Source organism: Protomyctophum parallelum (assembly GCF_964188405.1).
Source record: "Protomyctophum parallelum genome assembly, chromosome: 15".
Classification (NCBI taxonomy): domain Eukaryota; kingdom Metazoa; phylum Chordata; class Actinopteri; order Myctophiformes; family Myctophidae; genus Protomyctophum; species Protomyctophum parallelum.
Genome location: NC_139710.1, coordinates 39,850,722 through 39,917,570, shown reverse-complemented (window position 1 = coordinate 39,917,570; position 66,849 = coordinate 39,850,722). Strand labels below are relative to the sequence as shown.

The following is a 66,849-nucleotide window of genomic DNA, read 5'->3' as shown; positions in this document are numbered from 1 at the left end:
CCATGGACTGTCCATATGAAACCATGGACTGTCCATATGAAACCATATGAAACCATGGACTGTCCATATGAAACCATATGAAACCATGGACTGTCCATATGAAACCATGTACTGTCAATATGAAACCATGGACTGCCCATATGAAACCATGGACTGCCCATATGAAACCATGGACTGTCCATATGAAACCATATGAAACCATGGACTGTCCATATGAAACCATGTACTGTCAATATGAAACCATGGACTGCCCATATGAAACCATGGACTGCCCATATGAAACCATGGACTGTCCATGTGAAACCATGGACTGTCCATGTGAAACCATGGACTGCCCATATGAAACCATGGACTGTTCATATGAAACCATGGACTGTCAATATGAAACCATGGACTGTTCATATGAAACCATGGACTGTCCATATGAAACCATGGACTGTCCATATGAAACCATGGACTGTCCATATGAAACCATATGAAACCATGGACTGTCAATATGAAACCATGGACTGTCAATATGAAACCATGGACTGTCCATATGAAACCATGGACTGTCCATATGAAACCATATGAAACCATGGACTGTCTATATGAAACCATGGACTGTCCATATGAAACCATGTGAAACCATGGACTGCCCATATGAAACCATATGAAACCATGGACTGTTCATATGAAACCATATGAAACCATGGACTGTCCATTTGAAACCATGGACTGTCAATATGAAACCATGGACTGTCAATATGAAACCATGGACTGTCCATATGAAACCATGGACTGCCCATATGAAACCATATGAAACCATGGACTGTCCATATGAAACCATGGACTGTCATGAAACCATGGACTGTCCATATGAAACCATATGAAACCATGGACTGCCCATATGAAACCATGGACTGTCGATATGAAACCATATGAAACCATGGACTGTCCATATGAAACCATATGAAACCATGGACTGTCGATATGAAACCATATGAAACCATGGACTGCCCATATGAAACCATATGAAACCATGGACTGTCCATATGAAACTATATGAAACCATGGACTGTCGATATGAAACCATGGACTGTCCATATGAAACCATGTACTGTCCATATGAAACCATGTACTGTCAATATGAAACCATGGACTGCCCATATGAATCCATGGACTGTCCATATGAAACCATGGACTGTCCATATGAAACCATGGACTGCCCATATGAAACCATGGACTGTCCATATGAAACCATATGAAACCATGGACTGTCCATATGAAACCATGGACTGTCAATATGAAACCATGGACTGTCAATATGAAACCATGGACTGTCAATATGAAACCATGGACTGTCCATATGAAACCATGGACTGTCAATATGAAACCACATGAAACCATGAACTGTCAATATGAAACCACATGAAACCATGAACTGTCAATATGAAACCATGCACTGTCAATATGAAACCATGGACTGTCAATATCAAACCATGGACTGTCCATATGAAACCACATGAAATGCATGGACTGTCCATATGAAACCATGGACTGTCCATATGAAACCATATGAAACCATGGACTGTCCATATGAAACCATATGAAACCATGGACTGTCCATATGAAACCATGGACTGTCCATATGAAACCATGGACTGTCCATATGAAACCACATGAAACCATGCAGTCAATATGAAACCATGGACTGTCAATATGAAACCATGGACTGTCAATATGAAACCATGGACTGTCCATATGAAACCACATGAAACCATGGACTGTCCATATGAAACCATGTGAAATCATGATCGGTGCGAGGCGTGCGCCCCTAAAAAAGATAAAAGCAGACAGAATGAGCCTCAGACAACAATAGTCTCTCATATGAAGACAAAGACAGCGGCTGTAAGCGGACGGACAGCTGTGTCACAGTGCCCCCTAGCCCACAGAGGGAGTAATGCAGCCAGGTGTTTTTATAACACCAACATTAACATGCTGCATGCATGGGCCCATAATATTTTGGCAATATAGCCGATCGATACAAGCTGGTGACAACACATGGAGATACATACGGTGGGTTTTGTGAGCTTGTAGATCTCCTATTTCCGGCGAAGACGTACAGCTAAAACAGAATGAGACAGTCAACGAAGTATGAGGGTTAGGTTTTGCCTCCATTGACCTCATTCATACCGCGGCCATCTTGCCAGAAAGGTGCTAACTAGGTAAGAAAGAAAGAAAGGTACTATGTTTACCCAGGGTAACTGGACTAAGCTCAAGAACTTGTTTACAGCCAGGCCCTGCTCATAGAAAATGTCATGGTAGGGGTTCAATGCCTTGTTCAAGGGCACTTCAGCGGTGGTCATTTTAACGTGCCGGTCCGGGGATACGAACTAGCAACCTTCCGATACCACTGCCCAAGGTGCAACCATAGACTGTAAAAAAAATATGGACAAAGCGTTCTCCGGGTCTGATATGGACGTAAGATGAAGCCAGTCAGTCCTTGAATTGTAAATCGCCATCTTTCTAGATCCGTTTGGGCCCAGCTGGCCATTGGCTGGCCCAGACAACGAGGCAGGACTTCCCCCTCCTTCTTCTTCGTTGGTTTTTCTTTCGAACGGGGGGTGGCTCCCGATCACAGACTGTAACGGTAGCCACGCCCCTCAGAACATACGCGACTTTGTCATTTGTTTAATAAATGGGACCATAATTGAGATTGAGAAATGAGACTTTAAACTAGTGACTGGAAGCAGAAAGTATTCATGACCATGTTTATTAAGGTAATACAGTCTAGGTGAAGTTGGGCCCAAATACATGGACTTCTATGTATAATATAATTAATGTACTTTTAATGCGTGGCCCCCTGTGCCACACGCAAAATGACACACAGAGCTATAGCTCTGTTCTTAGAACTTTCATTTCATATTTCAATTTAAGCTCTGAAACATTTGTCAGAAATAGCCTATACTCTAGTCTAGTGTGTCTAAGAGTCTTGCTGTGCTATTAACTCATTTTGGACACGTTGATTATTATAATTTATTTTCCACTTTTTCAGCTTTAGGCCTCACTCACACCTACAGTAAGACACACTTGTGTCCTGTGTCTTCTGTGTGTCATGGCCGCCTCAATGCATTTCCAATGGGAGTCACATGGTTTCATGACACAACCTTGTCGCATGGCTGTCTTCTGCCCTCCCCACCATGCAACAAGGTTGTGTCTTCAAACCATGTGACTCCCATTGGAAATGCATTGAGGTGGCCATGACACAGGACACGTGTGTGAGTGTGTGTCTTAGGTGTGAGTGAGGCCTTACCGAACAATATGTCTCCTGCCTCACTGCCTGTGACGAATTCAGACACATTAATATTATTGAAATTAAAGAGTGTTTGCTCAGTAACAGGAGTCTGTTGGTTCCACCAAGCACCACATGCACGCACGCACGGCGCACGCACACACACACACACGCACACGCACACACACACACACACACACACACACTCACGTGCAGATAGTGTGATTGAAACTCAAGCCATTTGATGCCACTGACACGGGGCTCAAGAACTTGTTTACAGCCAGGCCCTGCTCATAGAAAATGTCATGGTAGGGGTTCACTGACACGGGGCTGTAATTACTGTGTCAATGAATCCATTCATCCATTTAATCAATTAATTCATTAATGAGAAGTGCATTAACGAGCAATCTGCAGTACTGTAACGCCAGCTTACACGGCTAGGCACAATGTGCATGCACACGCAAGCCCGCACACACACACACACACACACACACACACACACACACACACACACACACACACACACACACACACACACGCACACACTTAAACACACAGTTCATGCCTGGCTTGTCTTGGACAGACACTTTGCTGCAACCGCAGAATGTTAAATAAACCAGTGGAGGAATTCAACTGAGTCAACATAGACGCTGTGTGTGTGTGTGTGTGTGTGTGTGTGTGTGTGTGTGTGTGTGTGTGTAAAGCAGAACAGAGCCATGTCTGTCAGAGTAGTCTGGGGTCACACACACACACACACACACACAGTTTCAGAACCTACCTGCCTGTGGAATGCACAGAATTCAGCTGCCATAGCAACAGAGACCCACCGCAAATCTCTCACTTTCACAACCTGCCTGTCTGCCTGCCTACCTGTCTGCTTGTCTTCCTGATTGATTGATTGATTGACTTTATTAACAAGATTGTTAAAAGTACAAGTAGTACAGTCTAAAGTTACTATAGACTGAGAAAGGCATCCTTCTAGTTGACCTCAGGGGGCCAGTCAGACAGATATTTTGTGAAGCCACTAAGGAAATTGGGACTTCCTGAAAGTTCATATAATGGCATCTTGTGGCGCTGTCATTGGGCCCAAAAAACCCCACATCTCCATAGAGGTCCATGTATTTGGGCCCAACTTCACCTAGACTGTATTACCTTAATAAACATGGTCATGAATACTTTCTGCTTCCAGTCACTAGTTTAAAGTCTCATTTCTCATGTCATAATATTATTTTTGGAAAATTATGGTCCCATTTATTTAAAAAATGACCATAAAGTCGAGTATGTACTTTATGGTACCGTAACAGTCTATGATCGGGAGCCACCCCCCGTTCGAGTCAAAATAAAAACCAACGAAGAAGGGGGGAAGTCCCGCCTCGTTGTCTGGGCCAGCCAACGGCCAGCTGGGCCCAAACGGATCTAGAAAGATGGCGATTTACAATTCAAGGACTGACAGGCTTCATCTTACGTCCATATCAGACCCGGAGAAAGCTTTGTCCATATTTCTTTACAGTCTATGGTTGACCTACATGTCATAAGATCGCTGTCAACTAAAAGATTTAGTCGACCAATTGTTTTACATTTTCGTTCACGTGTCTCTCTCAAGACAGATTTGATGCTACTGCATTGACGTTGTTAGTAGGAATGCACACAGAAGCACCTGGATGCATACACGCATGCATGCACGCACGCATCATTGTAGCCCTAGTTGGACTAGGGCTACAATGATAAATTGATTAATCGTAGATTCGTAATCGAATGGATTATTCAATTAGTTGTCAACTGATTATGAAAATAATTGTTAGTTTGCAGACCTATTGAATCCAACTTGACACAGCCGTGTAAACAAACCCACAGTCATTTAACTGAACGTTGCTCTCAATGTTTGTGAAAACATTTGAAGAGAGATAGACGATGCAGTAACCGAAAAAGTATTCTATTTCATCAACACTCACTTCCTTGTTTTCCGACTGTGCTGCAGCTGGGCAGACAGCCAGCGCAACTACTTTCAAATCATTACCGTAAGCCAGAAAATACCTGGTTTTGTTGTTACTTTTGGGTCAATTTAATAATCCATCTATAAATGCACCAAGTCTCTGCATGTCTGTCTGTCTGTCTGTCTGTGTGTATGTTTGTAATGCACGTGAGAACCGTTCACCCCCACGACTTCAAATTCGACACACACGTTCCACAGCACCGCAGGGAGTGCAGTGCCCAGTGTCGAGTCGGTCGGACCCACAGAGACCGCCACAAAAGGCCTCTGGGCCCCTGCCCAGTGTCCATATATGGAGCTGGCCTGTTATGACATCACAACACTCCATATTTGAACCACCCACCCACCCACCTCACATCAGCAACATTATGAAAATCACAAAAAATATAACTGTCCGGGTGTGTTTAATGTTCTATCTATTCTAGGGTTAAGGTCATCTTTCCCACACACTGTACACAGACATGCACCCAGAACTACAGTGCCACAAGAGTGACACCTAGTGGTTCAGTTTGGTCTTGCATCTTCACGTCACACCTTGGCCTTGTTGGAACTCTAAATACAGGGCTACTCAACTTATAGCCCCATTGTGAAGTTCACAAAACGTTAGGGTACTCAAAATGTCTGGGTTCACAATGTGAACCCAGACATTTTGAGTACCCTAATGTTTTATGTTAGAAATGTGGAGTTTGGGTCCCCAGCATTTAGAAACTGCCGGATGCTAACTTGCATTATGTTGGGCAATTTAATAATAATAAGCTGGGGTAACATTAACATCCAATATAAGGCAACATTTTCAAAATGTCATTATGCCTGGGACAGCAGGTAGCATGAGACATGTCAAACATGATTCTGAATCCATTGCAAGCATTAGTTTTGCACGAAAAGCACTCATTCAGCTAAAAATGACCATAGCTGTCATAACAAATAGGATGAGGTCATCACATTCCGTCACTCTGCAAAAGTCCAAGAGCCGCAAGCTAAAAATATCACTATTATTTTTTTTAAGTTTACAAATGTATTGTGTAACAGACCACACGACTATAGTCTAAACATTAAGGATAATTAATTAGATTTCCATCTATAAGGCAATGAACAAAAACATTGTGATTATAATGAAGTTACAAAATGCTAATAAGCCAGACCGAATAGGCTAAGTAGTTTGGGCCTGTGCACTGGCGATGCTGCTCAGCTTTCTGAGCTTGCAGGGGGAGTCGATGGTATTTGAATAACCAAAGCATAAAATAATGGTTAAAGTGGTTAAAATCTAAAGTGACACAGCTGCTTTCCCGGTCTTAATGGGTAAAGTATTACTTGAAACTCTGGTAAAGACGTTAAGCAACTCTTGAGTTGGTATAGTGTTAAATGAACTATTTTGTGTGTAAATTTATAGAAAGTGTGGAGCTATATAAACCCTGAAAAGGCCTCCGTGAGAGTCAACTCAACACCAGACGTTTTGCCATTTACTTTTGGTTTTCATGACAAATGTTTATTAATTAAGGAGCGTAAATGTTTTACAAATGAATACCGTCATTCAAAAGTACATGATGCACATAAATTCACAGTCAAATTCACATTTGTCAAGTCAAAAGATTATAAATGTGTACTGTAAGTGCAGCAGAAAAAAAAGAAAGAAAAATAATCGGCTCTACTTTGCTACACTGTAATACAATCAGAATGTCTAGATAGATATTCTATTTCCAGTGCAAAACACAATTTGTATATTGGTACTTTAAACTCTAACATTTGATGATGATTGACAAAAAAGGAGAGAATACTCATAAATTACAGACTGTACATACGTACATTGAGGTCTCATCCACTATTATTGCCATTATTATTTCCAGTTAAAGAGAGAAAACACACACTGGAGCTCTGGGGATGAAGTCGAAATTAGACCACCATAATTCACAATCTCAAAAATCATCCCCCCCATAATCATGCACTCTTTATATGATTGTAGCTAATATTCTAGGCACATCTGGTGGCACATCCCTCTCCCTCCATCACACAGGAATCCTCAACAGATATCGTTGCAACGATTTCACTCAACTCACGAATCGATACACAACAATGGGTTAACGAGAACCCATGGCTTAAAGCAAAATAAAAATCTCACGAAGGAAGTTTGTATGGCCAGGTTTATGAAACGATGTGAAAGAAGAAGCCCCGGCACTGACACCATTTCTCAAATAATTAACACAATATATACATTTGTGATGTTTCGGTCATTTTGTTTCTGCTGTTCTACGAGGTGAATGATTGAGGCTTTAAGATTTTATGGAAGATGCTTAGAATTAACGTATTGCTAGTTTTACCACTTAAAATGCTCTAATCTTAAAATAAAAAAACAAAATGGCCCATCTACAAGCTGTCATTGTGTCTGCAACGCATTGAGAGCTAGATTAGCTATTTTTGCTGCACATTATGCTTCCATATATGCTGGCTTCTGTGGAATCCAGTGTTCATTTTGACAGCTAATTTTGATTTAGTCTTAGTCAACAAAATGAATACTGGTGGAATCCAAATGACTGAAGACAGTCGTGGCGACTGAGAACCTTAATCCAATAATCCATGTGAGAATTTATTATTCAAATTTGATTTATTCTCACAAATGATTTAAATTTCTTTAGCCCATATCAAAAACTAGAAAATCTATATCAATTGAAAGAATGGTTCCGGATATTTGTAATGTATACTAAAATCGCTCATTTCATTAGTGCATTGTTACATCTCTAGGGTTTAACTCACATTAACCACTCATGCTCTATTTTCAAATATTTTGAAAAATGATATATATATAATAAAAAAAATATATAGGGGAACATGTTTGCATGTAAAGACATGTCTATTCCAACATAGGGACAGCCACGGTTAAGAGATCACACTTTATGTGATTGTATTGGTCCCAGTAGAACTCAGATCACTATCGTTATGTGACTGTATTGGTCCCAGTAGAACTCAGATCTCTCCATCTCCACAGGCAATTAGAGTAGTGCGTACTTATACTTGTGTGCTCTCGGGTCAAGCAGGGTTAGAAAAAAAATAGCAACAAGCCACACAACTACAAGCTCACAATACTTCACGAGCTTGTACCGTAGATTAGCTATTTGTCATAAGAAAACGTCTTAAGACAATGTCCCCTAGCCTGATTTTTTGTTTTCTTACAAATCGAACCCTGGCTAAAATGTCAAGTATTTCATTCCTGGGCTGGTGATGGGCACGAGTCAATTTGTTTAGGCACAGGCGTCATCCACTGTCAACTCTGCTCACATTCGTCACTCTGTTCTGTGCCGTCGCTCGCCAAGCGCATTGAGCTCAACTGCTCCTCAAAGTTCAAAAAGCTGTGGTTGCATTCCTTCTCCAGCACCGTCTTCCAAAGTGTTACTAGAAGAGGAATAAAACATAAACCTTATGTTGTTTATGAATCAACTGAAAAATATGACATATCTTTATTTGATAAGGCAATTCAAAGCATTTCATATTTTAAAGGGTAGCACTAGCTTAAAAAAGGTCCCGCACAGTCAGACACTGACTTGCCAAAATGTTGCTCTTTATTAGGTCGATGTTTCGGTCGATTAGACCTTCATCAGGACAGACAATCGTCTGTTGACAATTGTCGGTCAGACGGTCTGACAGTGTGCGGGACCTTTTTTTGTTTTTCAAAGATACCCTTTTTAATATGCTCCATTGCCCTACGCACCTGTCACTAGCCTTCTGAGGTGTGCATTGGCCTTTTGCTAAAAAGAAAAGGGTAGCACTAGCAACAGTGAAAACTAAGCATTCTTTAAAAACAAAAACAGCATATTATAATTTTGCACCCCTTTATCTGTACATTCAGGGCATGCATGGTCTGTTGGTATGGAATGTTCATATGTCGATAGCGATATGATAATGATCATTCAGGCCGTGTGACGGGTCGAACACGTGTTAAACGTCTTTCTCCGTCTGTACCCACAGCTTCCTGTCCATCTACACCCCTATCCAAATAAAAGTCCTACAAACTAGTCCAGAATAATTAAAAGACGAAAGACTGAAGTTTTTATTTTTATTTTAATGTTCACGTCCATGTTTCGACCAACAAAGTGGCTGACGTGAGCAGTGACTTACTGTACTCTGGTTCTTCAGATGTGTCAGGATCAGTGGCCGCCTCAGTGTCATGGCGTTCCACGGGGTCCTCTCCCTCCTGGCCTCCTGCTAGCTCCACGTTCTCCACCATCACCTCGTAGGCCCTCCTGGCCTCTGACGACAGCTCAATCATCTTGTGGTAAAAGTCCTGTTGACACCATTTAGACCTGAGACCAGATTCTACAAATCTTGACGGTTTTCTGAAAAAACCCTATGTTTCGATACCAGTGGTTCTCAAACTATTTCATGTCAAGAAGGACCCCAAAAAATATATGTAATTGGCCGCCAACCCTGAAAAAAATAGAAAATAGGTTGTTCCAGAGGGACCCCCCAGAAGGACAGATACGAGTAAAGATTTTTCAATAGCTAAAGTTTAAAATAATGATTAGAAGCTATAAGCATCGTAGATCAATGCATATTAACAGTTTCAGTTCATAGGACGCACCTGTACGTCATAAGGATTCGAACCGAGAGGTACAATGGACGTACCTGTACGTCCTAGCGCACCCTCAAAGATACGGGGCAAGATAAGAATATTCAGAATTTTTCTTATTATTTTTGGCATTTCGCTTTTCTCTTGCCGTATGCTAACGTTCTGTGCAATTATTAGCTTGTCATTGACTCCCATGTTAGCGCGGCGGAAAGAATGACTCGTATCTCCTAATCCAGGGCGCTCTCCGTGGTGATGAATGGATCGATATGCTGGCGCTTCATTTCTGCTCCTCATCCGTCTCTCCCGCAAAATATGAACGCTTTTTGGATCATATATCGTATAAATTAAAATGATCAGGGATGTGAGGTCACTTTGTAAAGTCAACTTTTTTAGGAAAGTGTTCCCATTTCATGGCTTTCAGAGTAAAAGCAATCAGACAACTCCGGCACCCCAGAGCTCCTATTTTGAAGCACTTCCGGCACTAAATGTGTTAATGAATGTAATTAAGACTAGAGCAGGGCCGTATGACTTGCCGTCACACCAGCGGTCATTTGGCAGCCAAGTCTATGAACTTTTAAAGCATGCCCTCTCCGTGGCATCATGTGGCAGTCAAGTCTATGGACTTTTAATGTTTGCTTTTAAGCATGCCCTCCCTGTGGCGTCATGTCACATGGCAACCACAGTGGGCGCCCCTCACTTCACACGAGGGGCATTTTTGCCTTTATCGATATATAGACCGGTTCCCGGCTGTAGAGCACCGGGTCGGTAACCTCACCATGCTATGCAGTATGCAATACACGTTGTACTCGTGTCAGAGAACCCGTTCCACTCATCTGTCTGTGTCCCTTTTATGGAGGGAATCTTGAAAGAAAGGTGGCCACACATGCCAATGCCAAAGCTACTAGCTAGAGTGCCAATACTTTATTAGGACAAATGATGATAATTTGTCTTACACATAACTTATTTGGAGTTCTATGTCAGGCATGCCCAAATATGAAGTGTTGTGATGTCAGAACAGGTCAGCTCTATTCCCATATATGGAGTTCTTTGTCTCAGGCATGCCCAAATTTGGAGTCTATGCAGATGTCAGAACATATTTGTGATGTCAGAACAGGCCAGCTCCATATACTGTATGGACCCTGACCCTGGCCCTGTCCAGATCCCGAGCAGAGGCCTTTTGTGGCGGTTCTGGACAACCGTGGGTCCGACCGACCCACGGTTGTTACAGTGCCCGACCGACACCAGGCACTGCACTCCCTGTGGGGGTGTGGAACGCGCATGTCGAATTTCAAGTCGTATGGGCGAGCGGTTCTCGACTTACGTGAATTACAGCCGTACACACGTACGTACATACATACAGACAGACAGACAGACAGACGTACAGACGTACAGACTAGACATGCATTTGCATGGTGCATGATTTATGTAGATATAGTCACAGTGAAGATGGACAGGAAAGAGGGAGGAAGAGACGGGGAGAGACATGCAGCAAAGGGTCATCGTGAACGGGACTCGAACAGGTACAGAGCCTATAGAGCATTTCAGAACGAAAATAAAGGCAGGAGACAACACTATTTGTTTTGTTTTTCTTCTTATAAATTATTTGATCGGCCCAAAACAAAAGTATTCATTGTCATGATTTGTCACGATCCGAGTTGGCTTTGTCCGCGGCGTAACCGTCTTTATATAAATACTTTTTGAAAAGCCTATGGAGAAAATGAATGGAGAATAATTTCCTGGGCCACTCGCCGTTCTGAAAGGGGGCGGGACTGCGACGCTCTAAATGTGGCATGCGCTAGGCCAGCGGACGCCCCGGGATTGCACCTTTTACAGCACACAGTTGACAAAAGACCTGACACTGACCTGCGCGCCGTCATAATTGAAGATGCCCACCAGGCTGACGGGCACGGCCTTGTTGACGCAGCGGCCCAGGGCCTTTCTGGACAGAGCAAAGACAAAAGGCACGCCCTGCTCCCGACACGTGTTGATGATGTTGTGGAGAGCCTCGTCCAGACCGCCTGGAGAACACCACAAACAAACCAGTGGTGGAAAGAAAGCACTCAAATGTTTTACTTAACCCATTTAGATCTTATAAATCCTGACAGTTTTCTGAAAAACCCATGTTTCTATGTTAGTCGTTCTCAAACATTTACAAATATGTTGTTCCAGGGACAAAAAGAACAAAGAGGCAAAGATTTTAGTTAAAAACGTTCGCTCTACAATGGGAGCAGGAGAAATGTCGCCCATACTGTTTAGGTTCAATAATATTATCCCCCCGTGACCTTAGATAAATCCATTTACAATGGATGCCTTGTTATTCGCAGTATGATAAGAATCTGGAAACAAATCAAAACATATTTTAGGAACAACTCACTATCTTTTCTGCTCCCTATAGCTGATAACCCCTCATTTCTACCATCCCAACTGGATGACATGTTTGCACAGTGGAAGGGTTTGGGTATACGCACAATTGGTGACTTATGTGAAACTCAACTGCAGTTGAGCAAACTCATTTGCACAACTGCAGGAAAAATATAGACTCCCTAGGAGTAACCTTTTTAGGTTTCTACAGGTTAGGAACTACATCCGTAACTTTTCTCCCACTATTGAGAGAGCGACACCTTCATCCCTAGATAAGTGCAAACATGTCAACCTGGATGAGTATACAGAGACTGTCATTGGATACATCAATAAATGTATTGAGGACGTGACGGAGGTTAAGACCATTAGGAAGAGAGCCAATCAGAAACCTTGGCTGACCAGAGATGTCTACACACTGTTGAGGGCTTGAGATGTGGTGTTTCAGATATCTTTAATATATCGCTCAGCCAGGCAGTTGTGCCCACCTGCCTCAAGAGCGCCACCATCGTGCCAGTGCCAAAAAAGCCAAATCCAACTGGTCTAAATGACTTCCGACCTGTGGCCCTTACACCTGTGGTGATGAAGTGTTTTGAGCGGCTTGTACTACAACACATCAAGAGCAGCCTGCCTGCAGACCTGGATCCACTACAGTTTGCATACAGAGCCAATCGCTCCACAGATGACGCCGTCTCAACTGCACTCCACCTCACCTTGTCACATCTAGAGAAAGAGAACACCTACTCCAGGCTCCTGTTCATTGATTTTAGCTCAGCATTTAACACCATTATTCCACAACAGTTGGTGGAAAAGCTGCGGCTGCTGAATGTGGACCATGGCACCTGCACCTGGATCCTCAACTTCCTGTCTCAGACGCAACAGCGAGTCAAAGTCAACGGCCAAACATCTGGGACCATCACAGTGAGCACAGGATCGCCTCAGGGCTGCGTCCTGAGCACCCTGCTGTTCAGCCTGCTGACCCACGACTGCTCTGCCAAATTTGGCAGTAATCACATCCTCAAATTTGCTGATGACACTACTGTGGTGGGGCTCATTAGTAAAAATGATGAGTCTGACTATAGGAAGGAGGTGGATCTGCTTACAGAGTGGTGCAGTTCACATAACCTCTTTCTAAATGTGGACAAAACAAAGGAGATGGTGGTTGATTTTAGGAGGAGAGCCAGCAGCTGCCATCATACACCACTGACCATCGGTGGTGCCCCTGTGGAAAGGGTTAATAGCATAAAATTCCTGGGGGTGCATTTGGCAGACGATCTGACCTCCACGATCAACACCACAGCCATCATTAAGAAGGCTCAGCAGAGACTTTACCCCCTCCGGAGGCTCAAGAAGGCGGGCCTTCCCACTCCCCTCCTCACCACCTTCTACAGGGGCACCATAGAGTCGATCCTGACTTACAGCTTCACCTCTTGGTTCGGCAGCCTCAAGAGTCAAGGCACAGGAACAACACCAGCTGAATCGGGTGGTGAAGACAGCTGGAAGGATCATTGGAGCCTCTGTTCCCCCCTTGTTGGAGCTCTATAAAGAGCGCTGTGCCAGAAGAGCCACCAGCATCATTGGGGACCCCCATCATCCCTCCCATGGCCTGTTTATGCTCCTACCCTCAGGGAAAAGGTACAGCAGTATTTGGGCAAGGACAACCAGGATGAAAAACAGTTTTTTCCCCAAGTGCAGTGAGGCTCATAAACGAACTGCGCCCCCTTCCCCCCCTCCCCCGGCAAAACTGAATGAAGCGTTGGACTTAACTGGACAGAAAATGCACTTTTGGATGCACAACAGCACTTTAAAAAAACAGTGCCGGTAACGTTTTGTTTTTAAGGATAGCACCATGCCACTTTATTTATTTATAGTTGTGCGTGGTGTTGGTAACTTTTAACTTGTCCATAGGAATTGCACGTCATCATACATACTGGGGCTCTTTTTAAATGTTTGTCCATGTTTGGTTTTAGTTTTTAGCTTGTGTTTTTAAATAGGCTCTGTGTTTTATGTTGCACTGCCAATAACTGAGGGGAAACGATATTTCATGTTCTTTTGTATGCAAGTACATAGGAAAATGACAAATAAAATGATTCTGAAGTTCCTTCTTAATAATATAGAACCAGACGTGAGGGTGTCACATCTTTATGAATCATTTCAAGTGGCAAACCTTCCTACTACATCAGCTATTAAGCTGGCATGGGAAAATGAGCTGGGGACTTCAATTTCAGACGAGCTCTGGGAAGACAGCCTTGAAGAAATTAATGCGTGCTCTATCAAACTCCAGACATTGCCTTATCCAGTTTTTAGTTATACATAGAATCCATTATTCCAAATTAAAATGACATAACATATTCCCAGATATTTCTTCGCACTGTGACAAATGTAATGCAATAGATGCAAATCTTCTTCACAGCTTCGCTCTTTGCCCTCGGATACAAATATTGGATTAAGATATTTGAGACACCCTCTGATATTTTGAGTATTCATATTGACCCCGATCCTGTACTAATTATTCTGGGTTTGTCAGACTCCATGCCTATGTTGACGAGAGCACAGAAACAACTCTTCTCATATGGTCTGATTACAGCAAAAAAACTAATTTTGGTTGGTACCTTGCATGGCTTCTGCCGCAATCGGTGTATGAATGGGTGAATGTAATGCACAATCTATGTAAAGCGCCTTGGATAAAGGCGCTATATAAATGCACCATTTACCATTTATTTATCAAAGCATTTGACGTTTTATTCATTTTTACCATTTCGGAACAAAAAAAAAGGGGAGAATTGATAAAAATTGGAATCAATAAAATCCTAATAGTTATCCCAACTTGGCAAAGAACCTACTGAGACGTACCGTAGTACTACTGAGAACAGCTTGTTGAGGGGCCGGCGTACCTTTGGACTGACTGCGCTCGCAGTTTGGCGAGATGACGACGCACTTGACCTTCCGGAGCTTGAGGTGTTTGAGGACCTCGCGGAGGCCCATCACCAGCCGTCTCTTCATGCGGGCCTTCATGGGGTCCTTCTGGTACAGACGGTCCTGGAAGCGGACCAGCTCCTTCAGCAGGGTCGTCACGCACTCGTCCACGTCTCTGCTCAGCACCTGGCTACAGTAGCTGAAGATTCAAAAAGATAAAGAAGAGAGAGGAAAAAAGGACAGGGTCTAATAAAGCTGTGGCTTCGTTTGGATCCAGGGTTGATTTTAACAGCAAATTTTTAGTACTGGTAGTAGTCTTTTGTATAAAATGTCATTTGGTTTTGGGCATATTTTACTCAACGAAATGTGTTAGTCTAATTGTACTAAATCTACAGCTGATTTTTTGCGACTAAAATTAATTGATGACCTTGTGATGCCTGATTGTACACTTGGTTGCATACTGAAAATAGTCTACAAGCTCACAATGCGTTGCAGAGCTCAACACCTGAGTGCAACCAAACATAAAACAATCTCTTCTCCGCTAGTCCCTCCCTAAACATTTTGTCTGGTTTTTATTCGTTGACGAAATTGTCAGTATATTTAGTCATAGTTTTAGTCATCATGGCTTAGTTTTTATTTAGTTTGTCAGTGAAAAAAGGTAGTCGACAAACATTTTTTTGTCGACGAAATCAACACTATTTGGATCTCGGGCCAGTCTATGACACCAACTCTATTACGCCAGCACCATCACGTCAGGTGTCTCCTAATTTGTGCAGTTTCATGAAAATGCTAATACACAATGATGAAACGAGAATATTTGTATGTAGTACTTCTGCTGGCCACCAAATGGGGCGGTAACATTGCGGGTAGTTCAATACCATGTTGATTGGCATGTCTGATTAGTTCAACACGATAGTTCAAACATTCAATGTTCAAACAACAGTCTAGCATGTGATTTCAGACACACAGCCTTACTCTCTGAACTTCCTGCTGTGGATTTTGGGCGCATTTTGGAGGACAGGCGGTGGTGCCCGAGTGTCTGTTTGCTCTCCTCCAACCTCCTCCTCCTCCTCCTCCTCCTCCTCTGCCTCTCTCGGTTGCTCCGTTTGATCGCTCTCAAGATGACCCTCTGGCTCATCGTCTGGAGCCGTAGGACTGCTGATCTCATCTGAATGTGAGTAAGCAAACGCAAACAGACACTTATCAAAGGTGTGTCGTTATCTGAACATGGCGAAACAATAGCTGCTTACTGTGTATGCATGAAGAGTAGATTGCTGCTTCAACATTAGGCAGTTCGTCCCTATTTTATACTTTGGTAAATACTTTGGTCTCTTTCTCCAGCAGTTGGAGGTTCAGTGTCTTGCTCAAGATCACTATTACACTGCAGTCAAATCCAGCCAAATCTGAGACGATCTTTTGGACCGACGTACCATTGACACAGCAGTCTTGCACAGTTGCACGCTCAGCTGTAATCAGCTGATAGTCGGCTGATTGTATCAATCAGCCTAGTTTCCCATGCCTCATTCACATCTCAGCTGATCATTATGTCACACTTCGATTCTCCAATCACACCTCCAATCACGCCTCAACAAGGCGATTTGTTTAAATATGTCTCTCTGCGACACAATAGCTCAGCTTCCATTTGCTTCACAGACACTACCCCAGCCTCCACCTTTTGACCAGAGTCTGGCATAGGCTCAAGACAGGGGTTGACACTAAGCCCAAACCACACCAAAGGGTCGAGACGAGACGGTTTTTAAAGTCAACCACACCAATGCAACTCATTGAGTTACAATGAGTTGCAAACAAAGAGTTCAGCCCAATAAGTAAATAGTCCATTATAAAATGACAGGTAAAATTTTAATTACCTTTAAAAAATATATATATGCCCAGCCTAATAGCTATGAAGAATGTGACTATGGGTTCACAGTTATTTTACATTTTTAAGTGTAGCAACAGTAAAAACAGCACATTATAGGTAAATAGTGCTCTTATTTGACATTCCAAAGACCAGAAGACTGTATTGCTCAAACGTGTAATGAATGTTGACCTGAAATCATCGTGTGCATGGCTCTGAAGTAAACTAGAATTCAATGTTGCATAGCTCTAATCTGATTCAATGATCTATGGCTTTAATGTTAAAATGCATTAAAGTTGTATGTTTAGGCTTATTTAAACAAATCGGATTCCATTCTGTTATACAGTATGTGGCACAGATCGGATTCGGATCCAGTAGGAACCGGGGGATCGATCTGGGAACCTTTTCGATTCCCAGACTATTTAAAATCTTTAGGAAATGTTGGCCTGTAATGACATGGTGACCTGTAATGACATGATGACCTGTAATGACATGATGACCTGTAATGCCCAAACCAGGGAGGTCATATTGACTGACCAGTATCACTGGGGTCAAACAGCTCCTCTGTCCCAGCGTGCTCGGCATGTCTGGGTTCCTCTTGACCAGGAAGGAGTCCTCGTTCCTCCAGCAAGCGGTTCTGTTTCCTCTCCTCTCTCTCTTTCAGAATGACCTGACAAAACATGAAGCCACCAACAGCTTTATAGGCCTGTCACAATCATTACATAATTGCCTAAATCGCAATTATTTGACATAATCGTTTTACACATTGAAAAATGTTCATACATTTTCCAAACAGCAGAAATAGCAGATCTACTTAAAGCATAAAATTATTAAATGTCAATAATATATTTGTATATTTAAGATATTTGTCATCTCTACCCTGTACGAACTACGAAGCAGAAAAAACAAACAGAATTTTTAATTGTATTCATATATTCCAATGTACAATGCCAAAAACACAATTAAATCGTTAATTATCTGTGCGACAATTAATCGTCAATTTAATAACTTGAAATGTAACCATGACAGAAGAAAACACCAGGGTGCTGATTCAGGACTGATTGATTGGACTGATTGGTCAGGCTCCTACTTGGCCTCACCCCCCGAACCCACCTCACCCCTGCCCACTTTGACAGGCTGGGATGGCTTAGGGTCGTCGACAGAGTACAGCATCTTGCAATGGGTCTGGTCCACAAGATTCGATACACCACCAAGATACCCATGTACCTGTCTAAATACTACCTTAATGTAAACGAAGTCCACACCCACAACACCAGAGGGAGTGCAACAAACCATGTACAACCCAGATTCGGCACAAACAAGGGACTAAATACTTTTCGCTCCTATGCCACCAAAATGTGGAACGCCCTACCAACAGTCATTAAGACATGTGAATCCCTTGACTCCTTCAAAACCGCTCTCAAAGGGCACCTACGGATGGCTGCAATTCGAAACTGGCCTCTGTAAAATCTGAATCCCCCCCCCACCCCATTTTCCCTCACTGTATATTGTATCTTTTCCCTTTTTTGCTTCCCATATGATGAATTTAGCTACATAGAAATGTCTATTTGTATGTCTCTAAATGTTTGTATGTCTTTAAATGTTTTGATGAATTGAACAATGTGGACCCTGTTGTAAACAAGTGTAATGCTTAATTGGGTCGTCCACTCACAGTTGACAGTCTTTGTATTGAGTTTGTGCTTAAAATGTACTGTAAATTCTACAAACTGTAGAATAAATAAATAAATAAATAAATATTTCAATCAATCAATCAAAACACTGCTGCGTCTTCATATAGCATTTATAAAGTGACAATAGTGCCATAACCACTTAAACCCTATATATGTGTTCATCAGGGTACTGTACTTTCCCCATCCTTTTTTACCCCACCAAATATCTTTGATTTACACGGTTGCAAGCTGGCTGGTTTGGGCATTGGAGAAGCAGCGACAGTTTTTACGTACACATCTTGAACACTGGCTTCAGTTATTACTTATTTTCTTATCGTCCTTTATGATTACTGTATGGTTACTTTACACTCTCTCAATAACTTTGCCTAGTTTCGCAGAAATGTTCGCCTATTATGACATGCCAATGGCGACGCTCTTCTACACTACAATTTAGGCATTTAGCAGATTACTCTTAATCGAGAGCGACTTACAGTAAACAAGAAAACACATGGTAATACTTCGGTTAGAAATAGTCATAAAGAATCATAAGCAAGCTAAGAAACATCCGTCTAACAGTGAAATATCTATATAATGAAACTATGCGTATACACTATAGGGTGCTATGGTATGCTATCAAAATTACATAAGCTGAGCCTTTGCATACGCCTGTAAGGTCGTCGAGGCCAGGGCAAGTGCAACAGCAAGTGCTACGAGCTAAGATGGAGTCTGAAGAGGTGGGTTTTCAGACTACGGTGGAAAGTTGGGAGTACACTAAATCTCTTCGCCCCAGAATTGGGACGCTAGTGTTCCCTGTGGTGAAGTGAGTGGACTCACCCTTTTAAGGGGGGTGGGTTTCTTGGCCTTGGGCACCTCTCTCTGCTTGCCCTTCTTCACCATGGGGCTGGTGGAGTCCAGCGGGTTGTGGGCGATCTTATCCTGCTGCCAGGGAAGCTTCCTCTGCATGGCCGCTGGCTTGTGGCACGCAGTGGGCAGGGCGCCACCCACTGCAAAGACAACGGGAAGTCAAGATGTGCTCCGAGTTTCTGATTAGGGCTGATACGTAACTATCCATTATAGTTTCCCACTGTTTGGGAAGCCCTGCCCTAGAGGGAGTGGAGTCTCCTTACCTGAGAGAGTGACTGGCTTGGCCTCTTGCTTGGTTTTGTGAGACTGCTGTTTCTTCTCTAGGACCGTCAACATGTTGCCAAGATCCAGCTGGACAGGAGCCTTGCTCTTCTTCCCACTGGCCTTCTCAGCTTTCTGGAGGTCACAGGTCAAGGGATCGTGACATTAAAAAAAATGATTTTGTAATTGTTCTTTAAAAAAAAATATATATATATATATATATATATATATATATATATATATATATATATATTATATATTAGAGAACTTGTACCCAACACAGTCAAACCCAAAGCCACAACAGCTACGTCGCTATTGCAACACCCACAACACCATCTTACACACTACACCCACACACACTCACACGGCAGTGACGTCACACACTTACCTTCGCAGTGTGCGGGACCTATCTCCTCCTATCGCGCCCAACGCCAACACTCTCGACACCACCCGCCAAAAAATGATCATTGCAGTGCCACCAAAGATGCCTCCCGTCCACACTCACGGCGGCAATGCATTTGTTTACTACAAACATTATCGCCCGAAGCACCCATACCCCCGGAACACTGTTGCCCTTTCACCACGCTAAATTCGCCAGGTCTATGCAAGTGAGCACAAATTACATGTGAGAAAATTCATTCACAAGCCCACAAATGCCATTCAAATGCCATTCAACACACACTACGACTCGCTTACAATTCGCAAACCTGGCAACACTGCCCTGTCTTCTAATAGGCCCACACTAGCTCTCACAATCTCATTCTGATCTCCCGCAGGAGAAGAGAAACGAGGAAGGGGAGAGGAATTGTAGCCTCACGATTTTGCTTATTCCTTCTAAATCTCTGTATTTAAAATATCGCTCTCTCAGCGAATCTCTTAGTTACATCAACATTGTACTTTGTCAGTAGTTTGTTTGTGCCTACATATTACGATTACACGGAACGCTTTGGCTATTTTCGCCTGCCAGCCAACTGCCGAGTACACACGCCTGCACACACACGCACACGCACGCCTGGCTTGCACACACACACACACGCACGCCTGGAAGCCACGATCTCTCTCTCTCTCTCTCGCCACGCCTCTCTCTCTCGCCACGCCCCACACACACACACAGGCTATACACGCACGGCGGCAGCGAGACAGGACGTTATAATCTTGAGTTTCATTAAATAACTGTCTTTCTCCGCACGCGCACGTGCGCACACAACATTATTCAAGTGAAATGCGTAACGGCAATATTGGGCTAATATAGGCTACCAATACAGGACGTTATAATCTTCACTTTCATTAAATAACTGTATTTCTCCACACGCGCACGTGCGCACACAACATTATTCAAGTGAAATGCATAACGCCAATATTGGGCTAATATAGGCTACCAATATGTGGGTAGCCTACAGGGTTTTACCCACGGAATGAATATATATATATATATATATTCATCTTTCCAGCGGTGGCTCAGGGGTAGAGTGCCTGGATGGTAACCGTAAGGTTGCCAGTTCGAACCCGGGCTCCCCCAGAGTTACTGTCGAAGTGTCCTTGAGCAAGACACTGAACCCCTAATTGCTCCCGATGTGCTAGTTGGTGCCTTGCATGGTTTCCGCTGCCATCGGTGTATGAATGTGTGTGTGAATGGGTGAATGTAATGCACAATCTCTGTAAAGCGCCTTGGATAAAGGCGCTATATAAATGCACCATTTACCATTTTTACCATTTACAATGAATGGACGGTAGGTGGCAGTAGTACAGAGGCCAGAGAAACTATAAGACAAACACACATGGAATGGGAAATAGAGGGGGGGAAATGGAAATGGTAGTGTTGTACGCAATGATTGTACGCAATGATGATTGTACGCAACAACAACTATTGCATTGTGTGTTTGAGCTGACAGGCCCTTTTTTATGTCAATCAATCAAGTCATCTCAGGTCATCTCAAGCGGCAGATGCAAAAATAGTTTTTTATATTAAAATTAAATATATTTTTAGGGCCATCTCATGTGCTCTACCTGCAAAGTCTTTGTGATCTATAACTTTTGGGCACCGCTTAACGTCAGATCAGGGGTTTTGTCGGCCAGCGCCAAAAATGCTCCCCGACAGCATAATCGGAGCAAATACCGGGCAGTGTGTATGAGCCATAACGTGTTGACTACACTACACTACACTAATAAGGACACATAATAATAACTAATAACCCATCCGTTACTACATGTGGAGTCAACTCCCGCAATTTCCTTCTCCCCATAGTGCGCGGCAACGTAACTCTGGGATGAGAAATTCTAGTATATATATATATATATATTATTTATTTTTAGCTCAATTGCACCCAAAAAACCTGAACTTTTAACATTAAATAGATTTTCTGTGGTGTGGGGTTTTCGGGCTCAAACAAGTGCTCTGATTTGCCTGTGGACTGCGAGATAAGAGGCCACAAATCCCACATATATGGAATAAGAATAAGACGTTTTCATTGCAGCTCAAAAGGCTTCAGAACACTTGTGTGCGTGTAACTGTGTAATTGAAACCTAAAATAATAAATGAATGCCATTAAACCCCCCCCTTCCCCATCTACAACAGTGAAAGCACTTTTTCATATCAAGGCCAATTCAATATTCGGAATTTGAGCCACTGACCACCATGTGATGAAATATTTTGTGTTATCATTGGATAAGATTTTGTACCACATTTCCATGCTGTATTGATGTGGTACCAATAGGAGAGGTAACAGGCAAATGTTGATCAAAATAACAATTCTTCTACATTCTCTAATGTGTAGACTTGTAAAGAAATACAGATGCTTTAACAATAATTTAACCCTCTACATTCTCAAGAGTTAAAGATCTTTAAGGGTCCATTTGGTTACCAACTGTATAATTTAGCTGGGGACCACCTGGAACCTGGAAGGACCACTGGTGATCCCTGGACCACTGGTTGAAAACCACTGATCTGTTATGAGCTTGCATAACTGCTAATCGTTTATATATGCATCTTATTTGTTCCACACTGATGAACGATGGATATACGAAACGTTTGTCTTCCATTATGCACAAATAAAAACTACATAATGCAGTCTTGGTGTGTGTGTGACCCATTACCGTTATTGTTGAAATGATTTGAACGGTAACGCATAAACGCACCACAAGTCAGAGCGTGGTGGTCACAAGAAAAGGTTTCTCTTATTTTACAATTATGTTATTAAAATCAATTAACGGTTGCTCTCCTGAAGCCTATTACAAAGAAGACACAGAAGAACAAACCTGTGCTTTCTTTGTGGTGTCTGCGGGCAGAGACCTTCCTACAATGGCCTTGTCTTTGTGTTGGTGGTCACCCTGCTGAGGTTGAACACCTTCTCTTTGGCTTGGCTGTACAAAAACACATTTTAAAGACGATATGTCAGTGATGTAAATAGCTGTACAATGTAATCCAGGGACAATTATTTTATGAGTCCCACTTCAACGACGCTACGAGTCATGTTTAGTCATTTTTACAAATTCTCCCATTCATGTGGTTAGTAGAAAATGTAGCCCATCTGAAAGAAATAAACAATTTCACATCTGACAAGTGACAACTTATGCAAACATCAACAGTGCAAAGTATATACCGTAATATATTTTGCACCGTTATAAAATATTATTAAAAAAAAATTGCAGGTGGTCCACAGACCCCCCCCCCCCCCAAGTGGTCCACGAAGCATTCCCTGGGGGGGGGGTCTGTGTATTTCTCTGACGGCACACACAAGCTCACGCACACACACACACATACAGCCCCCTTTTCCATGTCGTACTTTCTGACCCATGGCGAGATCGCAAATTAGGCGACGCTGTGGTAGTTTGCGTCAACGAGCAAACATGCTAAACATTGTAGGCAGACGCTAGCCCCGTTTGGAACCTCACCCTCCGCTATAGTGAACACGGCTAACAAATGAAGTCAGTTTGCGACTCCTCTGTAACAAGCAGCTGTGTGAGAGAGGTAGGGGTGTGTGTGTGTGTGTGTGTGTGTGTGTGTGTGTGTGTGTGTGTGTGTACTGTGCACAGTGTGCTGTGACAAGAGGGAGGGAGGTAGGTCGGCTACTCGCCTCAGCTTCGCTCTTCTATGCCGATTATACTCAAAATAAGTGACCCTAAAGAATTTGGTCAAAATGGCGGCACCCGTGTGTTTTATCATTCCGATAGTGTTTCTCAGACGATTTCTACGTGGATTTTATCTGATTCGGACAAATACAAAATGAATGTGACCGTGGATTTATATTTTTACAGATATTATTTTTTTAACGTGGATTCTGCTACAGTACTGACTGAGTACAGTGTTGCGTCCCTGGACCTCTGGAGGGTGACATAACTGCGTCCTTTATCCATTTATTGTGTCTAAGGACGCACCAAATTTGCAACACTCTATGTCGACGGATCTGTCACGATCATGAAATAATCAAATATTACATTTATGTGGATTTCATCTACCCGTTTTTAGGAAAACAATTCTAATGATTATGGGAAAAAGTATTGTGATTAGTTGAAATGATTGCGATCAGACAATATGTACGATACGTAAATAATTATGACATACCATCAATGCATGATATGGTTTACGTGTGACGTGAATGGTTGCTCCATACCTCATTGCATAACTTTGTTGTATTGCTGCTGGCTAAGCATTTTTTGGCAACAGCCAAACCTGGAAACTCCTCTTCATCCTGGGAACAGAAGGTTCAAGTGGTTATGGTTAAAACATTTTCTTCTTTTTTTGTCGTTCTATTTTCGTCTGCTATTTTCACTATTATTTCAATAAAGAATATTCAATATTATTTCAATTTATATTTCAATTGTTTATCTTGCATCATATATATCCATTTTGATAAATAAAGTTGGTAATAATCACTAAAAAAATGTATTTTCTCTTTACAATAATGAGGAGCTAAGCTAGAGACAGGAAGACCCATGTTAATGAACAAACACTCCAAGAAAAATGTGGTTTAGAGAGAAAAAAGCGGTACAGTTGCTGCAACTCAAATCCGTTTCACTAAGAATAATAATAGCGGGTAAAACCTGAGTCCGTTTCTACAAAAGCTTTCTAAATCAGTAGTTCTCAAACGTTTTCTTGCAAAGGACCCCCAAATTTACTTTAAAAGAAATCTTGCAAAACGCTACTCTCATGTGAAACACGTCCTCAGAGTAAAAGGTGCATTGAGGTGACCTGTAACTTGGGAGGCTCCTGCGTCGCCACGGCCTCCACTGGGTCCACCTCTCCGTCTTCCCCGTCGCCCTTGCCTTTCTTCTTCTTCTTCCTCCGTTGCTTCCTCTTCTCCGAAACGCCTTCTTCCTGCGTCGCTTCCTTCTGACAAGTGAAGGGTGTGTGAAGGGTGTGAAACTATGGAATGCACTTCCCATCACAGTCAGAGCTGCAGCCTCACTCCCAATCTTCCACCGTAGTCTGAAAACCCACCTCTTCAAACTCCACCATGGCCCATAGCACTTGCCCTAGCCCCTTAGATAGCACTTCATGTAGACTTAGATAGTATTTTAGACAGACTTATAGCTTGTTACGTAGACGGCACTAGAATTGCATTTTATGTAGTCATAGCACGTTATAGTACACATGTATAGTCAGGGCTGCACATAAGTGGTGCGCCACCGCGCATGCGTCGTCAAAATTGAAAATGCGCTGTCAATCAAGCGTCGGGAAGCGCTTCTGCGTACCAACAGCCGGGGCCGCCTAGAATGATTATTATGGCCAGAATACTAGTAAATTCGGCGAGAGCATTTCCCACCGACTGCCACTCAAAGTGGCTACTGGCCAATCACAGCGCGTCCTTACTCAAAAGGGGGAGGATTCCATGCTGCTTTCTGCTGGGAGCCTGGGAGGAGGCGGAGGGCGGTTGACAGGAAAACCTGACACAAATAGTTTCGTCTTCTCCGTTTCAGATAGCAAACTACTGTAGTCCCCGGTGTAAAAGGGCATGCTTTGGATGCTTTGCACTCTTCCCATTTGCCGCTGTGCTTGTGTTTGTTTTCCGGGCGCTGGAGCAGCATGGTTGCTCGTGTGCGATGCCGTCTCAGAACCCGAATCCGAGGCAGAAACCATATTAGCGTCTCTCACAGCCTAGGCACCGGCCACCGACTTTTTACGGGTACTAAGGTTTTAGTTCCGACATAGTGGAGTGGGAAGAGTTTAAAGCATTGCGGACTGGCACTGCTGCTGCCCAACATGAACACCGTGTCTCGACATACTGTCCCTTATTATCGTAAAGTCGGGTAGTGTACACTGTTTATTTTTGCACCGAGGAGCCATGTGTGTCTGACTGTCTGACTACGTACGTCGCCTCAGCTAAAAACAAAAGGGAACTAGGGAAGCCTGATGTATGCTTCGCCGTACGATGTGTCGCATGTTAAAAAAAATAGCTGATCTGCAAGCTCACAACGTGTCGCAACACGTTGTGAGCTAGTAGATCGGTTATTTAAATACAAAATGATAAAAAATCTAAATATTGCTTTGATGCTCATATTATCCTTAGGAAGTGTTAAGTTATTTTTATTATAATATGCATTCCATAGGGCTGGACCACACATGGACCTAGATTTTAGCAAATTTAGATTTTTTAAATAATGGAATGAATCTACAACAAGAGCCATTCTAGGGCTAAATCTAGAGTTGCAATACCCTCCATTGACTCCCCACTCATCCAATAAATATTGTTTTGCTATAAGTTATTCATCCCTCTTTTATCCATCCGGCGAGACGGGTCGCCGCATTTTAGGAGCACCAAGAAACTCCTCCAGGTGCTCCTCTGAGTACTAGACCAAAAATGTTGTGTGCAGCCCTGTGTATAGTGTTTCATGATAAATGCTTTTATGTGATGTATTCCCATGCTTTTGTTCTTGCTTAAATGTAAGTCGCTCTGGATTAAGAGCGTCTGCTAAATGACTAAATTGTAAATTGTAGTGTATAATATATAATATAGTATAGTATGTATAGTTGACATAGATACTGTTACGTTCTTAGTTTATACATGATTCATGATAACTACTTTTTATATATGTGATGTATGCCATGCTTTTGTTTTTGCTTAATGTAAGCGCTCTGGATCAAGAGCGTCTGCTAAATGCCTAAATTGTAAATTGTAAGAGTCTTTTCCAAGTCCAATTTGAAATCTACAAGTGACTACAGAAAACAGTGATTCTCAAACACTTTAAGAGTGTACAGAAAGATAACCAAATGGCCCTGTAAGGGTGACATCATTGGTAGGTAGGTTTGTATTTCAAACTTTATTTATTTAATGTGCACCCCCTGCTTATATGAGACAATTTAAAATGAAACTTCTAGGACAGTCCTGACATAATGAAGTGACATTATTCCTGGTACAGTGTCAGCCCTTCGGTCTCCCGTCGCCTTAAGGCTTAAGGCATCTTACTGGTATTTATAGTAGACATTTTTGGGGGAATAAAATAATCGACATGTATTAGTTGAACAGGGATGATTTCTCACTCTTAAGAATTCAAGGTGTACCTTGGAGATGCTGCCACTGACAGTTCTCTCTTTAGACCACACCATGGTGGGTCATGTGAACAGTGACTTTAAGAACTTAAGCCAGGTGTACCTTGGAGGCGCTGCCGCTGACAGTTCTCTCTTTAGGCAGCGGTGCTTTCGGAGGCTGAGAGGCAACGTTGGCCCAGGAGGTGACTACTGGTCCCGAGCCGTCGGTGGGACTCGGAGCTCCTGCCGGCTGACCTGTTCACATAAAACGGAAAGGTTAGTTTCAGGAATTCATCTAAATCTTCCAGTCACAACATTTCTACCGCAAATCAACTCAAACAAATACAGGCAGTATATTGAAATGGAGACAATATAAAATGTATTTGATTTATTTATTATTATTGTAACAGTGCTAATAGTTGCAGTAGATGTGATTCAATGGCGTCATTGTTTACCAAGACATGCTAGATGGATACATTCTTAATGAGAGTGCGTAAATACGAGCACATCACACCCATCCTCCGCTCACTCCACTGGCTCCCCATCTCATTCCGGACTGAATATAAGATTTCCCTGCTAACCCACCAGTGCATCCACGGCAACGCCCCCCCCCCCCCCCACCTCAAGGAACTTGTCACCCTTCAATCCTCAACTCCCTCCGCTCATCAAACACCAACCTCCTCAAACCCATAAAGACCAACCTACGCACCATGGGTGCCTGGGCCTTCTGCTCGGTCGCCCCCGACGACCACCTGAGACCCCCACAGTCGGTCGACACTTGACCAAAGCATTTTTATAGCCTTGCCCTTATGTTTTAAATGTTCCTGTTCTTTTAGATGTTTTAATGGTGTGTTGTTTCTTTTGCTTTTATTCATTTGTTTGAGATTCTCACGAATATAAAGTGCGTTATAAATAAAATCCATTATTATTATTAATAATAATATTAGCTAACGAACATGCCAAATATAGTGATAATCATTTTTCAAAAAGTACTAGTCACAAGCCCTAAAACCTTTGCCTTGTTTGGTCGATAACTGGATGATACGTTTGCTTTTCAGCATGTGTTTTGCTTGCAGTTTATTATTTTAACAAAGGTAGAAGTTATTTATGCATTTGCGGAGCTTGATTCTCTACAGGGAGTTGAGCCAGAAGGCAAAGCTCTCCGTCTACCGAGCAATCTTCGTTCCTACTCTCACCTATGGTCATGAAGTGTGGGTCATGACCGAAAGAATAAGGTCACGAATACAAGCGTCCGGAATGGGTTTTCTTCGACGGGAGGCTGCCATCTCCCTTAGAGATAGGGTGAGAAGTTCAGTCACGCGAGAGAGACTCGGAGTAGAGTCACTGCTTCTTCGCCTGGAAAGGAGTCAGCTTAGGTGGTTCGGGCATCTGGTTAAGATGCCTCTCAGGCGTCTCCCTAGGGAGGTCCTCGAGGCACGTCCCACTGGGAGGAGACCCCGGGGGAGACCAAGGCGCAGTTGGAGGAAACGCATCAACTCACTGGCCTTGGAACGTCTCGGGGTCCCTCAGGAGGAAGTTACTAATGTTGCTCTGGAGAGTGAAGTCTGGAGCTCTCTGGTGGAGCTGTTGCCCTGCGACCCGACTACGGATAAGCGGTTGAAGATGGATGGATTCTCTACCGAATGCGACTGTGAACACTAAATTGGTGAATGATAGTGACATTATCCAACAGTCATAAATAGCCCAGATGGCAGAAGTTGGATCCTACCTGCTGGGACAGTAGTTGAAGCAGGCTTAGCCTCGCTGGCACGTTGATGGGGTTCATGCTTTGCTGGCGGTCCAGTTCTGGTGAGCAGTGTCTATGCATGGGGAGTGCAAAGTGTTACGAGTCACACACTACACTTTACTAAAGCCAGACTGATATACAACGATCTGGCCAACATATCGGCCATTATTTTACTTTGTTTTCAGCAAATTATGCAGCACTTTAAATCTGCCATTTTGGGCATGTCATTATGTGAACATAGTGAAGAAAAATAAATACATATGGTAATAAAATAGCACATCTGACAACACGTCATGATGCAATGCGTCTTGTAAGATTTAGTTCGCCAATTTGTTTATGTTTTTGAATAGGGCTTAAAGCTAAACTATGTAACTTTACTCGTTTGCTTGTTCATTGTATAATTAAATTAAAATGTTAGATCTGTTGATCTGTTTTTTGATCTGTTGTTCAAATTTTCAAATTGATTCGAAAATGGTGCAGTTTGACAAAATATCTGTGGTCTAAGACTGTCCAAAAACCTAGCATTGGTCAGGCTCTACGCTTTACCTCACTTGAACAGCAAAATGCGTGCCCATTTAGCATGCACACTGTTTCTTGTTCTACGTTTCAGAAAACCTACCTTTTGAACTGGCTTTTGAATTTCAGGACTCAGGGAAGTCGGAAGTGTCGGAAGTGGAACCCAGCATGCTTTCTGTTGAACAGGAACGAATGGACTGCCAGGATCTGCCCTGATCCTCAACTCAGGGAAATCAGTCATCCTCACCTCAAACACAGCCGATTCGGTCTGTGCCGACTTGGGTCGGTCGACAGAGTTTGGGGCAGATCTGGTGTCTCTCAAACCTTTACAGAAATAGCTGTTTTGAAAATAGATCTACAAGCTCAAGAAGCTTGCACAAACAAGATGTCCAACTTACACAAATGTATGACAATCTACAGTACATTCCACTGCCCGAGATCATTGTGGAAAATAATAGTAAAAGAGTCAAAATGCAATAGGCCGGTTTATGTGGCACTTACTCATACACGTACAAGCAAGGAAATGTTGTTGTTACACGCACTGCAAGATAGGGCTTATTTACAATATTAACAGCAATGTTAATTAGTAGCTGGATAACAATATTAACAGCAATGTTAATTAGTAGATAAATATAATTTGCAATAAAAAGAAAAGGTATAAAAACGAGATAACTACACTTTTGTTAGCACCGTGCTCTTACTCCTATGGTGCATTGTCCTCTTAATACATGATATTTGGTAAGAGAGATAGAGTGTGTGTGTGTGTGTGTGTGTGTGTGTGTGTGTGTGTGTGTGTGTGTGTGTGTGTGTGTGTGTGGTGTACCTCTTCTCGACACATCCAATGATTTCTTGCCATTCCTTCTCTCCTGAGACAAAGAGTCGCTGTTGTATTTTGGGGTCTGTGGACAAAGATGCCATTCTACCGTATTAATCCGATTGCCACGGTCCGGCTTCAACACTGTACTTAGTTTGCACCCATCAGGAAAGAAACTTTGCTCACCTTTGACTGTGGATCTGGTATGGAGCGGTTCTCCTTGGACGGGTAAGCACTGGCGTCTGCCGTCCCTCTAACACGGCGGCTGTTGCTATAGCCATGTTTGCTTGGCTGGTCTCCTCCGCTACCCTGCTGCACTCCATCAGTGGCTGACGACCTCTGCCTCGGGTTAGCGACCGCCTCATTCCTAGACATATGAGAGGCCAGATGTTTACACTAAGGCTGTAACTATCAATTATTTTTCTTATTTATTTAGAATTGATTAAATCGATTAGATTGATTAAAGGACCACGTCTCACCACTTTTTAACTTATCTTCATATAATTGGTCCTCACTAATGTTCAAGATAAAATACCACAATTATTTTCTACTCCGTCTGTGTCTCATAGGAGGGCTGTGGACAGTTCAGAAACCCGTCCACCAGTGACATCAACGTTAGACAGATTATTATTATTTCTTTAACAGATTTTCTTTAAAAAATATTTGGATTTTTATTATCGTGAGAACGATGGCTTCCTGCAACTTTTCAGGAATAGAAAGCCTGCAATTTCTAATAGCTTGGATTCCCCATCGATGATGTCACTGGTGGACGGGTTTCTGAACTGCCCACAGCCCTCATATGAGACACAGAAAAAAATGTGGAATTTTATCATGAGGGCCAATTATATGAAGGTAGGTTGAAAAGTGGTGAAGTGGTCCTTTAACTGTTGCACCCCTAGTTGTTTACAACAGTGGTTTCCAAAGTGGGGTCTCTGAGGGAGTTCCAGGGGGTCCCCAGCTAAATGATAGTATGGAACCTTATGGGTCTGTAACTCTGCGTGTACAAATGGAACCAAATGGACCCTCTTATGGGTGTCTCTGGCATATCTCTTCAAATGGGGGTCGGTGGGCTAATTAGTGTCAATTTGGGGGTCCTTGACATGAAAATGTTTGGGAACCACTGGTTTAGAACAAGAGCCGTGAGTGTGACCAACATGGATTCAAACGCGGGTCATGCGCATGAGCGCATAACTGTCAGGGGACTAAGGATGCTGAAGACAACATGAGTGTTTGATACCATACCAGTAACGTAAAATCGTAAAACGTAAAGAAATCTAACAGGCGCAAAGTTCGAACAAATATTTTCCCCACATACCGTCTTGAAAACTGCTCAGAGAGATAAGGGTTTGGTAGTCTCATAAGGGGCGGTGATGATGATGATGATGATGAAGCTGTGGCCAGCTCCCCCCTAACTGGTCCCATCACATCATCTGACCTGCAGTGTTGATTTTGACAGCAAATTTAGATTTTAGTTTTAGTCATCTTGAATAGTTTTCAGTTAGTTTTAGTCACATTTTTGTCACCTGGAATGTCTTAAGTGTTAGTTTTAGTCGACTAAATATGATACAATCTACAGTTGATTTAGTTGACTAAAATGTATTTTGGCCGGCCTTGATGCCGTCGTAATGACTGATTTTATACTTGTTGAAAATAGACGATCTACAAGCTCACAACTACAACTGTGAGCTTGTAAATCTGTTATTTAATTTCAGCATGCAACCAAGTGTAAAATGACTTATACTGGATCTCGTCCACTACATTTTAGTCGTTTTTATTTGTTGACGAAATTGTCAATACATAGCTTAGTTTTCATTTAGTTTTCGTCAGTGAAAAAAGGTAGTCGAACATTTGTTGTCATAGTATTACGAAATCAACACTGCTGACCTGTGGAATTTAGGGAAGAAGGGCTGGACAGCAGGAGACAGCTTGCTCTCCTGAAAAGGACAGCAAATAAGGCATTGTCATGGTTCACAAACAATCAATGTAATGTATGTACACATACAAATCAAATCTTAACAAACGGTGGCAACATTTGTACCCTCTCAGAGTTAAATCAGCACTCAGGATTCCATTGTGTAGGCCAGGGCGGGGAAAAGTTCAAAGTAAACTGGAACTTATATAATAGGTGGTCTTTCTTGACAGCTAGCCTATGTATGGATTGGATATAGGTTATGCAACTAGGCTAGCATTAACGTTTAGAATGTGGCTAATTAAACAGGCTACTAAACTAACACTCCACTGACTCCAGACTCCCAGTAGCATTCTAGCATTAGCTCACCTTCTCCATCTGCAGGCTTTGGGTCATACGGTCATAACCAGCTGCTTCTTTACTTGTGTCATTGTTAAATAGTTAACGTTGGCTTATATCTATGTGGGTTCATTTGCTAACGATGCTAAAGCTACCTGTAGAAAGATAAGCTTTTTGCTAAACTCGCGTCACCAGGAGGAGGGAGGCTTCGCGCAGTACTTGACTTGTGGAAAGCTTTCCCCCTGTGCTGTTCAGGGCTCATATCCGGTCTAGAGCCCGCCTACCGCATCCGGTCATTTCCACTCACACAATTCACGCGCGCGCAGACCGTTTTCGTATCCGCTCCAGACCGGATGTGTAAACTGCAAAGCGAATCGCGCACGGACGCGAACGGAGCTGCTTGTTGTTCTTCTTCGCGGGAATTCCGGGAATGACCGGATGGATGCTTTGCTGCTCATGGCTGCCCCCAACAGGTCGGGAGCAGAATGCAGATAAACAGAAAGATCACAGACAGACAGGTGTTTGTTTGATAAAAACACATACTTCTAATTGAATTTAGAAGGTGAAATAAACAAGGCGTAATGTAGACTAACAGTAGTCTACTAACAGTAGAGTTGTGTCAGTGTTGTCAGCTCGTGGTGTGGTCGCTCGCTGTGGTCGGAAACTAAAAACCAGGTTTACTAACATAAACATCAAATCGAATAACACCCTCATCACTGACAAACTCGATGTAGCCAACCACTTGAACATCTTCTTTACAAACATTGCAACAAAGCTGGTTAGCAAACTGCCCTCCCACTCTGGGCGTTTTGGTGTAGAGCACATCAAAGCCTTCTACAAAAACCTTGGTGTTTGTAAAGATGATTTTAAAATGACAATGGTAACAACCGAGGAGGTACTTAAAAAACTGAGTGCCCTCCAACCCCACAAGGCCACTGGCCATGACAATATTCCCTCCAAATTTCTCAGAGACTCAGCCTTTTCCATAGCTCCAGTAATCACCCACATAGTTAACCTCTCCATCAAACAGGGACAGGTCCCCCAAGATTTTAAACTGGCCAAAGTAACCCCCTTGTACAAAAAAGGGAGTAAATTAGAACCCGGCAACTACCGCCCTATTTCTATTCTAAGCTCCATCTCGAAAGTGATGGAAAAAATAGTCTATGAACAGGTTGAAAAGTATCTTGCCTCTAATAAATTGCTGTACGAGTTCCAATCTGGTTTCAGAACATCCCACTCCACTGACACATGCCTCCTCTATTTGAGCGATCACATCAAACACGAGGTGGATGCTGGAAAATACTGCAGCATGGTCATGCTGGACCTCCAAAAGGCTTTTGACACCGTGAACCACTCCATACTGGTTAACAAGCTTAAAGCTATTGGTTTTGATAGCACATCAGTGAGCTGGATGCAATCCTACCTGGAGGGGAGAGAACAGATGGTGGAGGTGAACGGAACACTGTCCCCTCCCCTCCCAGTGAGCTGTGGCGTCCCACAAGGAAGCATACTAGGGCCTTTACTGTTCCTAATTTATGTTAACGACATGACTTCAGCTTGTGACTGCAACTTGTTCCTGTTCACAGATGACTCAGCACTGCTGGTCTCGGACAGGAACAAACTGCAGGTTGAAAAGACCCTCAGCTCTGAACTCGGTAGAATCTGCACCTGGCTCGCTGATAACAAACTATCCTTACACCTGGGAAAAACTGAATCCATCCTCTTCGGATCAAATAGTAAACTCAGCAAGGCAGATGGCTTCTTGGTTAGAGTGGGTGACAATATTATCACACGAAAAGATGAAATTACCTACCTAGGATCCATCCTGGAGGCCAATCTTTCCGGTGATAAAATGGCCACCAACGTAATCAAAAAAGTCAATCAAAGAACAAGATTCCTTTACAGGATCTCCTCACTGGTCAGCAAAAACACCTTGAAGACCTTAACAGGAGCCCTCGTACAAGGTTTTTTTGACTATGCATCCACCTCTTGGTACCACAGCACCTCAAAGGCCCTTAAAACAAGGCTCCAGACCTCCCAAAACAAACTGGTCAGGCTCCTACTTGGCCTCACCCCCCGAACCCACCTCACCCCTGCCCACTTTGACAGGCTGGGATGGCTTAGGGTCGACGACAGAGTACAGCATCTTGCAATGGGTCTGGTCCACAAGATTCGATACACCACCAAGATACCCATGTACCTGTCTAAATACTTCCTTAATGTAAACGAAGTCCACACCCACAACACCAGAGGGAGTGCAACAAACCATGTACAACCCAGATTCGGCACAAACAAGGGACTAAATTCTTTTCGCTCCTATGCCACCAAAATGTGGAACGCCCTACCAACAGTCATTAAGACATGTGAATCCCTTGACTCCTTCAAAACCGCTCTCAAAGGGCACCTACGGATGGCTGCAATTCGAAACTGGCCTCTGTAAAATCTGAATCCCCCCCACCCCCCCATTTTCCCTCACTGTATATTGTATCTTTTCCCTTTTTTGCTTCCCATATGATGAATTCCTGTTCTGTACTTTAGCTACATAGAAATGTCTATTTGTATGTCTCTAAATGTCTGTATGTCTTTAAATGTTTTGATGAATTGAACAATGTGGACCCTGTTGTAAACAAGTGTAATGCTTAATTGGGTCGTCCACTCACAGTTGACAGTCTTTGTAGAGTTTGTGCTTAAAATGTACTGTAAATTCTACAAACTGTTAATAAATATTTCAATCAATCAATTTCTGAACTACTACGGGCGTCCCATGCAAAGTGTAACATCATTGCCATCATGTGGCCATAATGTGTCAGAGCAGTTGTTGGGAGCAGCAACAACTGATTGATTGATTGATTGATTGATTGATTGATTGATTGATTGATTGATTGATTGATTGATTGATTGATTGATTGATTGATTGATTGATTGATTGATTGATTGATTGATTGATTGATTGATTGATTGATTGGATTGATTGATTGATTGATTGAAATATTTATTAACAGTTTGCAGAATTACAGTACATTTCAAGCACAAACTCAATACAAAGACTGTTAACTGTGAGTGACGACCCAATTAAGCATTACACTTGTTTACAAGAGGGTCCACCATGTTAATTCATCAGTTCAATTCATCGACGGTTCACGTCGTGTACCCGAAAACTACATTTAAGAAGCTCTACAGTCTCCATCATGTGCCGTCAACCTCTGTTCAGGCAAAGGTGAACAGGCTTTCAATTACCTGATGTCATGAGTCTGACAGTCATGTCCACCCGGCCTGTGCTTATTCGTGTGGTGGGGGCTCCGGGGCTCAGACTCGTGCGTCCACTAAGGAAAGTAGGCTTTCTAATTACACAAGCGGCCGCCTCTGTATTGGTGAGTAGCCTACACTGAGTAGGTAAAACGTTCTTAATATTTTCGCGACAGAGGAGATGCTGGTCTGCATTTCATGCGACGGCAGGAAGAACAGTTCCATATCCTAAATGCGAGCTACATCAATCTCCAATATGTGTCCGCCGTCCGGATACCCAAGCGCAGCCTCTCACTGAGTCACTCTGTTCCACATGCTGCCCTCCATATGACCCCGCCAAGGTGAGTGACTTTGAAAGGGGAGATTGAAAAAGAAAATCCTCTTTATCCTAAAACAATTGGGGTTAATAGAATGGAGGCTATACACAAAGTGAGTGGCAAAGTGAGTTTAACATTGTTTAATACAATCAGATGGGACTTTTCAGTATGGGCTGCCTGTCAAGGCCAGAAAGTAGTTTTTTGCTACTCAGTAGGCGTTCCTGTATAACTTGATATCACGTGCATCCCCTCTATTAACAATTATAAAGAGTCGACTGTAACAATTTAGCCCTACTACTTTGTATGATGAATAGCTAAAATAGCCAAGCTATTCTCGCTATTTACATTTTTCTATTTTTTTTTTTTATTTTTTTTACAGTGACTGAATGTTTTATTAACAATAACCGTTTGCAAAATAATACAGAGGTACAATTATACAATCATGCTAAAAGGATAACACAAAGTCCTAAGCGCTTGTTTCCATTGTGGTCCTGTGTATTCAATTCATTGAGACATACAAGAAATCATCAACACTATAGTTGCAATAAACGTATATGTACAGAAAAGCAATTGGTGAGATAGGGGGTCATTTCTGGTGTCAAGCTAGAACACTTTTCTAGGACGCATGAGAGAACACACATGTCTCTCTGCAAATAGACGTGTTCTCTTATGGCGCTCATACAGGCCATACGTTGTATATTGTAACTCCCCCACACCCAGGGCAAATAAGGGCTTTGTAATGTAACATTCTCACACCCGACCAGGGAAAATACAGACTGGATATGTTGATATGAAGTATAACTCGATTGCACCCAGGGCAAATGCAGGCTTTGTAAGGTGATATAACAGGCTTGAAATAAAAGCTCCAAAGTTGAGTGGAAGAACTTGTATCAGTTATTCTGTTTTGCTCTTTCTCCTTAGACCACAGCACTTGGAGAAGCAGAAGCTACAGGTCTTGAAGAAGAGCAGAGCTATGATCAGAGTGATGGCCAAGAGGAAGCCTATGACATCCAGGCTGTGGTATTGGTACCAGGTGAGCTCATGAGCCTGAACCCTCAGGTGTTTAGCTCCTTTGTTCCTCATGGTGAACTCAATCCAGAATATCGCCTTGTCTTTAGGGCTGATAGGCCGGTCGTGGTGGATCCTGGAAAGCCGCATGGCGTTCTCCTTGTAGCTAAAAACATAATGGTTGGTTTCAGGCGTGCAAAAATAGATCAACACAAGCCACAAAAGGGATATTTATGTAGTACCAATCAGACATTTCATCATCTCATGATTAAATTATCCCCTTTATTTCTTAGGACTGCAACTATTGATTATTATTCTGGTGCATGCCTAAATCGAACACAAAACAAAGCATCATTTTTGAGTGTCATTGACCTAAAATTACTGCAATACAAACTTACAGTGGCTCACTGACGACTGCATTTATTCCATCCACAAGATCTTTGGTGCTCATGGAGTTGAAGTCCATGATGAGTGCAGCGCCCTTTGCCTTCATATGAACCATGTTGTCTGGCTGGTCCAGGAACATTGGAATTCCCACCATAGGGACACCATGATAAATGGCTTCATAGATGCCATTTGTGCCACCATGGGTGATAAAAGCTCTGGTCTTGGTGTGTCCTTGAGGAAAAGATCAAAGCAGATATCAGTATCTATTCTATACTGTATGTACAGTGAGATGTTATTTCAGTATTGTATGGGTACTCAGTTAAATGCATAGAGTATTGGTATTGTTTGAGGGAACACTGATTTGGACCTGACAGTACTTACTTAGAAGTCAAGTTCTTACGTACCCAGTAGATCATTCTGAGGGATCCAATCGTATATTCTGGTGTTGTTACCCAGCGTCTCTGGTTTCTCTCCACTGTGTTTCCAAAGAACCTGGTAAAAAATAGCCCCTTAGATAGCACTTTATGTAGACTTAGATAGCATTTTATACAGACTTATAGCTTGTTACGTAGACAGCACTAGAATTGCATTTTATGTAGTAATAGCACTTTATAGTACGTATAATATAGTATAGTATAGTATCCATAGTTTTATAGTTTCATTATATAGATACTCCACTGTTGCGCTCTTAGCTTACCCATGATTCATGCTAACTACTTTTTATGTATGTGATGTATGCCATGTTTTTTTGTTATTGCTTAATGTAAATCGCTCTGGATTAAGAGCGTCTGCTAAATGCGTAAATTGTAACGTTACGCTACTTCAGGCTGTCGGGCACTAGTTAACAACCAGTGGTGGAAAAAGTACACAAATGTTTTACTTTATTAAAAGTATCAATACTGCAATATATAAATACTTTGTTAAATGTAAATGTGCTGAGTATTGGCATAAAAATGTACTTAAAGTACCAAAATAGAAAGTATTCAGTGTGCAGAATGTTTCAAGTTTTCAAATGTATAGAAATCTTTTGAAAATGGCAGATCTACAATCTCACAAAGTGGTTAATGTAAGTTTTGTAATAATAATCAAAATCTACAAAGTAACTAGTAACTAAGGTTTTCAAATAATTGTAGTGGAGTAAAAGTACAATATTTGCCTCTGAAATGTATTTTGTAGTGGAGTAGAAGTAAAAGTACTGACAATTTGACATACCCAAGATTGAACTCAAGTACAGTACTTAAGTAAAAGCACTTAGTTACTTTCCACCACTAACAACAAGATAGCCTTAAAGTTACGTCTCACCTTCTGTGGGATCTGAGCGAGGGCTGATGCGATGGTGTTGGCCCTCTCGGTGGTCATGTCTTTAACAAAGGACCCCAGGGTGAACACCACAATGCCAGCATCTCCAGAACTCTGCACAAACTCCTCCATATCCTAAAGAAGTACAGTAGTCACATAACATGAAGCAACACATTCTTCTTAGATGATGCACAGGTCCAGGTCCGTTCACCTATAGGCTCAGTGTTTCCTGACAGCATGTTGCGGGTTCGTGTCCCGGTCCCAACAAACTTCGCTGCGTGTCACTTCCCATTTCCCCAGCTGTAAATGGTGTGGTGGGGTTTGGGGGTGCATCAACCCTTTCGGGATGTAGAAAGGGGTGCGATCGATGCCTAAAAACCTCTAAACTGCCCACAATTTTCATATGCTAGATTGCCTGTTCTCAGCGTTGGGTTCGGGGACCACTAGGGGGTACACTGTTGAGAAACGGTGTGCACCATGTGCTAGGATTCACCTTTTACCTACAAGAGCCTTGATTGTACTAACCTCGGGTAAAGGTTTTGCTGGTCTGCAGTGGATGCCACCAACAAACTTGAAGTTTGGGAGGAAGGGACGAGGGAAATCAAAGTCCCAATAAGTGCGCATCAGCCAGATGTCTGCTCTGCCCATCATGTCACAAAACATAGTATCCTTGCCTGTCAAGGTGCCAAACAAATACAGTAAATGGAAGTGTTTTGCAGATGTTTTCACTTTTCACTCACTTTAGAGAGGATGTATTGTTAATTAAATTGTTAGTCAATGATTTTAAGCCACTATAAACCACTAAGCCACTAAACAATTTAATCTGTTATGTTTATCATACACACAAGATTACATATACAATTTGCTTAAGGCCTATTCTATTCATACTTTTAGGTGATAAGGTGACCACCGAAACGATGGTTTGGGCGAGCGGCGAGTCGCTTACCACTGCGGTGTGATGCCATGTAATTTTCGGTGGTCACCTCACCTAACACTGGAGTATGAATAGGCCTGTACTGATAGGCAACACCCTTTCTGTTCAGTTAGTTATTTTACCAATGACTGTTACATAATGGTACATAATTCTAGATCATTGTACAATGATAAGATTTTCCAATGATGTGGCTCTGCTATAGATCTATTTTTGCCTACAACATAACATGCCCAAAATACTAGGGACACCGGGGTTGAAGTTACTCTTACGGTACATCCCAATTAGTACTGCTTTTAAATTGTCAACTTTTGCAACTACTTATGTATTTTTTTAAACTATATTTATATATACTATATAGTTTCTTGACCGTTCTCTCTTGGCCTGGGCACTTTTGGAAAAGAGAGTTTACCTGATTAAAGGATATATCATATTATATGAAACTGGATAGTGTTAAACTGTCTGTATTAAGGTCACAATATCATAGCAGATCAATTGTGCCCTCTATGGTCTGAATATATACATTTTAAGGTCAAGGAAGGCATCATTCACATTCTAAACAAGCTCTGGCACTTTCCTGAACATGCATTTGTTGTCCTTTTCGATTTCTCCAAATTCCGCTTTTTATGATGTTTTACATGAGTATGTTTCTTTGTACAAAGCAATTTCCCCTAGAGGCAGTAAATGTTTAATTCATTCATTTCTAGGCTCACGTAACTATAGCCCTGAAGACATATTAATAACTGCATGTGTTGAAAATTACCAATCCAACTCCAACTGTACAATTAGCCTCACACCTCACCTCTGATCTCAGTGTAATAACTATTAGGATCTTGCCAAATATAGTGCGCTAGCAGGTCCTGAGAGGCATAGAAGAGAAAGTTCAACAGCCTCTCTGAGAAGCTCATCTGGTCGGTCAGTTTGACCATGACCCCAGGGATGTAGGACGGCGGCGCAGGGAGTTGACCACACAGCCTCTCCCAGGTGTGGGCCATGGAAAAGCGAAACGTGAAGACCAGGGGAACATCCAACATTTCAGCCACAAGTTCGCTGCCAGGGTAGACGGGGTCAGCCAGCAGAAGGTCATACTTGGCGTCCTTCAGCTTTGTCATGACGCCGTCTGATTTCAGCAGACCATCCAAATAAACCAAAAAAAAATTCATGTCTGTCTTCATCAAATTTGTAAATCGACTGAGGATCTGGAGGTAATTCAGGTGGTCTATCTCGTATGTGAAGAAGTTAAGGAAGTCTGTGAAGACCTCTTCCAAGCCCTCCAAGGAGAGCGAGACGTTGAAAGGCTCATAGTGGAAGCGTGAATTCTCGCTGGCCGTCATGTACAGGGAGACGTTGGGAACCAGCACAGTAACGTGGTGTCCCCTGTCCACCAGAGACTCCAATACAGTCTTGAGGTTGATCCAGTGACTTCCCTCGGTGTACCATACCAAAATGTTGCCGCAGCTTGCATCCCCTGCGATGCATGCCGCCAGCAGCACCCACACAGACACACATCGACCACACCGCATGCTGATTGTCTGTGAGTAAATCAGTTGGGGCCCCGCAAACCATGCTCATGCATGAGAAATCATTAACTCGAGACATGTGAACTCTGATTTGTTGCAGATTTGTAACACAGATAACGCCTTTTGATAACCTTTGATAACCCTTTGGACGTATTGGTGAGGGCTTTGATGTCCACTTACAGTATGAATACAGTATATTATATGTTAACTTGAACCACTAATATGGAAAATATATGTTGTTTTAGGTTTTGTATTGGTGACAAATGCAGAATGACGTGCAGTATATTCTGTTATAGGCTACGTGATATTAACCGGCTGACCTGCCAGATTGCGGCAGTATTGAGTTCACAAGTTCCCTCCTACCTTGATCTGGTCTCTCTCAAGCAGAAACTATGAACCAGAAGCAGTGAGACAAAAATCTGATATCTCCATAATAATTTCAAGTTGTAGTCCTGTTAGGTTGTGTTTACATTTGCGCTGTGGCACAGCTACAATACGTCACCAGTCTCGCGTTGATTGCAGGATCAACACGTAGGGCCGCATATCGCTCCGATCAGATTTTGTTCGGAGTACATCGTCTCTGCCCGAGAGACGATGCAGTGCGTGGAATGGGCCGGTTGCCTTAATCGTGTGATATTTATGGATTGTGGGGCATAAATAATATATTAGAAGCTTTTTTTTTCAATAATTTATCAATGTCACCATGGCCAACATACTGTACAGTGTACACTGTACACATATTTCAAAAGAGGGCAAAGGGCAGGTGCTCTAGCACCACCTAGTGTCTATCTGTGCACGCCACTGATGATACAGACTAGAAGAGTCAGTCATCACATCACTCACTCTTAAAACAGCTTGTGTGTCACAGACGTCCTGGGAATTACCCGTATGGGGTGCCCAAGACGTCTGTGGACGTCTTTGCAACAAAAGAAAAAAATATATATATATATATATTATTATTTTTTGTTTTGTTTTGTTTTTTATTTAAAAAAAAAAATATGTCAAAAAAATGAATGTAAAACGTGGGCACCCTGGGTTTTTTTTTAAGTGTTGTGTGGGCGTCTGAATTTGGCACTTGCATTTTAAGTCTATCAATTTCCTCAACTTATGTATTTTATTGTGTTTTTTACATACGTTTTATGTTATGCTCTCATGTACTGTATGGTTGCTGATGTTTTTGTTGTTGTTCTATAATCTTTGTGCAAAGTAATTTCTCCTAGAGGCAATAACGGTTTCATTCATTAATTTCATTCATTGTGCATGTCCCTTCCTTTCATGGCTCTCGTGCCTAGCCTTGAAGGCATATTAACTGCGTGTTGAAATTACCAATTGGCTACCCCTCACCTCTGATCTCAGTGTAATAAGCATTAAAGTCTTGCCAAATATAGTGCGCTAGCAGGTCCTGAGAGGCATAGAAGAGAACGTTCAACAGCCTCTCTGAGAAGCTCATCTGGTCGGTCAGTTTGACCATGGGCGCAGGGACGTAGGACGGCGGCGCAGGGAGTTGACCACACAGCCTCTCCCAGGTGTGGGCCATGGAAAAGCGCAGCGTGAAGACCAGGGGAACATCCAACATTTCAGCCACAAGTTCGCTGCCAGGGTAGACGGGGTCAGCCAGCAGAAGGTCATACTTGGCGCCCTGTTTTCAGCAGACCATCCAAGTAATTCAAAGCATACTTCATGTCTGTCTTCATCAAATTTGTAAATCAACTGAGGATCTGGAGGTAATTCAGGTCGTCCATCTCATACATGAAGAAGTTAAGAAATTCTTTGAAGACCTCTTCCAAGCCCTCCATGGAGAGCGAGACGTTGAAAGGCTCATAGTGGAAGCGTGAATTCTCGTTGGCCGTCATGTACAGGGAGGTGCTGGAAAGCAGCACAGTGACGTGGTGCGCCCTGTCCACCAGAGACTCCAATACAGTCTGGAGGTTGATCCAGTGACTTCCCTCGGTGTACCATACCAAAATGTTGCCGCCGCTTGCATCCCCTGCGATGCATGCCGCCAGCAGCACCCACACAGACACACATCGACCACACCGCATGCTGATCGTCTGTGGGCAAAATAGGTTTTGTGCTATATTTGTGCAAAATAGGTTTTGTGCCCGAGAAATCATTAACTTGACTATGTGAACTCTGATTTGTTGCCGTAGATAACGCAAACACATTTTGGCAGTGTTTGTGAGGGCTTTGATTTTATGTGTGTGTGTGTGTGTGTGTGTGTGTGTGTGTGTGTGTGTGTGTGTGTGTGTGTGTGTGTGTGTGTGTGAGGGTGTGTGTGTGTGTGTGTGTGTGTGTGTGTGTGTGTGTGTGTGTGTGTGTGTGTGTGTGTGTGTGTTTCTATGTGCAGGGTGTTGCTGAAAATGAGCACCTGTGCTCAGTTACTTCCCTGGGTAAATAAATAATAATAAAAATATTAATAAAATAATAAATTTGAAGACCACTTACAGCACCGGTAGGCTTATGGCACAACACTAACTCGATGTATAGAGGAACCACTATTATGGAAAATGTTAACATTTTATTTTTATGTTTTGTATTGGTGACAAATGCAGATAACATGCTGTAAATATTCTCTTCAAAATGTAACTACAACAATGCGTTGTATAGTAGTGAAAGATTGACATGTATCATCACTGATGTGTTATGATGAGCCAAATGCACTTTAGCACACTGTCTTTATGCATGCACAAAGGTCCTTGCGTAATGCGTGGCCATGTGATGCAGCCAGCATAGAGGCGTTTTCACTACTGTATGAAATAAATGAGGTGACGTGCCAGCTGCAATTCTATTGACACAAATTGCCATTTCTTCCCGATAGAGTTTTACCAGCCCAAATCTACATGGAACTAGAAAGGTGTGCTCAATCTCCGTCAGGGGGCACACCCTATTAATAATAAACTTGAAACTATCGCTTATTTTCTTAACGGTTATTCTATCGATTACTTTGCAGATTAATCGAATTGTGTGTTTTATATATATATATATATATATATATATATATATATATATATATATATATATATGTGTGTGTGTGTGTGTGTGTGTGTGTGTGTGTGTGTGTGTGTGTGTGTGTGTGTGTGTGTGTGTGTGTGTGTCTGTCTATATCGCTTAATGACTTTTAATACTTTGCACATTGCACAGTGTCATGCGAAAATATGAAAACAGACCATCTTACAAGCTCACGTTGCATGATGGGTACTGTATGTTATCATAATACAACAGCCAGGCTACTGCAGTTGTTATGGTGTTCTCATGCAGGAATGAAGGCTGGGTATTATGGTGATAGATTTCCCCGCACCCAGGCCAAATAAAGGCCTGTGTATTGATATTTGAGAAGTTGTCTCGATGTATATTGTGTAAGCACAGAGTTTCTGGTCAGTTCACAATTTAAATGAAAGGGATAGCATGTCATGTTACAAGTGCATCGATAGAAACAGAGTTGACCGTTGAAGGAAATTATGTAATCCACTATCCTTTTGAGGCAGTTCAAGTTGAGTGGAAGAACTTGTATCAGTTATTCTGTTTTGCTCTTTCTCCTTAGACCACAGCACTTGGAGAAGCAGAAGCTACAGGTCTTGAAGAAGAGCAGAGCTATGATCAGAGTGATGGCCAAGAGGAAGCCTATGACATCCAGGCTGTGGTATTGGTACCAGGTGAGCTCATGAGCCTGCACCCTCAGGTGTTTAGCTCCTTTGTTCCTCATGGTGAACTCAATCCAGAATATCGCCTCGTCTTTAGGGCTGATAGGCCGGTCGTGGTGGATCCTGGAAAGCCGCATGGCGTTCTCCTTGTAACTGAAACACATGAGGCACAATAGGAATATTTCTGTACCAACATGACATTTCACCGGTATGTATCATCATAATCATTATTAAATTCAAGAACCGCTGTCTGTCTGTCCACTTCCGCATAGAGCAAAGCGCCTCCTCACAACGCCACAACGCACAGACAGCCTCACGGAACCTAGCGCCGCATAGCCCTGTCCTCCAACCTCAATCTGCCCTGCATTACACACGCCAAACATTCTAGCAATCTGACTGAAAACAGTCGTTGCTTAAAGTCCCTAATGACAAAAATACATACAGACAGATGCAATGACCAACGCTGGCTCAGTAGCTCACGAACGACCGAAATCACACAAAACACATCACATTCTTTTTTCTTTTTTTTTTATATATATTTTTTGTCCCACGATTTTGTAACCCATTTTTCACCCCTGTGTCAATCATCCTGTGATGTGATCCTGGGCTCTACACACCCTCCGCCAACCTAGGGAGAGCAACGGACTTAACTCATGCTTCCTTCATGCTTGAGTGTCCAAGTTGCTCCTTTACACCTGACAGGGGGGAGTTTCCCTGGTTGGACGGAGCGCGTGGAAGGAACACGTTATTCCAACCAGTTCCTTTCCCCTCCATCAGGCGTCCCGGCTGGCCAGGGGGAGGCAGTTTAGAGACCAGGATTACACATCACATTCTTAACCTGATTATATAAAGAACAAACTACAACTTGCTTTGCAGCCCAAAAAACCAACCTCCGCGTTCACTGCTTAATAGCTTATATCAGACGGTGAGCGGTTAGGGACCATCTACAAAGTGCAACACCGAACGTGAAAATATTCAATAACTTCCATTTATAGGCAGAATATCACCACCAAATGTACATCACACATCAATGGTGTACTTATGATTGTACTGCAGCATTTTCTTGCAAAAGAAACTAGCCTACTAATTAGCCTACTTTTGTGCCCAACCCAACTTCCCAACACCATCTGTAAACAATTCCCCCCCTATCAGTAATGTGATCTATATTACATCACATTACCCACACTGAACATCATTTGCTGTTCATATATTCAGAACGGGTAAGGACTAGTATATATATAATGCATCTATAGGCCCTATATACAATTGAGGGAACTCGACGCTCACATTCCTCTGTGGCAGAGCGCACATTTTTGTGGACTACAAGTCAGGTCCATGTTGCAAGTGAAACTAAAACAGCCCTTTTCCGTATCGCATCGGACAATGGCAAGCAACAACGCCACAGCTTATCTGTGTGTGTGTGTGTTGTGTGTGTCTACTCATATTGCACTGCAACACACACACACGTGGCACGGATAAACAACAACATGGAGTGCGTGGTGTTAGACTTGAGAATTCTAGTACTTTACTATAGAGAAATGCCCACAATGCTATTTTCAACATCTACTGTATTATTTATAATCCATCAAATCGAAACTGAACCTAACCCTAAAAACAATCAGCCATTGACCATTCTATCATTGACCAAAAATTACTTCAATAAAAACTTACGATGGCTCACTGACAACTGCCTTTATTTTATCCTCAAGATCTTTGGAGCTCATGGAGTTGAAGTCCATGATGAGTGCAGCGCCCTTTGCCTTCATATGAACCATGTTGTCTGGCTGGTCCATGAAGATTGGGATTCCCACCATAGGGACACCATGATAAATGGCTTCATAGACACCATTCGCGCCACCATGGGTGATAAAGGCTCTGGTCTTGGTGTGTCCTTGAGGAAAAGACCAAAGCAGATTTCAGTATATATAGGGGGTATCCGAAGAACTCGCCAGTTTACCAACTCGCTGCAGCGAAAATTCTTCATCAATGTCTTCATCGTTATGCTAAAATGCTGTCTTCATCAGTGTAGTATGTCAAACCCACAGATGTTATAGTTCATTTCCAAAGTGATCAAATTATTTTGTGCAATTAAATGGTCAGCATGCTAGATAATGATAAAAAGTTGGGTATGTGTGAATACCAATGATAGTTGGCCTACCAATTCAGGATATTGTTTACTAATGATTTACATTGTCTCGGTACATTGGTGTTTAAACTTTAGCATTCCTACTTCATCTAGTGTAAACTCTAATCAACTATCCTCTCTCTCTCTCTCTCTCTCAATTCAATGCAATTTAAATTAAAGTGAAGACTTAAAACTAAAATGCACAAAACCGCCGCGAGTCGGTAAACTAGCGAATTCTCCGGTATACCTATGTTATTTGCTCGAGATAGTTATTTTTTTCAGTATTTCATGGTTACTCAGTTAAATGTATTGAGTATTGGTATTGTTTCAGTCAACATTGGTTTGGACCTGACAGTACTTCAGTCAAGTTCTTATTTACCCAGTAGATCATTCTGAGGGATCCATTTGTATATTCTGGTGTTGTCACCCAGAGTCTCTGGTTTCTCTCCAGCGTATCTCCAAAGAACCTGGTAAAAATGGCAAAATGTCACACTACACTGAATGCATCCTGAGCCATATTCCTATATACAGTACACTTCAGGCTGTCAGGCGCAGATCGTACTGTCTGTGAACTGGCTTATATCTCACCTTCTGTGGGATCTGAGCGAGGGCTGATGCGATGGTGTTGGCCCTTTCTGTGGTCGTGTTTTGGACAAAGGACCCCAGGGTGAACACCACGATGCCAGCATCTCCAGAACTCTGCACAAACTCCTCCATGTCCTAAAGAAGTACAGTAGTCACATACCAACATGAAGCAACACACATTCTTCTTAGATATATAAGAGTGGCTTATTGTTGGTATCAGCCGGTAACACGTGGGAGTCTGTCCCCGTTACAGTACACTAGACCCCTGGGAGATGGATGCTGAGGTGGAGTGCCACACCTACCATCAGCTCCCACTAGTCCTTACTCCACGGCTTGGGTGTGCATGGCAAGTCTTACTCATATGCTGAGTTGGTGGTACCTGGGATCGAACCCATGACCTTGTTAGGGCCATCATTGCTCTTTGACCAGCTGAACCAGGCAAAGAGACTGACATAACACCTACCGGACCAGCAGAACCAGAACTACTAGACCAGCAGAACCAGAACTACTAGACCAGCAGAACCAGAACTACTAGACCAGCAGAACCAGCCAAAGAGACTGACATAACACTTACCGGCATATCTGCGTTCTATTGGCACTATCCAACTGCAGATCAATCTGCAACTTTTCCCGGGTAGTATACTGTACTGTACACTTTATACTATACTATACTATACAGTATGTAGCTTGAGACTAATCTCTCTACTTTCTCTCTCAATTTCATGGATATCACTTGCACACAAGTCTCTTTTAATGTATTGAACCCCCCCCCTCTCAATGGTCAAGGAACGTCCGAAGTTTTAATGTGGAGAGTCAGAGAGCCGTGCTAATATCACGTAGGGTCTTTCCTAGGGCTACTTCATTATACCAAAAACCCAGGTTTAAAAAGAAAACATCACACCCGTGTGAAGTGAGGGGTGCTCTTATCATTGTACATCATCATGACGTAACATGTTGATTTGCTCAGACACATATGACGTACATTCTCCATTCATTGTCAATGGGAATTTAACAAAAATACAGATTTGCTCGTCTACATATGACGTAAATTATCTATTCATTGGCATGCAATGTTTGTGTTGGGACAAAAATCGAGCTGAATATAGGAGGGACTAGCGCCGCTCAAAAATGTAACCGTCTGCCACATTTCTGTGTATATCACATCCTACATTCCATTACTTTTCAGTTAACTTCCCAGCAAGCATGGTCTGGACCTGACTAGTCAGATATGGCCCAGAATGTCACCTGATTTCAACCAACATACATTCTGCCCACTGAAGACGGGATGAATCAGAGAGAGTCCGATCGAGGCCAGCGCCACTTAAGTCATATAATAACTAGTCAGATCTGGCTCAAAATAAGCTATATTATTTCAATTGGTGAAGACGTCCAGGAAATGACGTAAAGATCATCCCCATATGGGCTGTGATCTAGTCCTCCTGAACGTCATCATAACGTCATTTGGCTTGCTGGGTTGTGTAGACGCTGAGTGGGTAGTGAGGTCACTGGTTCAACTCCTATAGTCACTGGGATGATGAAAATTATCTTGAATTACTTTAAATGTAAAGTCTTTTCTTTAACGTCAGCTAAAATCAATCAGTTAAAATCCCCTAACCCCTCCCCCTTTATCATACAACTACAGCTGTGCGGCTTCAGTTCAGGTGGATCACCACCCATCACCACCCACCAGGCAAACCAGGCATACTTAATGAACTGGTGCGGGTGCCCACATAAAAATTATATAATAATAATACCTGATGAACATGTTTTAGGGTGGGAAAAAAACCATGGCATTCCATCTTTAAGACAACGTTTTGATCTCACAGGATCTTCGTCAGGTCAGTATCTGATGATGATGGTCATACTGCAGCTTTAGAAATATTCTATGTTGCTTTTAATTAAGGTGCCCACAAAACCAAATTTGGTTCAATTTGTACACTCTAATAAGAGTTTAAATTATTAAATTAAATTAAACGATCGATTTTTTATTTTTCTAGAGTTACAGACCCGTAAGGGTCCACTTCAGGGTCCCTGGTGGGAGATGTTGCGAAACGCTCTGCTAGGTTTCACCTTTCACCTACAAGAGCCTTGATTGTACTAACCTCGGGTAAAGGTTTTGCTGGTCTGCAGTGGATGCCACCAACAAACTTGAAGTTTGGGAGGAAGGGACGAGGGAAATCAAAGTCCCAGTAGGTGCGCATCAGCCAGATGTCTGCTCTGCCCATCATGTCACAAAACATAGTATCCTTGCCTGTCAAGGTGCCAAACAAATATATAAGTCATTTGTATACTGTAGGTCAACAGGTGTCAACAGGATGGTTATTGGTAACCTATGTCATCGTGACGTTCTGAAGGTGTAACTGTTTTCTCTCACTTTAGGATCTTTAGCCAATTACATTAAATTGTTGATTTTGGTTAAATTATTTTTAGCCACTATGAGCAAAACAATTTATTCGGTTATGTCTGTTACTATGTTCATCATACACACATATATTAGATAATGTATTTGGTTGTGCCTGTTACTATGTTCATCATACACACATATATTAGATAATGTATTCGGTTGTGCCTGTTACTATGTTCCTCATACACACATACATTGGATATACGATTTCCTTACTGAGAGGCAACGTCTTTGCTGTATACACCTTTGCTACTGTATGATGTACAGTCATTGGAAAATTATACGATAGATCATGGTTGATCATGATGTGGCTCTGCTAATACATATTCTATTTTCAAAAGATTTTTGAAAATGTTTGCCAGCAACATGCCCAAAATAGGGACATATCAGTCTTGACATAATTAACACAAAAGCAGACAATGGAGATTACAATAACCACTTAACTGGTGTTAAATAATGTATAGATTTTAAACATTGTTTTTTTAATTTATTGGACCCACCCCCCCCTCTCTCTCTCTCTCTCTCTCTCTCAATGGTCAAGGAAAGTCCAAAGTTTTAATGTGGAGTCAGAGAACTGTGCTAACACTGTTTTACAACATCTGCATTCAGATCTTGACCTTTTGCCCATTTTGTTAAACTGGGTGACAGACAGTACGGTGACAGTCAGATCCATTCTCTCTAAGTTCTGAATATGCGGCTTTACCTTCATGGTGTAGGAATAGCATGCCCATGGACCATGATACACAGTGGCGTGCACAGACATTTAGAGGGGCAGGTGCTCAAGTGAAAAAAGGGCACCTTGTGCAGTGCGTGGAACTTCAATTTATCTTCAATTTATCAACGTCACCATGGCCCACATACTGTATACATTTTTGTGTTTGTTTTTTCAAAAGAGGGCAAAGGGCAGGTGCTCTAGCACCACCTATAGTGTCTATCTGTGCACGCCACTGATGATACAGACTAGAAGAGTGTGTGTATTTTATTGTGTTTTTTACATACTTTTATGTTGTTGTTCTATAATCTTTGTGCAAAGTAATTTCTCCTAGAGGCAATAAAGGTTTCATTCATTAATTTCATTCATTGTGCATGTCCCTTCCTTTCATGGCTCTCGTGCCTAGCCTTGAAAGTATATTAACTGCGTGTTGAAATTACCAATTGGCTACCCCTCACCTCTGATCTTGGTGTAATAAGCATTAAGGTCTTGCCAAATATAGTGCGCTAGCAGGTCCTGAGAGGCATAGAAGAGAAAGTTCAACAGCCTCTCTGAGAAGCTCATCTGGTCGGTCAGTTTGACCATGGGCGCAGGGACGTAGGACGGCGGCGCAGGGAGTTGACCACACAGCCTCTCCCAGGTGTGGGCCATGGAAAAGCGCAGCGTGAAGACCAGGGGAACATCCAACATTTCAGCCACAAGTTCGCTGCCAGGGTAGATGGGGTCAGCCAGCAGAAGGTCATACTTGGCGTCCTTCAGCTTTGTCATGACGCCGTCTGTTGTCAGCAGACCATCCAAGTAATCCAAAGCATACATCATGTCTGTCTTCATCAAATTTGTAAATCGACTGAGGATCTGGAGGAAATTCAGGTCGTCTATATCATACATGAAGAAGTTAAGGAAGTCTTTGAAGACCTCTTCCAAGCCCTCCATGGAGAGCGAGACGTTGAAAGGCTCATAGTGGAAGCGTGAATTCTCGCTGGCCGTCATGTACATTGAGACGTTGGGAACCAGCACAGTGACGTGGTGTCCCCTGTCCACCAGAGACTCCAATACAGGCTTGAGGTTGATCCAGTGACTTCCCTCGGTGTACCATACCAAAATGTTGCCGCAGCTTGCATCCCCTGCGATGCATGCCGCCAGCAGCACCCACACAGACACGCATCGACCACACCGCATGCTGATCGTTTGTGAGTAAATCAGTTGGGGCCCCGCAAACCATGCTCATGCATTAGAAATCATTAACTTGAGACATGTGAACTCTGATTTGTTGCAGATTTGTAACACAGATAAGATAACGCCTTTTGGTAACCTTTGTATTTTGAAAGAAGAAGAAAAATTATAAAATCACAAAATCCCTGTCCCCTGACACGGACGTCTGACGTCATGGGAGCCATGGCAACAGGGTCAGGGTTCAGCTCAAGCAGGAAGATGGCAGCCTCTGTCAGGACAGGTTCTCCTCTCGTGATGACCTGATGTTCTACGTTGCGGAGATGATCCCGAGGTTGAAGACTCGAGCCCAGGAGGGCGGGGTGCAGCGGGGAAGACGAGAAAGAAGGAATCACTAGCAGCAGTGTTCATTTTGTTGACTAGAATAAAAGACTAAAAGACTAAGGGTTTTATTTTTAGGCGACTAAGACTAGCTCATTTTGACCTGAGATCAGATTCTAAAAATGTCTTCTACATCCTGACAGTTTTCTGAAAAAGCTATGTTTCTATGTCAGTCGCTCTTCGATTTTTCAAAACTAGCAGACCTACAAGCTCGTACAATAGATGCGCTTGTAGATCTGCTACAGAATGGGCTAGACTAAGACTAAACAATTTCAGAAGACTAAATAGGACTAAGACTAAATGGTGTGTTAATGAAAACTAAAAGACTGAGAAAAAATCTTTTCTGGCAAAATTAACATTGCATTAGGACTAAGACTAAAAGACTAAGATTTCGATATTTAGTCTGTTTAAGACTAAACAGACTAAATGTTGTGTTATTCAAAAGACTAAGACAATCAAAATATTCAGAAAAAAATAACACTTCTAGCAGAAATGCCATTAGCTTTTATTTGAGTGTTTCCTGTGAAAACAACACGATTCCCTAAACCTAAATGTCACGTATCTCTAGAACCGTCCAACTGAACGACTTCACAAACTGCAGGGATTGGTGATGTGCCAAGAGGGACGTCAGTCAGGTGGTTCTCGGTACATCACATCCCCATTCCCCTGTATATGGAGTACATCACATCCCCATTCCCCTGTATATGGAGTACATCACATCCCCAATCCCCTGTATATGGAGTACATCACAGACTGGATCCCCTGTATATGGAGTACATCACATCCCCATTCCCCTGTATATGGAGTACATCACATCCCCATTCCCCTGTATATGGAGTACATCACATCCCCAGTCCCCTGTATATGGAGTACATCACATCCCCATTCCCCTGTATATGGAGTACATCACATCCCCATTCCCCTGTATATGGAGTACATCACATCCCCATTCCCCTGTATATGGAGTACATCACATCCCCATTCCCCTGTATATGGAGTACATCACATCCCCATTCCCCTGTATATGGAGTACATCACATCCCCATTCCCCTGTATATGGAGTACATCACATCCCCATTCCCCTGTATATGGAGTACATCACATCCCCATTCCCCTGTATATGGAGTACATCACATCCCCAATCCCCTGTATATGGAGTACATCACATCCCCATTCCCCTGTATATGGAGTACATCACATCCCCATTCCCCTGTATATGGAGTACATCACATCCCCATTCCCCTGTATATGGAGTACATCACATCCCCATTCCCCTGTATATGGAGTACATCACATCCCCATTCCCCTGTATATGGAGTACATCACATCCCCATTCCCCTGTATATGGAGTACATCACATCCCCATTCCCCTGTATATGGAGTACATCACATCCCCAATCCCCTGTATATGGAGTACATCACATCCCCATTCCCCTGTATATGGAGTACATCACATCCCCATTCCCCTGTATATGGAGTACATCACATCCCCATTCCCCTGTATATGGAGTACATCACATCCCCATTCCCCTGTATATGGAGTACATCACATCCCCATTCCCCTGTATATGGAGTACATCACATCCCCATTCCCCTGTATATGGAGTACATCACATCCCCATTCCCCTGTATATGGAGTACATCACATCCCCAATCCCCTGTATATGGAGTACATCACATCCCCATTCCCCTGTATATGGAGTACATCACATCCCCATTCCCCTGTATATGGAGTACATCACATCCCCATTCCCCTGTATATGGAGTACATCACATCCCCATTCCCCTGTATATGGAGTACATCACATCCCCATTCCCCTGTATATGGAGTACATCACATCCCCATTCCCCTGTATATGGAGTACATCACATCCCCATTCCCCTGTATATGGAGTACATCACATCCCCATTCCCCTGTATATGGAGTACATCACATCCCCATTCCCCTGTATATGGAGTACATCACATCCCCATTCCCCTGTATATGGAGTACATCACATCCCCATTCCCCTGTATATGGAGTACATCACATCCCCAGTCCCCTGTATATGGAGTACATCACAGACTGGTGTGGACTCGATCCATATTTGGTCATGGCTGACACGGAACTTCAGATGAGCTTAAAAGGGACACAGACAGACAGACAGATACTGAGATGACATAAAAGGGACAAAGACATATATGGGCAAAATGGGACACAGACAGACTTGTACAACAAACCTACCCTAACAGCGATACAGTACAACTGGTATTACAGGGCTAGTAGCTCCGAATATGGAAGAGGAATGCTGCAAGGTCCACCCTCCTAGTACTCTACGATATTCAGAAATTAACTGTGATAAAATAAGTGTAAAATATATAGTGAAATATATCAATGCTATCCACTTTAGGTGTTGCAGCTGTCCGTGTACAGACATACATAGACAGACATACATACAATCATACATACACACATTGCTGTGTAATGGAGCTGTTAGGGACCGCTCTTAATTGAAAAAGTGACATTGTTTGGACTTGGATTTATAATGGGAGTCAATAAGGCTCTGATGCGTGCATTGAAACAGTGCATTGTTTTGAGGTTAAAAGAAGTCCATGATACATTCACTGCAACGTAGGTGGAGCTGTTGATCTCAATTACCTAGAGGACTTAAGAGTCCTAGGTAGTCCTAGTCTAGGTCCTAGGTCCTAGACCTAGAGTAAGCAGTGTTGAATAATTAATAAATAAAAACTATGACGAACATTGTTTGTCGACTATTACCCCTTTTCACTGTCAAACAATATAAAACCAAGCTATGATGACTAAAACTATGACTAAATATATTGACAATTTCGTCAACAAATAAAAACTAGACAAAAATGTTCAAGACTAGTGGAGAAGAGATCCAGTAGAACTAAAAGACAAGTCAGTTTATGTCCGGTTGCATGCCGGTGTCACGTTCTGAAAACAGCCGATTTACAAGCTCAAAGGTGTAGTCTAGTGGTGCATCGCACAATGCGTCGCCATACGACGCATTGTGATCTTGTAGAACTGCTATTTTCAAATGTCCGAAATGTATATAGATGGGGCTGAAGTGGTTCATGGTTTTGTAATAATAATCTAAATCTACAAAGTAACTAGTAAGTTTTCAAATAAATGTAGTGGAGTAAAAGTATCAATATTTAGATCTGAGATGTAGTGAAGTAGAAGTAAAAGTATTTGGAAATATACTCGAGCAAAGTACAAATACCTCAAATTTGTACTTAAGTACTGTACTTAAGTAAATGTACTGAGTTACTTTCCACCACTGGAAATAAGGGCAGCTGATTTCAGTGCGGGGCCACAGGGGTCAATGCTATGTGAATGCATGAGCTCAGTCTTTATAGGAGCCAGTGAGACTGGCACTGTTGTTGTTCCTGGAAAAAGACACCTCCTCCTAAGGCTGTCTAAAATCTCACACTTGGCATCTTGGCCCCCTCATTAACAATGCAGATTCCTTTTAAACGTTGGATTGAGCTAGGGGCATCTGGAAAAACAATAAGCATTTGAATATTGATTTGAATGGCCTGTTGATTAAGTCAGTGGCCGCTGTTACTTCATTAAATGTGCAGTATATGTCCACAGACAGACCTCCCCTTGTTGTCCAGGAAACTTAGCAATAATGAGTAAAATACAACAGGTCTTTTCGAGGAAGCAATCTGTAAGGTGGAATGAGTTGCCTAAAAAGATTAAAACTACCAGCTCTGCTATCACATGTCCTCCCTGAAGTTATTATGGCTGAATAGTGAATAGCAGTTGGACCTGACTTAGAACATATCCTCCTCTGCTTTAGCTTTAGCTTTTATTATGTTTTTTAATTGTAAATGTTATATCCATTTTCTTTACTCTAAAGTATAGTAAAATTAATTAATGTATATCCTTTACCTATTGCATAATTTACCCTGTATTTGTTATGTAGCCATGTCTTTTGCGCACGCACACACACACACACACACAAAACACAAAAGCTAACAAAAAAAACTGAAAATAATAATTTAATTGAACTAATTCCCAAAACACTCACATAGACAGGCTCGGACACCCACACTCCTTTATTGTTTATTTTTAACGGACTGCAATGGAAATAAGCCATTGGCTTTCTTGCATTATCCCTTTTGATGGTGGTGTATATTTATGTGTATTCTCTTTACATGTAACATTGTCAATAAACATCAATCAATTGGTTGAAGTACCCGTCTAGCCGTGCTTAAACGAGCAATGATGGAACTGTTGGAATACCATAATCAAAACATAAAAATCAGCTGTGCTGATCCCCAGTGCGGAACTGGGTTGCTATACGCTAGCGATTTTCTTGGAACATTTTGGGTCTAGTGACGACATCATGACGTTATTGTTGCAGGAACAAGCTGAAATTGTGAGCTCCGTAAGCACCGCAGAAGACCGTAAAGCACACCCTCTTAGTCTTGTGTAATATTGCTTAATTGGAACAGAGGATGAACATGCAACCTGTTGCGGCCCCCTCACTAAATTACTACACTAAATGTATTTGCCGAGTATAGGCTATCTATAAGCTCACAAGTGTTGTGAACTTGCGATGCATTGTGAATTTGCGGAGCTGCTATCTTTGCACAATGTTCAGCCCAGAATTGGGACACTACAGTTAACCGCGACTGGTCCAACTTCTTGGGAACCCAAATCTATATACTCTTCTTCACCTCCCTTCCCCCCCCCCCCCCCCCCCATCATCTATATACGCTTCTTCACCTCCCTTTCCCCATCATCTCTTTTCCATGATGCCTTTATGCTCTTCACTCCCCTGCTCTCTCTCTCTCTCTCTCTCTCTGCCACTGGGTATAAGGGTTACAGCATGTTGCCTTTTGAAGTAGACATTTGCATAATCAGATTAGAAAGTGGGATTGTCCGTGGGCGCCCCCATTACGGAGTGCTCCAGAAGAGGAGAGGCTGCTGTCCAGCCCAACAATAGGGGCCTCTCCTCTCCCCTACTCCGACCGGCCTGCACCTGCATCCCACCCACCCAGGCTGCAGGTCAGCTCCGCTCCGGCGGGCCCACCAAACCGCAGCGGCGGAGAGCTAGGAAAAGAGACAGACAGAGAGACAGAGAGAGAGAGAGAGAGAGAGAGAGAGGGTGGAGGGGAGGCGTGGAGGACAGGAGTAGGGAGGGCAGGGGTTGCGCCGAGATATTTAAACATGCAGAGTGTGAATTGGCTTTAAGGGGATAAAGAGCTCAGGGCCTATCGCTTGGCACCCAGCTCCAGAAATTCTTTTTCATGGGCGCCTCAGCGGGGATGGGGGCTGCCTGCACAGATCTGGCCCATTGTGATAACAGATTCAGACAGCGTGTGAGACACCGATAAGGAAATGTGCTCTCCATATAGACCATTACCCGCACACTTGGGAGAGAATAGCCAATCGGGCAGCCATACTTGGCCGAGGAGATGAGAAGCATGCAGATGTGTTATTATTTTGGAAACGCATGCGGCGTTCCGTAATCCTGCTGGAAGTCGGGGTCAACGCAATGTCTGTTGTTGTGATTGGGCGGCTTCTGTAAATAATGTGCCTCAGCAAATTTATGAAAATGGACAGCCGTGGCTTTTCACGGCATGACGGGATGCATGTCAGAGCTGTCACACGCCATAATCCCATTGCAAATGACATGTCGGACATCCCACATTTATGGCCGATGTTTGCCTCTTCGTATGGATATAGCGAAAATACCCGCTGCGGATGCGATGCGTTGTGAGCTTGTAGATCTGCTATTTTCAGAACGTGACAGACCATAAACTACGTTTATCCACATTATAATAATAGACCATCCATTTTAGCTATTCTGAGATGCGTTGACATTTTGATAGCCTAGTTAAATTTGATTCCAGACCTAATCACTCACTCACTATATATATAAAACAATCACATTATGTGCACATTATTGCAACCTAACAGCATGAGCATACCATGATGTATGCATGCTGTTACTTGCAATAAAATACGTGTGTATGTGTGTGTGCCTATTTCTTACTGCACTTCTATAAATCCAGATATACTGTATGCTGCTAGCCTAAATGAAACCCTCTTGAATCTTCAGTCAGTACAGAGTGTGGGCGTAGTAGGCTATCGTTCTCTGCACAACGCATCATGTGTATTTATATATAGTGCAGTGGTGGACAGTAACAAAGGTACAATTTACATGAGTACTGTTCTTATGTAGTTATTCATTTAATCCATGAAGTACATACTCCTCCAGTAAAAATTTGACTGAGCAACTTTCACTTGTAGTTGAGTAACATTTGACCAGGAGTATCTATCTATACTTTGACTCAAGTATAGCCTATGCCATGGTTTTTTCCAGCACTGCTATAGTGTATATCGGAGTCACCTGTCCATTCCAACAGGCCTCACAGTCAGTGTGTCCAGCTGCCCTCTGCTCCGTTTACACACATTTAGCCACTTTAATAGCGGTGTGAAAACACCCCATGATGCCCTAAAAACCAATCACTGTTTACCCTTCAGCTTAGTTCAGTTGGAGCCTTTAGGAAGAACACGGGCCAGACTGCCACCACCACAATAGGCTGTTAAGCATGTAAATGTGTGTGTGTGTGTGTGTGTGTGTGTGTGTGTGTGTGTGTGTGTGTGTGTCCTCGTGTAAACACCTCTTCAGAAACAAAGGGAAATACAAAACAATGTAGCCATTTATTTCTGTTCGCCAAGGTCATATCTGAATATAAAAAGTAATTCTCAAGATATGTTTTCATTTTATAATGAGGGTACATTTTTAGGTTTTCTTACAGGTTTAAAAACTACATTGTTTGACTAATTAAGCTCCCAGCATTTGCAGTTTCAAGAAAGTCTTAGAGAAAAGAGAAAAAAGGGAAACAAGACAGAAATGACAGAAATTCCTAATTTAATATGAGCTATATTATTTTAAATAATATACAAAACTGCAATAAAACGAGGGAGTTAGAATAGCAGCCGATATAGAATCACAATCGTTTGTTTAACCACAGACACGAGTTACAACTCTACTTTGACAGCTTTTTCTGTTTACACACCAAAATTGCTTCACCAAAACATAGCTGTAAATCTACAAGATCACAACAGGTCACGTTGTCACATTGTACTGTCGATATATTTGTTATTTTTGGCAAATGTTCCCCTCAGAATAGCCCTATTTTATACTTTGTCGTATGCCGGTGTCGTGTGAAAATACCCAATCTAAGCGCTCTGCTCAACATTATTAAAAACGTTTGCACATTTATTATTTTATTCTTTACATTTTGAATATCTGAGGTCACTGTTTACAAGGCCGACAATGTGGGAGTGAGCCAAATGAATTGTCTATATAGCTAGCACAGATTTCCTGTCATCAAAATGTTAAACACAATGTAAAGCGACTTTGAATACTGCTATATAAATTGCAGGTATTATTATTAAAATGATCAGAAATCAGACAGCGACCCCTCAATTAGCACACATCCATTTTGTCTCATATTGAAACAATGCAAGACATCTGAGTAGGATGTCACTGACCACTGTCTTTCCAGTCAGTGCGTGGTGGTCAGTGCTTTGACTCCCGAGTAACCTGTGACCCCCGGGGCCACAAGTTAAGCGGTTGCCATCTCCTCAACCTCTCGTCTCCCGGGGGCCCCTGGTCACTGGCCGGAGGGCAAGGGGGTCACCGTTGTGTCCACACGGTCATCAGTGGACATGTAGTGGCCACATATCACAGGGCCCATTGAGTACACACAAAAGACCCTAAACACACTGAGAGCAGCTGTATTCTATTCTACTGTGTGAAGTAATTTCACAATAAAGAAATTCGCCTAGTACGACAGAAGATCTGCAAGCACTTCAACCTGGTGTCTCTGTATCCAGAGACGGGCAGTACTTAGTTGCATGCATGTATTTCAAATCCTTTTGTCATTTGTATTTGGCTGGGACGGGACAAAATCAGATGCAATTTGTATATTATAAGATATTGTATTTTCTGTATTTCAAATTGACACATTTTAAACATTTACACAGGTTAAACAAAATGCATACTGTGAGCTGTCACTTCTACTCCGCCTCTGATTGGCAAATGAGAAGTGGAGTAGGGCGTGAAACCTTGACCTCAACTATAGTGAATGAAGCCTCATGGAAATATCTTTGAAGTTATTTTCCTTTTGTGATAACTAACTACATTACTTCAGAGCCCATTAATGGTCAGAAAAGCCTAAAGGTGGTTGTGCACTGGTGAGTTTTCTTTGCTGCGTTTTGCAGATCTGAAAGTAGTAGGCTATATCACTAGCTGTCAGCCTGTCACCAACACCCCACTAGATAGCTGCGGAAAATGGTTAGAACCCTGGTCATTCTCTGTATTATTATTTTTATTATAATTATAGTATTTGTTATAAAAAAGCCCATACCTAACACAGTGCGATTTAAACGTGTTTTTTTTGCACTTATGTTTCCATAAGATTTTGATTTGAAATAGAGCTTTCTGTTCAGGAATTGCCTTCCTGGCGTACTTTTGTGCACACACATACCCCCCCACACACAATACAGCAGGGAATATAAAACAATATTAAATAAAATGCACATATCCCACACTGACATACAAACATGTGCGTGCGCCAATGTTCCCACAATCTATAGACGAGAACCTAATCGAACTGTGTGTAGGGTCAGTTATTACAGCGATGATGTCATTTATTGACTCTGATGCCCTATACATAAACCTGTATATAAGGTTACGTAACACAGCAGAGCAGGTAGGGACCCCGACACTAACACAGCAGAGCAGGTAGGTACCCCGACACTAACACAGCAGAGCAGGTAGGTACCCCGACACTAACACAGCAGAGCAGGTATGGACCCCGACACTAACACAGCAGAGCAGGTACCCCGACACTAACACAGCAGAGCAGGTAGGGACCCCTACACTAACACAGCAGAGCAGGTAGGGACCCTGACACTAACACAGCAGAGCATGCAGGTAGGTACCCCGACACTAACACAGCAGAGCAGATGGGGACCCTGACACTAACACAGCAGAGCAGGGAGGTACCCCGACACTAACAAACATCTGACTCGCACTGGAGCTTCTTGGCACTCTCAGCAGCAGCACTGTGGCCCCTTTTCCACCGGTTGGTTCCCAGTGGGAACCGGTTCAGTTCTTTTTGGTTTTTAGTCCATGAGCCAGAGCTCCAAAATTGAAACGTTAATTATGAATTGAGTGTGCAAAACCATACCTATATTAGATTGTTATCACCATGAAACTTCCCCAATTGAGTACTTACACGAAGACAATGATTTATTGTATTACAAATTTTACATTTTTTAATATGCAAATGAGGCATTATGTAGGAAAATATGCAAAATAATCGAAAATATGAAAAAGCTACTACTGTGGAAGGGTTATCATGTATTTATTTACTTGTATTGATCCTATAAACAATTTAATATAGTGTATAGTTCGTCCACAAATGTTGGACCTCTGGCTCATGGACTAAAAACCAAAAAGAACTGAACCGGTTCCCACTGGGAACCAACCGGTGGAAAAGGGGTCTCTGATTGGTCTGATGCTGCATTATACATTTCTCAAATTTGAGCACTATATTTCTAAAACTAGGAAACATTTCAAAGATTCCTTTTCAGGCAAACATGGCCTCCGTAAGATGAACCTAAATAGGTTTGAATGGGGTTTCTAGGTGTATGTATGTAGGACTAGTAGACGTATGCCAAAGTTTGTAATTGCCATAGAGAATGCATTGGGCGTTTAAGTTAAATAACTCAGAAACTACAAAACATTTAAAAGTAAAAAGTTCCAGGACGTGTGCCCACAGTAAGCTGAATTATAGAAAGTCTGAATGGAGTCAAATAAAGGGTGAAGTTAATTCTGCAAATGTGAATTCCTTCCCAATCCAAACTAATATACTAAAACATTGGCTTTTAACACATTAAGCAGTATTGCAAATATAATAATAAAACAAACATCACCGACCATTGGCCTCCTTGGACTTGCTTCGTCTCTGCCTCTCTGGTACTTTGTTTGTGAGAGTGCTCCCTCCAGCCTTTACAGGTGTTTCAGCTCAGGCAAACAAGCAGCCATCTTGCTGGTGCACTCTGGGAGATGTAGTTATGAGGTGTCATATAGATTAAGACTCTTGCTCCATCTCTGAGTTTTGACCCAACATGTACCCACAGTAAGCTGAAGTGTGAATGGAGTTTCTATGTGAAAGTGATTTTTGACGTGCCTATAGAGCTGCCATTGAGCCCCATTATAAATGTCTCAAATTTGAAAGCACTATATTTCTAATACTATGAAACATTTCAAAGATTCCTTTTCAGGCAAACATGTCCACCGTAAGATTAACCTAAATAGGTTTGAATGGGGTTTCTAGGTGTAAGTATGTAGGACTATAACATGCCAAAGTTTGTGCTATTGCCATTGAGAATGCATTGGCCGTTTAAGTTAAATAACTCATAAACGACAAAACATTTCAAAGTAAAAAGTTCCAGCATGTGTCTCTACAGTAAGCTGAATTATAAAAAGTGTGTTTCTAGTTTCTAGGTTAAAGTGATTTTTTTATGTGCCAAAATCTGATCTCCATTCTCATTTTCTCAAATTAGAAACTATATTTCTAAAACTATATGAAACATTTCAAATATTAATTTACAGGCAAACATGTCAACCATAAGATGAACATTTAAAAGTGTGAATGGGGTTTCTAGGTGTAAGTATAGGATTAGTAGCGTGCCAACGTTTGTGCTATTGCCATTGACAATGCATTGGGCGTTTAACAGTTAATGGGGAATACCACTCATTTTCAACATTGAACTATGTCATTAATATACCTTAGAGTTGTTGTGTAGAAGTAATAAATAAAGTCCCCACTTCTGTTTAGCCTTGAACTGGAGGTCTAGAACTTTGGGTCAAGTGATCACAAAGAGGTACTCTGCAAGCCAAAAAGTACATCTTTGTCACACAGATCAGTTATCACATGACCCCAAGTTAGTATTTATACTCTAATGCTCATACCATGTGTGACATATTTGGTTGTGGTTAACCCATTCTGACCTGAGATCAGATTCTAACGCACAGAAGAATGGTGGTTCTTTAACGCATTTTGACCTGAGTGAGATCAGATTCTAAAAATGTCTTAAATCCTGACAGTTTAAAAAAATAGCAGACCTTCAAGCTCGTAGATCTGCTATATTTCAATAGCTAAAGCATGACATAATGCTAACATCAAAAGGGATTCCCGCCCAGAATGGGTTTAAAAAGGTTTTGTATAATATAAATGGCTACATTTATATATATATATATATATATATATATATATATATATATATAACAGTTACATTTCCAAATCCATAATGTGGAGTGTTCTCTTCACAAATAAACAATTCAAAATCGTTTCTTACCAAATCATTTATTAAATAAATAAGTTCAAATAAATAGCATAGTGTTTATTCACAGGCAAACAAAACTAATTTTCAAAAGAGGTATTGTAATACTTATCACAATAGCCTTGACGACAGACAATCAATTAATTAGCAATCTTTGGCTAAATGACATGCTTAATGTACAAAAGGAGCAAATGAAGATTCAAATGAGAAAGTGTGGTCTTATCAATTCTTCACAAAGGATTGTCAGATCTGCCAAAATTCATCGGCCCAGTTCCTCTTATGGCAAATGGATAATCGACAAAATTACCATCATCTCATTGAAGGGTTGTGAAATAAATAATGTTCTCCCTAAATAAAATTAACCATGATAAATAAATACATGTATAATGTAGTCCCCTCTGAAAATCAGCATGTCGACAAAAAAAGTGCCCTTGGCTATTTCAGAATGATTGCGTTCCTTGGTGAATTGGGTGTGCCGTTATCAATTCACCATGCCTTGGTGAGACTAGTGCTTGAAATGAGAAATTCCTTAATCCCCTTCCATTCTCCTCTGTGGCAAAACATGCTCTTTAATGAAAAACTAAATTAGTTCCAGCTTTGCCAGCAACAAGGAATATTAACATGATGATGGGAACACTGTACTGTACTGTTCTTTTTTTTTTACATCCATGCAGAATAACGTGGACATTTGTCTTTATGTGGGCTCCCGTAAATCAAGATATTTTAAGGTGGGTGAATCCAACCGCATTTCAGTCCATTGTACAGCGGTGTCCAACAATGTATCCTCTGCTTTTGGAACTGGTGAAAGCCGCATGACAAGCTGGTCAAACTGGGCATTGGGGGAAAATACGGATAACAGTTTCATGCCAGGACGTGAGTAAAAAAACAAATGGAAAGAAAAGAAAGTCCAGTCCAAAAGAACATGGGCAGCTCCGGATTATGGGCTGGGCAATATGTCAATATTATATCGATATTGTGATAAATGAGACTAGATATCATCTGGAATTTTCGTTGCTGCATGTCAGGAGGAAACCACCTAACTCCATTTTTGAGTTTTTTTTTTCTTTTCATAAATCAATGCGATTGAACACCCCTGTTCTGTGTGTTGGTTAAAAAATATTGAACCAATGAAAAGTATAAAAAAACGCTTCGGACAAAACCTCTCAACTCTATTGGACCCTCAAATTGTCTGCTAAACTAAAGCAACTAACTAAAGTCACAACACCAACTTTGATGAGGCAGTATTGCATTGTTTCAAAAATATAAGGTTTTCTTCAATTCTAAAAAAAACATTTTGGAATTAGGTGGTTTCTCCACGACAGCAGAGATATAATAGTGATATGGTACTGAGTTGAATCGCTTAAACCATATTTTATACTTTCAAAAATGTTCATAAATAGTGACCAACACATCGCTTTTTAGATAAATAATAATGAAATATCATCGTTACAATATTGACATTGCGGTATTCCGTCCAAATCTTGTGACATTTCATTTTTGCCCATATCGCCCAGCCCTATATACCGATGGGACAAAAAGTACCAGTTTCACCCCCGGGATGTATAGGTTAGGAAAAAAAACCCCAGAAAGACAACGTCCACTCTCCAAGACAACATCGGCGAGCTGTGGTGGTCGCGGGGGGGGGGCTGTACTACCAGGCTTCTGAACTGCCACAGCTGGAGCCTGGGGACTCAGCGTCCGTGTCGCTGCTGGCCAGGCCCCATGAGGGTCCCCTTGGGGAGGACGAGGTGGTGTGGAGACTCTCCACGTTGCCCCGGAGCAAGGTGAGCAGGGCGGTGGGGGAGTGGCGGGAGGCCGGCTGCCCCCCGCCCTGGCTCTCCAGGAGCTGCACCAGGAAGTTGATGTAGCGCATGGCCAGGCGCAGGATCTCGTTCTTGCTGAGCTTCTTCTCCGGCGGGTGAGTGGGAATGAGCTTGCGGAGGTCGGCGAAGGCGGTGTTGACGTTGTGCTGGCGCCAGCGCTCCCTCGTGTTGGTGAACACCTTCCTGGTCATGGTCGGTCGGTCGGCCCGGGCCGGCTGGCTCACTCACTGGAGGCGGGGGAAGAAAAGCAGCAAAAAGAATCCCGTGAATTCTAGCGTCCGTGTCGTGGGGGGCTAACATTCTGCGAAAATATCCAATCTGCAAGTCACGGACGCAGCTTGTGTATATCCATTATTTTCGACGAAGAGATTTGTTGTAGACAAAAAAAAGGAGCGGTTCTAGAGCCCTGGGGGACTCCATTCAACTAAATATATAGGGTTTAATGTTGGAGATGAGATGGAGATATTCTCCGACCTCCAAAACATTATAAAATCTTGTAGATGAAAAAATAAAGTATTTTATTCTACTACAAAGTACTATTGCGTTGCCGGCATTAACTCTACCAAATCTAAGGTTCCCAAAGTAAGTTTGTTCACATCGTCGCGGATACGATACAAATTAGGAAATTATGATAAAAATTGACAAAATGAAATTTAAACATGCAGATAATGAACCCAAGATTCTCACCTGTCTGAGTGTGTGGGTGCACTGTGCACGCTGCCGTGCAGAGGTATCAGTTGCAGAGTGGCTGTTTATCCTCAGGTCAGCAGTGGTATATCCACTACACTGCAGTAGTCCAGCTTGTGTACTCAGTATGGTCCTCTCACGCACTCTGACTGCTCCTTGTGCACCAAAGAGGGAGGGAGAGAGAGAGGAAAAGGGAGGGAGAGAAAGAGAGAGGGAGAGAGAGAGAAGGGGGGAAGACTGGTGCATGCACACATCTCACACATTTTATAGCAGGGCAAAGCTCCATTGTGTGACGTGCACCGTCGTCGAGCCTCTCCGCTCTGTTGCATTGTAAGTAGAGTTATTGTTCAATGTCATAAAGAGGTGTGTGTGTGTGTGTGTGTGTGTGTGTGTGTGTGTGTGTGTGTGTGTGTGTGTGTGTGTGTGTGTGTTTGTGTGTGTGTGTGTGTGTGTGTGTGTGTGTGTGTGTGTGTGTGTGTGTGTGTGTGTGTTCGTTCTCATAGGACAAATGTATAATTTGGGTGGGGGTGGGTGGGTGTCATGATGGGATGTGATAATTATGACATCGTCAATTCTTGCCTTCTAATAACCCGGACCTGGCGTTTCTCAACACTGTGTCCGGGGACCACCAGGGCTTCCAAATGGACACTTACGGGTCTGTAACTGTGAGAGAGAGTGTACAAAATGG

General features: G+C 42.4%; 3 protein-coding genes across 6 annotated transcripts; all 3 read right to left on the bottom strand.

The window, feature by feature from the left end:
- Positions 1-6,679: 6,679 nt before the first annotated feature.
- On the bottom strand, positions 6,680-32,721 carry LOC310871966 (selenocysteine insertion sequence-binding protein 2-like). Of its 4 annotated transcripts, none has more exons than XM_083783611.1 (19): positions 32,570-32,721; positions 32,176-32,225; positions 31,607-31,726; positions 30,478-30,658; positions 30,301-30,376; positions 29,581-29,801; positions 28,944-29,034; positions 27,339-27,469; positions 24,938-25,078; positions 24,360-24,437; positions 23,005-23,109; positions 19,752-19,884; positions 19,459-19,628; positions 17,492-17,624; positions 16,072-16,264; positions 15,075-15,295; positions 11,686-11,840; positions 9,372-9,537; positions 6,680-8,648 (listed from the first exon to the last, which is right to left on the bottom strand). In XM_083783611.1, the coding sequence occupies exons 1-19, from the start codon at positions 32,594-32,596 to the stop codon at positions 8,521-8,523; spliced, it is 2,520 nt and encodes an 839-aa protein (XP_083639737.1). In that variant the 5' UTR covers positions 32,597-32,721; the 3' UTR covers positions 6,680-8,520. The 4 variants fall into 4 exon arrangements, with proteins under 4 accessions (XP_083639737.1, XP_083639739.1, XP_083639738.1 ...); XM_083783613.1 differs by having other exon boundaries at positions 23,005-23,111; positions 24,374-24,437; XM_083783612.1 differs by having other exon boundaries at positions 24,938-25,075.
- Positions 32,722-36,996: 4,275 nt separating this feature from the next.
- Positions 36,997-51,893, bottom strand: LOC310871853 (uncharacterized protein; the record flags this gene model as incomplete). Its single annotated transcript, XM_083783492.1, has 14 exons — positions 36,997-37,276; positions 37,509-37,728; positions 37,902-37,989; positions 38,800-38,931; positions 39,322-39,470; positions 40,530-41,195; positions 42,592-42,886; positions 43,026-43,234; positions 44,791-45,041; positions 46,560-46,779; positions 47,393-47,480; positions 47,602-47,733; positions 49,701-49,849; positions 51,173-51,893. 14 exons carry the CDS (start codon positions 51,891-51,893, stop codon positions 36,997-36,999), a joined length of 3,600 nt encoding a protein of 1,199 aa, XP_083639618.1.
- Positions 51,894-65,302: 13,409 nt separating this feature from the next.
- tal2 (T-cell acute lymphocytic leukemia 2) lies at positions 65,303-65,665 on the bottom strand (the record flags this gene model as incomplete). Its single annotated transcript, XM_083784105.1, has 1 exon — positions 65,303-65,665. One exon carries the CDS (start codon positions 65,663-65,665, stop codon positions 65,303-65,305), a length of 363 nt encoding a protein of 120 aa, XP_083640231.1.
- Positions 65,666-66,849: the final 1,184 nt, after the last annotated feature.

Bases quoted from the DNA above. Each gene is read 5' to 3' on its own strand.
- LOC310871966 (XM_083783611.1), bottom strand. From the start codon at position 32,596: ATGACCCAAAGCCTGCAGATGGAGAAG. The intron at 25,079-27,338 runs GTACACCTGGCT...TTCACTTGTCAG, and splicing joins TCAGCGGCAGCGCCTCCAAG to AAGGAAGCGACGCAGGAAGA. The intron at 19,629-19,751 runs GTAAGGAGACTC...TTGTCTTTGCAG, and splicing joins CAAGCCAGTCACTCTCTCAG to TGGGTGGCGCCCTGCCCACT.